General features: G+C 37.4%; 2 protein-coding genes and 1 non-coding gene across 3 annotated transcripts; 2 read left to right on the top strand and 1 right to left on the bottom strand.

Annotated features, from left to right (window-relative positions):
* Positions 1-1,044: 1,044 nt before the first annotated feature.
* LOC111877745 (uncharacterized) lies at positions 1,045-1,925 on the bottom strand. The gene is made up of 2 exons (XM_023874254.1): positions 1,598-1,925; positions 1,045-1,529 (listed from the first exon to the last, which is right to left on the bottom strand). The coding sequence occupies exons 1-2, from the start codon at positions 1,923-1,925 to the stop codon at positions 1,045-1,047; spliced, it is 813 nt and encodes a 270-aa protein (XP_023730022.1).
* Positions 1,926-14,754: 12,829 nt separating this feature from the next.
* On the top strand, positions 14,755-14,862 carry LOC111877771 (small nucleolar RNA R71). Its single transcript, XR_002845532.1, has one exon. It is a non-coding gene; the product is annotated as a small nucleolar RNA R71 (small nucleolar RNA).
* A 24,486-nt stretch (positions 14,863-39,348) lies between these two features.
* On the top strand, positions 39,349-47,039 carry LOC111877761 (bifunctional aspartokinase/homoserine dehydrogenase, chloroplastic). Its single transcript, XM_023874273.2, has 19 exons — positions 39,349-39,506; positions 39,600-39,761; positions 40,233-40,303; positions 40,395-40,769; positions 40,853-40,941; positions 42,026-42,329; positions 42,407-42,459; positions 42,875-43,089; positions 43,165-43,252; positions 43,324-43,437; positions 43,524-43,622; positions 43,730-43,924; positions 44,884-44,966; positions 45,046-45,271; positions 45,355-45,500; positions 45,587-45,722; positions 45,812-45,895; positions 46,409-46,501; positions 46,624-47,039. Exons 2-19 carry the CDS (start codon positions 39,619-39,621, stop codon positions 46,870-46,872), a joined length of 2,763 nt encoding a protein of 920 aa, XP_023730041.1. The 5' UTR covers positions 39,349-39,506; positions 39,600-39,618; the 3' UTR covers positions 46,873-47,039.
* Positions 47,040-72,089: the final 25,050 nt, after the last annotated feature.

Raw genomic sequence — 72,089 nt, 5'->3', positions numbered from 1 at the left:
GCTCTAAGCTCAAACAATTTTTTTTTGAAACGGGAAACTAACTAATCTAGTCCTAAATAACCACCTATGTCTCCACCGAGACTTGAACCCCTGACCTTTCAAATGAGATGGTCACTCCATACCTTTCTTCAAGATTGGTTTAGAGTACTTATAATTAATGAAATGGCTTTAGTTTATTGATGGGAGAAAGCTTAAAAACATGATGAAATGAGCTTTGTAATAATCCTCTTGAGTAGTATGTGATTAAATTATGGTTAATATGTTGAAATTGGAAAAGATGGTCATAAATTATAAATTCTGGAAAGAGGTGATATAATGTAGTGATTAAGGTGTTGTTTGTTTTGGAAGTGGTCAAATGTCTTTTGTCTTTTTCCGTGTTTGCGGAAGAAGACGTGGACTAAAAGTCTTTTTTATGTATTCATACAAAAAGTCTTAATGCAAAAAGATTGTTTTTAAATTAGAATGAACTAAAACTTAAGAGATCTTGTAATAAAGGAGATCAATTAACAACATTTTTTTCTCATATTAAAATATGAATAATTCATGTTGGTTTTTAATAAATTGAAAAACCTAACCATTTAATAATATTTCAGTTTAATGGATTTATAGTATTTTGTAAGAAAATATTAGATAATATGAAAAAACAACATAAAAAAAACACATTAGATTTTTTCTTAATAAGAATTATATACTTACACGTTGCCACCCGATTTACATTAATTTCCATTGTTCAACAACAAAACCGATCTTTGAAATTAATGTTGAAACAACCAAATCTCAAATGCTAAAAACTCAGGATCTCATACATTACTAATCTATTAAAATTTATATTTGACTCAAACTTTGCTAATAACAATTTCATACGGTTTCAAACATATAATACTTTTTAAAACATTAGATAAAGTATACTATTTCGATTCAAACCGGAAGGCCTTTTACTTATTGAAGTTGATATTTTAAAAAGGATAAACGATTGTTTTGATGATTGTCTTACAATAGTAAAACTAAATTCACAAAATTAACATATTTTTTTTATGAAATTATTCATTTTACATTTCGCATTAACTGGTCAGCAATTTGATCTCGTAGATGAACCATATATTCCCAATCTCTTGCATTTCCATGTGGTTGTACCTCATCCACGTCCTCCTCCTCATCATCATCATCATCATCATCTTGTACATTGTTGCTTTGAAGTGATATATCGACTTGATTAAATTGAGAAAAACACTCATCACTTAATTCCTCTTTTCTTATATAATTATGAAGCGCAAAACATGCAATGCCGATGTTTCTTTGTGTAACCAATTGAAATGGAGTCATTCTCTTCAATATAGGGAAACGTGCTTTCAAGACACCAAAAGCACGCTCAATGAAATTTCGAAGTTTTGCATGTGAGTGATTAAATTTTTCTTTGTTGGTTAATGCACGTCTTCGATGAAAATCTCCAAGCCAATACCACACATTACGATAACGAGCCATAAATCCTCGGGTGTGTGTAGACGCAACATCACAAAGATAATACTTATCTGTAAATATAAGGAAATAATTAATTTAAAAAAAAAGTAGAAATATTAAAATGAAAATGTAAGCAAACCTGGCGGTGGAAATGGGAATGGTGCATCTCGATCTGTTAAAGCTTCAGATAATGTTCTTGAATCATGTGCTATCCCTTGCCAACCGGCCACGACAAACGTAAAAATCAGGTTGAAGTCGCTTATTGCCAATACATTTTGATAACAATCGCCGAGTCCCCTTCCTCTATACAAATGTTGTTTGTCAAGAGGGACAATAGCATGTACCAAAGTTCCATCAAGTGCACCAACCGCTCCTTTGAAAATCCTTCGTAACCTCCTATTATGTCCCGAAACGTTTGGAGTTTGATTAAAGGAAGTTGGTACTATTATATCCTTAGTGAACACCATCATTTTATCTAATACTTCATAAAAATACTTATGAATCGTTTGTTTTGAGTGTTGAAATCTATGTTTGATGATTACATAACGTTGATTATGACCAATTATCATCAAGAACATCACCATCTTCTCTTCAACTGATATATGTTTAGTATCCTTTAACCAACTTTTTACTCTAAAATGTGGCAAAGCCGAACATAAAAATCATGTGACATACGTAAGAGCTCAATGTATTGGTTATTAGTTCCTTGTAATAACTCTAATGTGAATTGATCCCCAGACGTTTTTGAGGTATTATCTCGCATTCTTTTCAAACCTCTTCTCCAAAAAAAAGCAAAGATAAAAATTAATAAATAATTAGGAGGCGTAACTTTTTATCGTAATCCATTATGAACCTGTTAAACCATTAACACTTGTTAAATCGCAATATGCTAAAGCAAAAAACATAAGCATTTGTATCATATTCAAAGCGCACATTTTGTTTCAAATAAGCATATAATCTCAAAACTAGCAATATTTGTGTCAAATAAGTACACAATCATTCAAATGATAGCTGAAAACATAATCTCAAACATAAGTTCAAGAAACACATAATTATTCAAAATGAAAGAATAAACATAAGCATAAAGACTACTTAAACATCCCTAATGTGGTGTCGGTCATCTTTATCCATCCTTTTAAGACCTTAGGTATTAGGGGCAATGTCATCCATGCTTCTCTCATATTCATGGACATTCCAAAAAGGTGAAAGGCTACCAAAAATATAGGATCCATTGGGTCTAATCCAAATAGCTTCAACCTCTCATAACATTCTTCTACTGTTGGCCCTTCCTTACTATTCACCAAATGTTGCAGAGCTTTTTGCATATCAAGATTCAACTCATCAAGACTAACAGAGGTTTTAGAGGCTTTATCCCTATGGGTCATATTAGTAGAAGCGTAACTGGTTTTTAGTCCTTTTATCAGGCCTATCAGGAGAAGCATCACTGGTTTTATCCCTTTTATCAGGCCTATCAGTAGAAGCATCACTAGTTTTAGCCCTTTTATCGGGCCTATAAGTAGAACCACCATGAGCTTTATCACTAGGAGCTCGAGCATTATTGTCATTGGAAGCATCATCATCATCATCATCATCTTCTAGGACATTAAAAGGGTTGTCATCAATCAGAAGTCTTCGGACATAATGAGAAGCAGATGATGTATCTGCGGGTGTAGTTTGAGTAGAGGTCCATTTAATGCTACCGCTGGCACTACTTCCATCAAACAAAGATGCACAAAGGTTGGGATAAGGCAATGGGTGTGTCCTCAATGATCCTTCCTTTCAATGACCCTAAACCAAGATTAATAGTAATTATAAGTATTTTGACATCATTATTAAAATTGGACATAAACTAAAAAAATTAAATTATATAGACACACCTTCTTAAATTCTTCCCATCCTGTGTTCACCAAGGCAAATGAATTCGTTTGAGCATTGTATAAATTCCATGACTTGTTTCTCAAATATTTCCACCCTACGTATTTAGCTTTTAGATTATCAAAAGCATTTTCCAATTGCTTTTGTGAAGTATCCAAGTCAAACTTTTCTTTTAGAGATTTCCCTATCATAACCGAAGATTCCTTGTGCATGCAACCTCCTTTTCTACCAATTCTGTTGACCTCTTTGATGTGTGTGAAACGAACTAAGTTTTATCCTACTTTTTAATTATGAATTAGACACAGAAAGGCAGTGGACCTATCAATTGTGGTATAGTTAGATAAGTAGGGTATCGAACTCAGGGAACGGAAATTAAACTAATCACTAGTATCATCTAAGAACAAGTAATAGAAATTAGGGTTTTCTCTAGTTTTACAAGACTAGAAACTTAAATATTTAACTAAGAATTAAACTAAATAACTAAAAGCTAACGCAACAAAAATCAGTAAACTCAATAAATAAGGAGACTTCTGTTTAGGTTTGAATCTTTTGTTCCTATGGTTGATTTTATGGTAAATGCTTTAGATTAAGTTTAATTGGCTACCGATTAAGATGATTAGGTTCACGTTCGCTATTGCTAATCCTTAGAAAACAGATTAATTCAATTAGTGGTGAGTTGTCTAAATTAATGAATTTCATAGTTTATTAATTCGGTTTAAGTAAGACTTGTAGTGGTTAATCAAATTGGTCGTTCAAATAACCTCTTGATGATGGTTCGTCATACAAGCTCACACATTTAGTTACCTATTTTTTAGTTAACCCTAGTTTCACGTTCGCTATTCCTAGGCATATAACTATGTTTTCACATAAATTATATGATATTAGCAACTAAGAGATGTTCATGCAACTTAATTACAGATTTATTAACAAAAAAATAGTTGTTGTTAAAACAGAAGGTTCTTTAACAAGCTTAACAAAACAATATTACAAAATTAAATTAATCCTAACCATAAAATCATTCCATATTCACAAAATCATCTGCCTTAAACAGAAGATAAGGGTTTTAGTTCATAATTATAGTAAAATCAAACTCAAAAACGAATTCAATTAGTTCAAACATGATTCAATCAAAAGATTAAATAAGAATAAACTACAATTTTCCTTAATCCTCCTCAAAATCGAATGTAGGGTTGATTCTTCACTTTCCAGAGCTTCCACCATGTTCTCAATCGTAGCTTAGACTCGTAGGGTTCTACAGAAGTCTTTGGTCTCGGTCTCAAAGTACCTATTTATAGTTTTCTGGAAACAAAGTTGACTCGTCGAGTCCAGGTTCCGACTCGCCGAGTCCCTCATTAAAAGTCCATGTATGGCAAGGACTTCTATGGCTTCGCGAACCTTCGATCCTACTCATCGAGTCAGGCATTGAATCGCCGAGTTCTTCTTGTTTTTGACACTTTTCATCTTTATTTCAGTTCCTGAACTTCCGATTGTATCTCCTGCTTCCTTTTGCTTCCGAGCACATCTTTTGGACTGAAAATACAATTTAAACATAATTAAGTACCTTTTGTCCATTAATTGCAATAAAGTAGCCAATAAATAATAAAATTCCATACGAAATAAATAGCTAAATATGCACATATCAAAATACCCCACACTTGACTTTTGCTTGCCCCCAAGCAAAACTAAATTTTAGCATACTAGCATCACATAAAATAATCCCAATTGAACCCAGCCATTATGCCAAGACCGCAACACATGCATTTGTATCTAAATTTTTCCTAAGGACACCCCTAATTCTAAATACTCACAGTCTTCATAAACATTTGCCCACTTCTTTTGAACAAAACTCATTTTATGCATCTCTTAAAATCCATCCGTAAAAAACTTCCTAACCTCAAGGTATTTTTGGTCAAGCAACCCAGGCATACATAATCTAGAAAATTACAATTTTTTGATACCACTATGGAGCTATTTGGAATTCTTCACTTCTTTGACAATTTGATCTTGGTTTCGTTGAATTCACCAACTTTTTGATTTTTTGTGTCTTCAACTTTTTGAATCTTCGGAATTTTGATATTTTGATCTTCACTTTGATTGCTCCAAAATTCTTACAACTTTTCTTGTAATTCTCTCTCTTTTTTTCATATAACTCACTTATTGTTTTCACTCAATTCCTACATGCTTAAGCAATGGTGCTCAACTTCAACCTTTATTGGTTAAAGTATTAGTCTTCCTGGATACATTTCTGGTACACGATGCTAAACATATTGCATCCCTCAAACTAAGCGAGATTGTGTTTTTGTCCCATGACTTCACTAGAATAAAGGGGCCCACAAATGCACTAGAACGTATATAAGCTCAACTAAACATTTAGATCCTCAAAGAATCATCAAACATAATACTAGCATGAATCCTAATTTCTTTACCAAAATTTTCTAATTTAACCTAGCAATTTTTATGCAAAATTTTTAAATTTTAACTAAATTTCCTACTAATGCAACCAACCCCCTACCCACACTTAATTTATGCAGTATCCCCATTGCATGTTAAAACAATTAAAGAACATAAAAAGTAAAGAGATAATTGGAACAAACTCCCCTAGGATAGTAGTGGCGAGGTTGATCGTATTCATTCTAAGCTCCAACTTCAATTGACTTTAGACATGGGAACAGCTCATCCATGCCTTGGGTGTCAAAATCTTGTGTGGTGCAGCTCCAAATTTTCAGGATAAACTCTCATAAAACTTCAGTAATTAATCTTTAAAAATGCAGTCAAGTGTCGTGTAAAATATCATCAAATTAGCAGCTTTAGAGGTGGAATGAAAAGCAAATCGTCGAATTAGTAAGGCGACTCGACGACTTGTATCACGAAAATGGCAGAAATCATAAAATTGCACTATGACTCGTCGAGTTTAGGATGTGCATTCGGTGAGTTCTGCTGTGTGATAAAAATATGTATTCTGCTTCAAATCCGATTTGTTATGCTGAAGTAGCATCAAAATGACACTCATGCTCTTCTCTTCTTCAGTATTTACGCACTCTTTAACCCTCTCTAGAACCAAACTCAATACTTGGACTCAAAATTTCGTTCTCTCTCGCCTAGACTCGACTTTTCTCCCACTATTCTTTCACTCTCTAGACTCTTTGCATGCATACCCTTATTCAACTCCTGAAAAGAAGCAACAACAGACATGAAATAAAACAAACCAACAAAATCCTACTTAAAAGTTCAAACAAACCAAATAAAAACAACCAAACAATTAAAAATTGTTTTAACAAAACCAAACAAATAAAATGGATTAATCTCAATCTTCATCTTCTTCCTTTTCATCATATTCTCTTACTCCACTCCCCCCGGCTTCACTTCTTCGCGTGTTTATCCGCTCCTCCCAAGTAGGCACATAAGGAAATTCGCCCCATCTACATGTTGGATGTTAAAATGATTAAACATTTGAATAAATGACCGGTTGGTGAAATTTAAGCTCCTCCCCAAATCATCTTGGTATCTCTTTCCCTCCATATTAAACCATTTCTCGGGTATCTCATCTTCAACCGGAATCACCGGTGAGTCTTCATGCGCTCGTTCATGTCTCGGCCTTACTCTCCTACCCGACTCCTCGGGTCCTATAACCGCATCATCATGAGGAATGGAATAGTGGACCCCTCCACAATCTTCAATAATTCTTTCTCTTTTAAAAAGAATGACATTAAAAGGAGGGGTCGGGACCATTGTCAACAAATTCCATGCTCCTTGCTCCATTAACCCATATGATTTTTCCAGGCGGGTCACAAACATCCCACCATTGATTTTTGAAGTTTTTCGATCGTTGACCGCCCCTCAGCTAAATAAGATGCTAACCAGTACGGAAGATTGCAGAAAGTGTTTGGAGTAATAATACTCCACAAATAAAAAAACATCAAGGTTAGGAACGTTGTCGTCATCTTTCCGCATATTAATTGTATTAGCAATGAGGCGGTGAATCAATCGGTGGGTAGGTGATATAATACTCCATTCTTGAGCAATATAGACCTTGTTTGCAATAGTGTTCCACCATGTGGAACCCATAACACCCTCTGGAAGTTCCTTGTGAAAATGCTCCATGAAGGTGCCAAAACCTTCAATGTTGACCAATTGTGATGGATTTTGAGCATTCTAACACCCCTAAGTGTACATGCAACCCTAGAAAACCTTGGATCTATGTTTGTATAAAATACATGCAGAATATGATTTCCAAGGTTCATAATCCTATCTAGCATACATGGGGAACTTTTAATCTAAAAGATGGCTAGAATTACATACCTTGTAGTTGATTTGATTCTTTGAAAACCTTGAGAGCCTAGCACCCCAAGTGTGATGCCTCAAATGCTTCACACAACACCAAATGCTTTGGAATGACTTTGAGAGAATGTATAACACTTGTAAATTTGGCCTAGCCCTCTCTTGTTCTTAGTGCACCCAATTTTGGTGAGTACCATGTTCTTTATATAGTGTGTCACATCTAGGGTTACACTATGTAAACCCTAATGTGACATAACTCTTCATTTCCATGACCCATGGGTTTGTAACTCCCATGGAGCATCCATGGAGCATCCTATGGGTTTAACCCAACTTGATAATCCATGGAGCCTTTTAGCCCACTATACAAGTTATGGATGATTTACATAATCAACCCATATATTTAATTAGTCATCTTTTGATCGCTTAATTAATTCCAAATTAATTCTTGATCAATACTAATTAAATAATACTATTAATATATTAGAACTTATAATATATTAATAAACCATAAGTGTTATTTCTCTCATTTAGTCTATCCAAATGCATGATGCCATGCAACCCAAATGGACCATGTCGGGTCGGGTCAAGTACATAACAAATATAGTTATGGACTTAGACACCTTATCCAACAAATTATTGGTCATATATACCCAATCTACAAGCAAGCTCCACCATACTACATTGGCAGAATTTACCACCAAGGCAAAAAGCAATGGTTCTCAGGTTGTAATGATCATTTCCTCCGCAGAAGTTGATGGTTGAGAAAAACTCCCAACACACCTCCTAGATTACCGGTTCTTGGATACGGAACAGTCGGCTCCATCCATCACAACTAATGGATACCCCATCATGCATAAATGTTTTGACCAGAAACGGGGCCAACTCCTCCTCATATAATACTCGCCCCAGCCACTCCCAATTTATTGTGTTTGGTACATAAATTTCTTTCTTTTTAATTTCAACCAACTTCTTCTTCCACTATTTCATAGTGGATTCCGAGTCAATTCTTGGAAAGGTTAACCAAGGATGGTCCCATCGGTTACCTCTCGAGCTTTGGCCTCCTCTATAAGAGATGCTCTACAAAATAAAAAACCAACACAAACCAGAAAACACAGAAACAATAAAAACCAAAAATCTGGACTGCATTTAGGGACTGACTCGTCGAGTCCATGAATAGACTCGGCGAGTCATATGAACAGCTCGAGCCCTCTATCTGATTTTAACCAAATCATCCAACAAAACTCACAAATTGTTTCCATGGGTTCGTCTAAGGATGCATATCAAGTATTAATTCACAATAAATTTGATCTATAACGTTCTATTCAGGCCAAAAATTAAAACCCTAGAATCCTAATCAAGTCAAAACCGGGTTTTCAACAAAATAGGACCATTATTCTGCAAAAAATTAGAGCTTTAATAAGATTAAAAACAAAAGATGCTACCTTGTTAGGAGAAAGTAGAAGAAATCAAAGAAATATGAAGATGGTTGCTTGAGAGGATCTTGGCACGTCGAGTGGGTGTCAGCTGTGTGGAATGGATATGTTTTCTAATTAGGGTAAAAATCCTAATTTTACAGAACGTAAAGTTAATTTTTTAGTAAATTAAATCGACTTGTCGAGTTAATATACGGATTCGCCGAGTCAGGTCGCGATTTAAACTTCTTTGATTCGTGCAGACTCGTCGAGTCATGGATGAACTCGTTGAGTTATGAAAAAAAATCATCATTTCGCATGCTTTCTAAAAAAATCAATGCACCACACCTGTCACACAATGTAAAATAGTAAACAAGCAGCAACAACATCATCCATTGTATTCATGGTATAGTTTAATACATATGTGTTCTTTCATAGTAATATGACATAAACAGGATAATCAAAATAAAGACGAGTCTTGACATAAGCTTCGTCTTCTCGAAACCTGACATCGGTATCTGTCTACAGACGACCTGAGAATACAAGTTATTTTGAAAGCGTAGGTCAGCATTTAAGATGTTGAGTTCATAAGTATTTAATGTCATTGTTTGTATAAGTATGAAGAAAATGTTTGAAATTGTTCAATGTAATTTGTTTGTATAAAATCGAATAGAATGGTTTGGATATGTTTGAAAGTTCCTAGAAAATCCCATATTTTCTACTAGTATAAAAGTAGCCTTCTACCAAGACCCGACTGTTTTGAATGTTTACTTCTAGAAATCCGATGTTTTTCCGTAAGTGGGTGGCAGTTTAAAAGTTCCAAAACTGTAACACAATGATGTTTTTCATACCTAATTAGTATATTTATGTATGTATAAAATTACTAAAGCATTTGAGGACCCCGTAAATCAACGTGTGTTTTTAATACTCCATGTGAGTTTTATAACCATACTATTGACCCAGACTTCTTGTTACAACGTTCTTCAGGCGTTGGAATGTTATGACGTTTGTCACCCCAGACCTGACGGTCTAGCTGTAGCTAACAACTTAGGTGCGAGATTGTAAATCCCGTATAGATCTATACACAAGTATCACGTTCTCCCTACAAGAGATTATGGTATATAATACAGGACTTTAACTGCATACTTGAAAGTACGTGAAGTTGAATGTCTCACAAAACTTAGTATCAAATAGATTTACGCATGAAAAGTCCATTTGTTCTGGTATATGAAAGTATTTCCTTGATGTAGTACTTATAGTATGTAAAATCTCATGATTACCTTGTAAACTATACCTATTATAGTTTTTCCAAAAGGGTGTTTCGTTTGAATAGTAAACCCTAGTGTAGTGTCGGCTTTGTATGTATAGTATAACATTTGCAGTAACATTATCGAACATTTATTCTCAAAATATAAATAAAGTGTTTGATATTTATATAAAACATGTTTTATTCCCAAAATGCAAGACGTTATCGTGACATGTTTTGCATTCTGTTATAGTAATCTCTGTTATAGTATTCTCTGTTATAATATTTGTATATGATAGTATTTCTCCTAAACTATAACTATAATAGCTTACTAGTAATTTATGTAATTTGAATGAAAGTATACCTTTGCTACCCAAAGGTATTGAACTGATTGAATAGCACTTTTATATCTACATATGTACACATAATACATAAGTTTAAAAGGAAGTTTTGTAAAACATTTAAAGAGTTTAATAATAAATATTGATGACTTGATGTCAATGTATAAAATGATTTAAAAAGGTGTTTGTTTGATAAGACAGTGTAAAGTAAAAGAGACCTTTGCTCTAAACGCAGCTATAAAGTATATGAAATCATTTGCTTGAAACACAGTTATAAATCACATATGATTGATTATATAACAAAAAGTATAACAAAACATTTATGTCTTTCACACGAGGATAACCGTGTGTTTACTTGTATCCCCCCCCCCCCCATTAAAAGTGTATAAAAAGCATTTATAAAACATTTGAAAGTGTAGTTATAGGGGTATGAACTCAGTTGATAGATTGAAGAAGGTGAGACGAAAGTCGAGCAGAACATCGACTGGGAAGAAGTCGATTTCTCGGAAATCTCGGGACTTCGGGACTTGCGTCGTGTATTGGAGGTATTACCGGGGCTTCAGGGTAGTCTCGGGATGCTTGACACAGAGTAAAAGTAGCGAGGAAGGTAGAATTCAACAGCCTAAGCCTAAGACCTTCGGTTTCTATTTATAGGGTTGAATTTGCCCCTCGCCACGTCACGACACCTTTTCCTACGCTGTGGTGGCTGGTCGTCACTATATGTGTCATCACAAGTGGTTCTGACAGGCTCCAGAGCACCTGTCACGTCGTGGCACTGTTACCACGCCGTGGTGTCTGACGCAACTTTGGGGCTCGCGCCCCAAACTTTAGAAATTCATAACTTTCGTCCGAACTCCATTTTCGACATTCTTTATATCGACGCGTAGGTGAGATTATGCTCTACAACTCTTTTTTAGACTCCGTTGGATAATTCTGAATTTATTTTTAATATATTATTAATATATTATTACTAGTAGGCCGGGACACGAAAACTCCGTCATAAATCCATAACTTCTTCATCCGACGTCCGTTTTCGTCCGTTTTCGTCAGACTTTTTACCGTTGCGCTACTATTGTTGAGACCTTCGATTCTTATTTAGGTTGTTTCGGCCAAAGGTCTCTCGATCTCTATTTCGAGTTTTTAGCTGTCTACTGCTATATCCGGATCTTGCAAAAATCTTAACTTCCTCATACGAAGTCAGATTTGGACGTTCTTTTTATGCACGTTTACGGTTTAATGATGTCTACAACTTTCATTTAGATACCTAAGGCTAAAAATTATTGTATTGAAACTTCGCGTTTTACGTCTATCAGTGTTGCCTGTTTTTGCCGCGAATCTTAGATTGGTCATAACTTCTTCGTTATAACTCGGATTTTAGTGTTCTTTATATGTACGAAAACCATGATACGATTCCTACCACTTTATTTAACCCAAATAAGATTTTAGGAAAGTTAAATTTTGACCTAAATTTAACTGGTGTTACATTATATTGTCTCGAAATGTCGGGTTGTCACAACACCCCACACTCAGACTTTGCATGTCCTCAAGCAATCATTTATAGATGAATATGAAGATTTAAGTAGAAAAATCCTAAGAAAACCACACAAAATAAAAAAAACGAAAAAGAAAAGAAAAGCACTCTATTAACGGGTTGCCTCCCGTTAAGCGCTTCTTTTTTAGGAGTCTTTAGCTGGACTCCATCCCGCTCTACCTTTCTACTGCTTCCTCCATTAGGATCTCCTTCTTCAGTTTTTGCACTTTATATTTTGTCTTGAAAAGATGTATTCTTCTCTTATATGCCCTCTTCAATTCATCCTTTCTCTTTCTTGCAACATTTTCTTCAGCTTTATGCTTTATCCTTTTACCATGCTTCTTCTTTTTCACTCCTTCCTTTTTACGTCCCATTGTTTCCCTTCCTCCTTTATCTTCCTGGATTGCATTTTCAGTCATTATTTCATCATCACTTGAAGGCACAAATTCTTCATCACTTTCATCACATATTAAAGAATCTGGTGGTTTAAAAGTAAAAACTTCAAACGTAGTAGAGACAAGGGCACGAGGCTTGGTTGACATCGCTTCTTGATCTAGCATATTTAATTCAATGGAAGAGTTATGCTTATCATTATTCCAAGTTTTAGTGTCCTGTTTATCTTCTACACTTTCCTTATTCCCATCTTGGACTGCTTCATCATATTGCACGATTGTTTCAAGACAAGCCATGTGTGCTTTTTCAAAGTTGATGAAATCTTTAAAAGCTTGCTTTCCTCAAGTAGATTCTCTAAGTGATCAGGCAAAATGTGCACATCTGGTCCAGAAAGGGTACTCATGGTTTGCAGGCCAAAATCTCCATCTAATCGGTACATTTTGTATGTACTCGTTGAGTCAGAAGGTGCTACTCGACGAGTCAGTGAGCTTCCAACACTTTTGAGGCTTTCTTGATAATCAGCTTCCTCGATTAGCCTCTCTATCTCCTCCAGATCTCCTTCAACATCAAAATTCACTTCCAAAGACAATAAGAATTGAGGAAATTGTATCCTCTCTTGACTCTATGTGCTTATCCTTTTCCTCAACTTGAAAAATCACCGAATCATCCCCCACCCTTAATGTTAGTGTAGATTCACACATATCTACCAAGGCACAAGCGGTATTCAAGAACGGTCGCCCAAGAATGATTGGCACTTTAAGGTCCTCTTCCATGTCTAATACTATGAAGTCAACACGGAATACTAGTTTATCTACCTTCATAAGAAGATCTTCACACACTCCCATTAGATGTATTATTTTTTTATCAGCCATATGAATTTTCATTTGAATAGGCTTTGGGACCGGAAGGTTTAACCTTTGGAAGAAAGAATATGGCATAATATTAATACTTGCCCCTGAATCAGTCAACGCTCGTGTGTTCATTAGGTTCCCAAATTGACAAGGTATGGTGATGCTTCCCGGATCGCCCCTCTTTTTTGGCAGTTCATTCAACATTATTTCAGAAACTTCTTCCATATTTCTTCTAGTTGTAAAGAGGCTTTTAAGCAAAATTGCATATTTTGGTGTTTGAACTATCGTTTCAACAAACAGAATATTCACTTGGAGTGCCTTTATATGCTCCATAAACCTCCTATATTCTTGAATCTGCTCATCAGGTATGGCTCGGCTCGAAAATGGCAAAGGGGGTTGGTAAGGTTTCAAAAGAAAGTTGTTTTTGTCATCAGGTCTTGGACTCGTCGAGTCCTTGTTTGCGGCTCGGCGAGTCGAGTCGGGTTGACTCGATTCCCAGTTATTTGCTTCTTCTGTTTGCACCTTGTTGGGATTCTTCTAGATAGGGGTCAGAGGAGTGAAAATTTCTCAGAATCTGTTGTTATTTCTTTCACATGTGCCATTTTTGGATTTTTTTCGGTATTGCTAGGAAGTTCACCGGGTGCTCTTTGGTTGATTTGTTGTGCAAGATTGGCATAGTTGTTTTTCAGTGTTATGAATGGATGCTTGGTAATTCCTAAGCATATTTTGTTGATCTATCATCATAGCTTGGTGCTCTCTAAGCATATTTCGTTGCTCCTTCATTTCAGCGTCGGTATCATTGTGCCTTTTCTCAGACGCTGCTACAAATCTTGTAAACACATCTTCCAAGTCAGGTTTCTTCTCTAGCACCGGTTCCTCCTTTTGATAAAAGCCTCTCTCTTTTTGCTTAAATTTTTCCTCCTTTTCCTTTTTGTACTCATCATATGGTATCCATTCTTTCTTGGGTTTTCGCCGATTGTCATTATACCTATCACCACTTGAATAGCACACTTGCACTTTCTGGTTCCCGTTCTCGTCAAGATCACAATCTTTAGTGAGGTGAGGCCCTCTACAGTTTTCACAACCCACCCTAATGGCATTGATGGATTGGTCCATCGTACTCATTCTTCGATCCAAATTCTCCAACTTAGCCATCATTGCTGCCATGCTATCATTAACTGAGTTCACCACCCCTCGACTTAGTTCATTCCTTGGGTTATGATATTCTCTAAAGTGGTTAGAGAATTCTTCATTTAGTTCTTTTATCACCGGGGGTGCTTTCTTTGTAAGAGGTCCTTGTGAATCAAGGAGTTGTCTAGTTGTTACATTTACTTCATCGTAGAAGATGGAGACCTCTTGTTGACTATTTAAATCATGAAGTGGGAAGTTCCTTAGTAAGCCTTTTGTATCTCTCCCATGCCTCATAAAGTGAATCTCCAACTTGTTGTTCAAAATTGGCTATGGCTTTCTTCAACTTGGCTATCTTTGAGGGAGGGCAAAATTGGTCTATAAATTCAGTTTTCATTTTAGCCCATGTAGTGATGGATCCGGGAGGGAGTGATTTCAGCCAATCTTTTGCAGCTCCCATGAACATGACTGGTAGCATACAAAGTAAAACAATGTCGCGAGCCACATTGGGGACATTAAAGTAGTCGACTATATCGTTGACATCGTCTAGGTGCTTGTATGTGTCTTCATGATCCTTCCCGTAGAATGGGATCTCCTTAAGTTGAGCAAGTATGTTGCCTTTAAGTTCAAAGGTGGTAGTCGCAGCAACTGCGGGTTGCACGAGTCCTGGGACGGTATCGTCACATATCCTTTTCTTCCATTCTCCCATGGGAACTTCATCGATGTTAGCCATGGTGTTGTCGAGTTCTCCTTCTAGATCGCTTCCTTCTTCGTATTCGGATTCGTAATTATACTCAAATTCGGTTTCTTTGTGGAATGTATCGTCTCCAAAATTCCCAAGGTTGCTTCCTTCGCTCTTTTGACTGCTAGAATCACCTGTTTTTTTTTGCTTTTCTTCCTCCCAAAGACTGATTTAAGGTCCTTGAAAGGTGATTTCTTTGGCGGGTTATGTCTTCAAGTACTTTAACCTTGTTTTTCCTAAGAGCGGATTCCGGGTCTTCAAATGGAGGAACCAAAGGTGTGTTGGATCCTCGGGTTATGTAATACCTGCAATCAACCTTAAACACACGTAAAAAGAACAAAAATAAAATAAAAAATGAAACTGGAAATCAGCTATGGACTCGCCGAGTAGCTTCGACTGCACTCCGCGAGTTCAAGGCTAAAATAGAAAAAAAAATTTAACTAAAATTCTAAAAATAGAAAAATATTAAAACTTAACCTAATAACTGAATTACTTAAGAAATAACTTTTTGCAAGATGGATCTCACACAAAGGATCGATAAAACTAGAAATTAGAATTAATTTTTGAACTATTCCCAGGCAACGGCGCAAAAAACTTGATGTGTGTGAAACGAACTAAGTTTTATCATACTTTTTAGTTATGAATTAGACACAAAAAGACAGTAGACCTATCAATTGTGGTATAGTTAGATACGTGGGGTATTGAATTCAGGGAACAGAAATTAAACTAATCACTAGTATCGTCTAAGAACAAGTAATAGAAATTAGGGTTTTCTCTAGTTTTACAAGACTAGAAACTTAAATATTTAACTAAGACTTAAACTAAATAACTAAAAGCTAAAGCAACAAAAATCACTAAACTCAATAATTAAGGATACTTCTATTTAGGTCTAAATCTTTTCTTCCTATGGTTGATTTATGGTAAATGCTTTGGATTAAGTGTAATTGGCTACCGATTAAGATGATTAGGTTCACGTTCGCTATTGCTAATCCTTAGAAACAGATTAATTCAAGCAGTGACCAGTTGTATATATTAATGAATTTCCTAGTTTATTAATTCGGGTTAAGTAAGACTTGTAGTCGTTAATCAAATTGGTCGTTCAATTAACCTCTTGATGATGGTTCGTCATACAAGCTCACACATTTAGTTACCTATTTTCTAGTTAACCCTAGTTTCACGTTCGCTATTCCTAGGCATATAACTATGTTTTCACATAAATCATATGAGCTTAGCAACTAAGAGATGTTCATGCAACTTAATTACTGATTTATTAACAGAAAATAGTTGTTGTTAACACATAAAGTTCTTTAACAAGCTTAACAAAAAAAAATATTACCAAATTAAATTAATCCTAACCATAAAATCAATCCATATTCACAAAATCATCTACCCTAAACAGAAGATAATGGTTTTAGTTCATAATTACAGTAAAATCAAACTCAAAAACAAATTTAATTAGTTCAAACATGATTCAACCAAAAGATTAAATAAGAATAAACTTGAATTTGCCTTAATCCTACTCAAAATCGAATGTAGGGTTGATTCTTCACTTTCCAGAGCTTCCACCGTGTTCTCAATCGCAGATTAGCCTCCTAGGGTTCTACAAAAGTCTTTGGTCTCGGTCTCAAAGTCCCTATTTTTAATTTACTGGAAACAGAGTTGACTCGTCGAGTCCAGGTTCCAACTCGCCGAGTCCCTCATTAAAAATCAGTGTACGACAAGGACTTCTATGGCTTCGCGAACCTTCGATCCGACTCGTCGAGTCAGGCATTGACTGGCCGAGTTCTTCTTGTTTTTGTTACTTTTCTTCTTTATTTCAATTCCCGAACTTCCGATTGTATCTCCTGCTTCCTTTTGCTTCCAAGCACATCTTTTGGACTAAAAATACAATTTAAACATAATTAAGTACCTTTTGTCCATTAATTGCAATAAATTAGCCAATAAATAATAAAATTCCATACGAAGTAAATAGCTAAATATGCACATATCACGTATCTAATAAACATTTTACTTGCTCGTTCGAGCATTGTAGTTTGTCTCCCATTTAGACAAACTATATATAATAACTTTTATAAATTAAGTCTATGAAAGAATCCACTTAAAAAACTAAAAATAAAAAACTTCATGATTCATATTTATGGATTACAACATGTTAGACAAACAACATAAAATAGAAACAGTTGATGCAAATGAATCTAAAGCTGATGACAAATAACATGATGTTGATCGAGAAACAAAATTGAATAAAAGCACTACACTAGAAGCATGTTACAAAATCAACAACACTGACAATACATGCTTTGATGACATCAAACATATTCATTTTCAAGCATAGAGTACAACATTCTAATGCATTCAAGTCTCATTGTTATGGGAATTGATGTTATTATGATCAGAACATCACATACTTCATATGTTAAAAGGTACTCTACTTATGTCAAATATGTATACTAATTTTCATTCTTAAAAAAATATAGTCTACCTACGAAATTCAACACCAAGTTCATATCCCTCCCATTATCGCCATCAGAAATCAAATGGGTTTTTAGAGTTTCTCAAAATTCTTAACAATTAATCCCATGTTGATTTTAAGATTGATTTTAAAACATAAAGGTAGGAAAGCTATAAGTTATTTGAGAAATCAACAACATTGAAGTTTTTAATTGACAAAATGGTAGATGGGATTTCACTATTAATGGAGTCTAAAGTGATAATACAAGTTGAGAAGACATAAAAAAAGAAAAACGAGACAGAAGACATAAGACAGAAGAATCACATAACATAAGAGCCAAGAACAGAAGGATGAAAAGAGATGGAACGATACCTGATGAACCGACGACGGCGACGACGGTGACGTGGAGTGGCGGAGGCAGAGCGAGACTGACGTCCGTTGGAGGTATTGGCTGCTGTAGAGAGATCACTGGTGTGAGAAGATGCTTCGAGTCGAAATCTCATTCTTCATAACTTGAATAAAGCCACCTGAAGAAAAGAAAACATATTTTCTATTATTATCCTATTGACATTTTTTTGGATGCAATTGTGCACTATGGCATCAATCATCATAGAAGACTCTAATAGCATCATACAATTTATTTATCACGGGATAATCCAAAAAATAACATCTATTGTTTATGAACAAACTTGGAATGAAAGATGCAAACTTAAATTTCATATCCATGTATTTTTTTTATAGAAAAGATGGGTTATCTTTTTTGAAGGAAAAACCGGTTCTTATTGCTTGCGATTTTTGTAAGATTGCACCCAAAAAAGACAACGAGGTTACATATTGTAAAAATGAACTGCAACCAATAAAAACCGAACCGCATTAAAAAACTAAAAAACCACACCGTCTATAAACCAAACCGAACGATATACTTGCAACAGCCGCATTTGCGGTTTGCGGTTTGGTTTTGACTAAAAACCACACCAAACCACACCCGTAGAAAACATAACTATAAAAATGAGGTAAACTCAAAGCAAAACGTGTAATTTTTTCTACAATTAAGTAAACTAAAAGTTAATGACATTCACACGTAATCTTTTTTTTTTCCTTTTTGGTAAAAAAATATCATCGTTCTATAGACAGAAGTAGCCTGCAAATGAGTTATCACCTACTTTCAGGTTTATGTTTCATTAGGAAGATCTGTTTAGCCTCTCAGAGTCAATCGTGGGTGAAATCCGTATTTTTGCTTCTTATTTAATATGCACAACTCACTCAGCTAGTCCAATTCATGAGCGCGTATCTTTTTGATATGAAACCCTCTTAAGACACTCTTACAAGCATCAACTGCCCTATGTACCTGAAATTACAAAATAAAACCATTTTGTTGTCTTCTATATTATAAAATGTAAAAAAAAAACTTGTAAACTAAGTTGGCAACAAAAATTTCAACTCTACTATAAGAGTGTCTTAAGAAGCATTGATTACTCAAATATTTATTAGCATAGTTATTAGCATACAAGGACTCTCAGAATATTAACATAAATTTTAAATAAATGCCGACAACGAACAAATTAAATTTATTTAAAACAATAAGAAACGTATCGGTATCGGTATCGGTACGATATCGGGTATCAGTATTAAAAAAACTCCAACAATAATAAAGAATTTAGTTATATAATGAAAATCAACAAAAGACTTACATCATCTTTCATATTTTGTGAATCATGTCTGTTTGTTTTAACATAACCTGGATCTTTACTACAAAAAGCAATAAACCACCCGTAAGTTGAAATATTAAAATTAAATATCCAAAAAATAAAAAGATAAATAGTTAAAACTAAGTATACGACATACCAACTACACCGATAAAATAATACCAATCTTGCACTTGCCAATAGTCATAATGATGGAACTAATATAGGTCAAAATTAGCACAATTATTACATATAGAAGTGTTGGTGCTAATCCTAGTTTTGAAAGTATCTGTACGATACTATTTCCATCCCACTATTTATGTTTTCATCCCAAAGTTTATCCAACATCCTCTTAGCATTAACTTAACAAAATCAGAAAAAAAGTTATTAAAAGAGAAAGTAGTAAAAAAATGTGTATTTACAAAAATACCCTTACAAGGAAAAGCAACTTGTCTATGGTTTTTATTAGACGCAAGCAGTGCTGGTGTGAGACCAGTGTTATCAGTCACCATTAAATCCTCTTTCTTTCCTTCTTGCACAAGTATTGTACATGCCTCTAAGTTTCCTTATATGCATCCAGAAATAGAATAAGTCTGATACAGTCTCCAAAGCCTTTATATGCAACCCTGCAAAATTATGTAAATACCCTCGTATCAAATTTTAGAAGAAATGTTAAATGTAAAGCATCCAATTTAGTGTACTAATGCAAAGAGCTTCTTCTGTCATTATCAAGGAAGATACATGTTTGCATTCCACTTCGTGACAATGTCATAAATGAAGGATGTTTGACCATATTGAGCAGCAACATGAGTTGTTTGTAAGAAAAACCCAAATTTTAGTAAATGATTACGTGTAAGATTTATTTTTTGAATTGAATTTTGTTTTTGAATAATGTGATAAGAAGATACAAACCTGATATCCATACATATCAACAACATTAATCTGACCAACTTCTATAATCAAAAGCTCTGCAACTTGTATAGCTCCTCAAACAACACTCCAATGTAATGTTGTTTGTCTAGTAAGATCTGTAGCATTTATATCTCGACCATGTTGCAGATTTTATAAAAAATAGAAAACAAAATAACTATCACAAGTTTTCCATGACTTGCATTCTACACTCCTGTCAACTCCTCCATTACTCATCTCTGCAATCACTTCCCATACTGGTTTCTTGTACTATTTAGGGTTCACAAACTCTGTAACCTCAAATTTCTTTGTTGTTGAAATCACACTAATATATGAGATTCACCATTTATCTAACTGTTTTTATTCATATTTTTAGGCAGCAAAATCTTACTAAGCTCAAATCTGTAGGCATTGAGATCAACACCAACCATCCTTGAAGCACCTGCAATTCTCGTACCTTTAGCAGCCTGATCATAAACAAAATATTAGCTTTTTTGGCCATGAATGAGTCTTTTTTGAGAAATTTACAAGTTCCATAAAAGTGACACCAAGCCCCACAACTCCAAATCCAAAAATGGCAACAAATGAGCCTTTTTTAGGTTTTGCAACGTTAAGAGTAGCACCAAGACCTGAAAACATGAAGATTATTTAAGTCAAGAAAAAACCAAATGGAGCATTTATCTGTTCAGATGGTAATATTAGCTAGACCTATGTTAAGAGTGATGACCAAGAATCATATAAATTTGAAGAAAAAATTTACTTTACCTCAGAAAACCCTATAAACCATCTTTGGCTTCCAGATTATAAAAGCTTCTTGTATTCTTTCTGTAGCACCAACGTCCCTACAAAATAAGAAAATGTTACCTGATCAAAACCCAGATGGGTATCATATCTAGAAGCTGAGCAAGATTGGTACTCGAAGATACCGACATCATCTGTCAATATCCCATGTGTTGGTCAATTAGGGCGTGGTACTCCAAGTAGATTCAAATATTGAAACCGAAGCATAGTTGGCTTCACGAATTTATGAAACTTGATTCAATCTGTGAAATATAATCAACTGATTTACCAAACATTTATTCAAACATATATAAACACATATGAATAGATGAAGGCAGATATACAAAAGTAAAGAGAGAAAGATACAGGAAAAGGTAGTGTACGCTGCGATTAAACAAAATAGCAAGAAACATGGAGTTTTCTTTATTTAAAAGGAAAGAACCGATCAGCTCGCATAAAAATCAACCAATGACAGCGTTGTTGCCATGGACCTTCTGCCAGCTTCGTCTTCGAGTCCCAGGAGAAAAAAGATAGTGATTCCTTTAGCCATATTAGCTAGCAGTCAAATTTAGGGTTTCCTATTGGTTCAAATCCGAACATCAAGCTGATGAACAATTAGGGTTTTTGTTGGGCACCACCGGCCAGCGAACATTGGCGTATTTGGAGGGAGAAGGTGACATTCATCTGGTGGTTGCCGACATTCACGACGATTGGAGAGAGAATGTGGAGGAGGAAGCAAGCAGTGGAGGCATCGATTAGGGGGTGGAAGGATTAGGAAGTAAAAGGGTTAACTATACAAGCTAACCCGGTGAAGGTTGTGGAAGGATCTGGAAAATAAACATGAAATACAGTGTCGGACAATACAATTATTTCCTTAAAAGACTCGTATATTAAAACCAATCCCAAACAGCAAAATGAGCTATAACCAAGGGACCATTTCTGCCAACACCTTAGGAACTTTACTGTTCCTAATGTTCACTTATTTAATATATATATATATATATATATATATATATATATATATATATATATATATATATATATATATATATATAAATTCTTCAAAAGTAGGAAACTAATTATATTTCCATATTTAGTTTTTTGCTCTATTACCATTTTACCATTATTCTAATATAAACAGTGTTTTTAATTTCTTTTTATTTTATAAGCTACCTAATTTAATGAGAGAAATTGAAGCCATCCACTATTTTGATATAATGGTTGATAAGTGTTCTTGCGTTCTCATAATAATCATTGTTCTCACATGAACCATCTCCTCTCTCTCTCTCTCTCTCTATATATATATATATATATATATATATATATATATATATATATACACACACACACACACATAATACTACTGCAATCTCAAAGTCTACATCAGTAATACAACAACCATTTATCCTAACTTAGGCATCATAGAGTGTTATTGAGATCTTTCCTGGTAGTAGTCGTGACCCTATTTGTCTACCTTTTCTGGTTGTATAATCAGTTTCAACTTGAAGAGGCCAAACATTTCCACCCTCAAAGATTTTCATAACAACATATACCAACCCATGTTCTAAAAAAAACTAAAAGTTTTGACCTGACCATTTGACTTGTAGTCAAATCAGATTAACCAATTTATAAAAGGTGTTTCTAACTAAACATCTGTAACACCGTAAATTTTCAAACAAATTTTTCATTTCAAAATAAGTTATTTTCATTCAAAACAAGACATAAACAATTCAAGTGTCATGTCAAAATACAAATCATCTGAATCCCAAGATCACAAAACATCTATCAGTGTGTACAGATCACGCCGGCGCCTTCCCACGGTCCTCGCTAGTACCTGAAACACATACATAACAACTGTAAGCATAAATGCTTAGTGAGTTCCCCAAAATACAACTTACGCACATACGCCTTTCCAGGCCCTGACCTTCCGGTCCATGTGTATCAGGGGACTTCCGTCCCTGCTGGGTAAACCTTCCGGTCCTACCCACGCCGCCTTCCGGCCCATAACATAATGCCTTCCGGCCCATAACATAATGCCTTCCAGCCCACATAACATACAAAGCACGTATAACAATTAACTTATCACATATAGCACATATATCACATATCATATCTGACCTTCCGGTCACACAGTCAAACCCTTCCGGGTACAGTATAGTGAGAAGACTCACCTCGTGAATATCGAAAGCTAGCAAATCCCGAAATCACTCGTGCTCGATCCACCGAGCTACAATCTCCCTATAACATCATATATCTCTTATTAACACTTTTATCTTCTAAGTTTGACTATCCCTAAGAAGTCAAACATAGGTCAACTCTGGTCAACGGTCAACGGTCAACTTGACCTGACTCGGCGAGTGCTAGTGCGACTCGGCGAGTCTAGACGTCCTCACCAATTCTCTAAGATTCCCTTTCTACTCGTCGAGTATCCTCCTTGACTCGACGAGTTTCTCCTGGAAGAATCGCGGGGCCACCCCGACTTAACTCGCCGAGTCTGAAGAACAACTCGACGAGTCCCAGTTAATCTTCAAGCTACTCGTCGAGTCTGTTCATAGGACTCGGCGAGTCCATGCCATGCAACCGCTCAAACTGCTTTCGAAGGTCAGAACTGCTCCGACCATTCATAGGTCTGGCCTTCCTAGACTGATTCATCACGTAAGGTCCTCATTTTGGTGCTCATAATACACCCCATGACTCATAATTTACATTTTGACCTAAGGCATAAGGATTCCAATCCAAAACCTCCATTGATTCCCGAAATGCTCAGGCATGGGACATTCTGGACTTCCAAAGATCCCAATACAGGGTTCCAATCGTTTGGGGGACTAAGGTAACACTCAATCTAGCCACAAAAGGGTTCAATAAACCCTAAATCCATATACACATCAACATAGAAGAATGCAACTCGAAATATTACTTGAATAATGTGCTCTCTGTGTCCCCAAATCCTCAGAACGTGGCTTCTCTTGTTGTTCCCTTAACCAAGCCTCCTCTTCCTTGCAAAACAACACTTCCCAAAATCAACAATGGTCTTCTACCTTGCTCCAGATGTTCACAATCGAATTAGGGTTTCTCTCAGAGGACTAGGGTGAACAATGACGGCCATAAGGTCCCTCATATACGTCCCAAACCTGAACGGTTAGGGTTTTCGCTAAACAGCGCAGACTCGTCGAGTCCATATCCGGACTCGTCGAGTCCAGTCGCGAACCCGCGACCAGATCCACGATCCTACTCGGCGAGTCTAGGCTCTAACTCGCCGAGTCCCCTCTTAAAACACCCAAAATCATAAATATAGCAATACCTGAAATTCTGGGCTGTTACAACTCTCCCCCACTAGGACTAGACTTCGCCCTCGAAGTCTCACTCTGAAAATAGCTCCGGATGCTGCTCCCGCATCTCACGCTCCGGCTCCCAAGTCATTTCCGATCCCTTCCGGTGTTGCCACTGAACCAACACCAGAGGTACCTCCTTGTTCCTCAGAACTTTGATCTTCCGATCCCTGATGGCCACTGGTCTCTCGGCATAATTCAGGCTCGCATCCACCTGAATATCCTCTAATGGAACCACTGCCGACTCATCGGCTATACACTTCCTCAATTGCGACACATGAAAAGTGTCGTGGATCTGCCCCAACTCTGCTGGCAACTCCAAACGATAGGCTACCCGGCCTATCCTTGCAATCACCCGAAATGGCCCAATATACCGGGGTCCCAACTTGCCCCTCTTCCTGAATCGAATCACTCCTTTCCATGGAGAGACCTTCAGGAGAACGAAGTCGCCGACTTGAAACTCAAGCTCGGATCGACGTCTGTCTGCATAACTCTTCTGTCGGCTCTGGGCGGTCAATAACCTCTTTCTAACCTACTGAATCTGCTCTGTCGTCTGAAGCACGATCTCTGTACTGCCCATCACTCTCTGTCCCACCTCTCCCCAGCAAATGGGGGTCCGACACCTCCTACCATACAACAGCTCAAAGGGTGGCATACCAATGCTCGAATGATGGCTGTTGTTGTAGGAAAACTCTGCCAAGGGTAAATACGCATCCCAGCTACCCCCGAAATCTAACACACACGCTCGAAGCATGTCCTCCAGCGTCTGAATCGTTCGCTCGCTCTGACCGTCTGTCCGGGGGTGGTATGCGGTACTAAAATGCAATTTAGTACCCAGCTCCTCATGGAATTTCTTCCAGAATCTGGAAGTGAAGCGCACATCACGGTCTGAAACAATCGAGATCGGCACCCCATGCTGAGATACCACTTCTCTCACATATATCTCCGCCAACTTCTCCGCTGAAGAACTCTCACTGATGGCAAGGAAGTGAGCGCTCTTCGTCAACCTATCCACAATCACCCAAATTGCATCGAATCCACTGACAGTCCTCGGCAATTTGGTGATGAAGTCCATAGTGATCTGTTCCCACTTCCACTCGGGAACCTCCAATGGCTGCAACTTGCCATGCGGTCTCTGGTGCTCGGCCTTAACCCTACGGCAGGTCAAGCACCACTCCACGAACCATGCGACGTCCCTCTTCATACAGGGCCACCAATACTCTTTCCTCAAATCCAAATACATCTTCGTAGCCCCGGGATGGATCGAGAATTTCGATCGATGAGCCTCTTCCATCAAAGTAGCACGCGTACCGCCCACAAACGGTACCCAAATCCGGCCCTGAAAGGTCATCAACCCTCGATCATCCGTAATGAACTCTGAAACCAAACCAACGACCCGCTCTCTCTTCTGCATCTCCGGTCGCACAGCCTCGGCCTGTGCCCCACGAATAGCATCCAATACTGGAGCTATCACAGTCAATCTCAAACATACATCTCGCAGTGGAGTGCTCTCCTCCCTGCGGCTCAATGCATCGGCTACCACATTAGCCTTGCCTGGGTGGTACAGGATCTCACAATCATAATCCTTGACCACATCCAACCACCTCCTCTGACGCATATTTAGGTTGGGCTGATCCACCAAATACTTCAAGCTCTTATGGTCCGTGTATATCGTACATCGAACCCCATACAAGTAGTGACGCCAAATCTTGAGAGCGAACACTACTGCTCCCAACTCTAAATCATGCGTGGGATATCTCGCCTCATGAGGCTTCAGCTGCCTCGACGCATAAGCTATCACATGACCCCTCTGCATCAACACTGCACCCAGCCCCGAAATCGATGCATCGCAATATACTACAAAATCCTCCATCCCTTCCGGGAGAGCTAATACTGGGGCTTCACACAACCTTTGGCGAAGTGTCTCAAAGGAGGTCTGCTGCTCGGGTCCCCATGAGAATGCAACACCCTTCCGGGTCAATCTGGTGAGCGGCACTGCGATCTTGGAGAAATCCTTAATAAATCTCTGATAATACCCTGCCAACCCAAGGAAGCTCCTGATTTCAGAGGGTGACTTCGGCACCTCCCAACTCATCACCGCCTCAACCTTGGCCGGATCGACCAGTATCCCTTCCTGATTAACAACATGTCCTAGGAATTGGACCTCCCGCAACCAGAAGTCACATTTGGGGAACTTTGCATAAAGCTTCTCCGATCTCAATACCTCAAGGACCTCCCTCAAATGCTCTTCATGCTGCTCTCTAGATCTCGAATACACTAGAATATCGTCGATAAATACAATCACTGACCGATCCAACATCGGCCTGCATACCCTGTTCATGAGATCCATGAACACAGCCGGGGCAGTGGTGAGCCCGAAAGGCATCACCACAAACTCATAATGCCCATATCGCGTCCTAAACGCTGTCTTCTGGACGTCCTCATCCCGCACTCTCACCTGATGGTACCCTGACCTCAAATCGATCTTGGAAAACCAAGATGCTCCCTGCAACTGATCGAATAAATCATCGATCCTCGGTAACGGGTAACGGTTCTTGACCGTCAACTTGTTCAACTCCCGGTAATCAATGCACATCCGGTGTGAACCATCCTTCTTCTTGACGAACAGAATAGGCGCTCCCCACGGCGAGCTGCTCGGCCGGATGAATCCCTTCCCCAGCAACTCCTGAAGCTGCGAGGACAACTCTTGCATCTCTGGAGGTGCAAGACGATAAGGCACCTTAGCAATAGGCGCGGCCCCCGGAACCAGATCGATACCAAACTCTACTTGCCTCACAGGAGGTACTCCCGGCAGCTCCTCGGGGAAAACATCTGGAAACTCACGCACCACTGGGACCTCCTCAACTGATCTCGGTCTCTCGGAAACCTCCCGCGTATCCATCACATACGCCACAAAACCCTTACAGCCCTGCTGTAGACACTGCCTCGCCCTAGCGGCCGAACAAAAAGCTGATCCCGAACGGGTACCCTCGCCGTACACCGAAAGAACTCCCCCACTAGGGTCTCGTATAGTCACCAACTGACGCTCACAGTCGATGACGGCGCCGAATCGGCTCAACCAGTCCATGCCCACAATGACACAGACATCACCCATCGCAATAGGAATCAGGTCAATCGGAAACTCAACCCCGAAAATCTCTAGCACGCATCCCCGGAGAACCTCCGTGGCACAAATCACTCTCTCGTCAGCTATAGAAACTCTCAGAGGCCGACTCAACGACTCACGACTAACGCTGATATGCTGACTAAAAGCTAAAGATACAAAGGACCTACTCGCACCCGAGTCAAATAACACTAAAGCAGGCACAGAGTTCACAAGGAAATTACCTACGCATATCATAACATAAGCATAACATCTCGACATCAAAATAAATACATGAAATACAGCATACCTGCCACAACATCGGGCGCAGCGCGGACCTCCTCCGCAGTCAGCTGAAAGGCTCTCCCACGAGCCCTCGGGGACTCGGCCTTCACCGGTCGAGTCGCAGTAGCCCTGGCAGTAGGTGCAGATCCCTGAAGAAGCTGAGGGCACTCGGCCTTCCGATGGCCTGTCTGGTTGCAATGAAAGCAAACCGTAAACCCCTTGGGGCAATCCCTAGCAATGTGCCCCTCCTTGCCACACTTGTAGCAAGCACCAGATCGACATGCCCCATCATGACCCTTGCCGCACTTTCCGCAAGTGCGGCCCTTCGGACCTCCCGTCCTCGAATCGGCGGACTTAGTCCGCTTGGCTGCCGGCTGAGACTGAGCCGGCCGCCGGTCCACCCGCTGAGACTCGGCCTCCTCCCTGGCCTGGGTCTCCAACTCAATCTCGCGCTTCCTGGCATTCGCTTGAAGCTCAGCAAAGGTATGATAGGTGGAGTTTGACACAAACTCCCAGATATCCCTCGTCAAAACACCCAAGTACCGGCTCATCCGAGCCTGCTCTGTGGACACCAGCTCGGGGCAGAACATCGCCCTCTCATGAAACTTCCGCGTGATCACCGCGACCGAATCAGTACCCTGCTTGAGGGTCAAGAACTCCTGAACCAATCGTTCCCTCTCCACCGGGGGAACGTACTCGTCTCTGAACATAGAGGTAAACCCCTCCCATGTCACTGCTGAAATCTCTGCCAAAGTGAAGTTCGCCGTCACGAACTTCCACCAATCCTTCGCTCCCAGACGGAGCTGGTTCAAAGCGAACCGTACCCTCAGATGCTCCGGACATGAACAAGTGTAGAAGCACCCCTCAATATTAGCGATCCACCTCATCGCAGCAATCGGATCCTGCGTCCCATCAAACTCAGGTGGCTTCGTGTTGCTGAACTCCCGAAACAGCAACGAGTCACCCCCCTGTGGCCTGGCAGCAGCCACAACTGCGGTAGCTGCAGCGGCTGCAGCCTCAGTCAATGCGGCGTACCGCTCCTCAAAAGTCTCCATCAAGGTGGTCCTAATAGACCCAAACATCTCCGGAATCTCAGCCCGGATCGCTGCAGCCACCTCCTCATGAATCATCTGACGAATCTCCTCGTCACTCACACCGCTCGTACTCGCTCTGTGGCGTGGTCTAACCATGATGTCTCTGAAATACAACATAAAACTATCAGAGACTCCATCGAGTATAATATTGCACTCGATAACGCAACCCTACTCAGTCTCCGATATCCAGGGATTCTTACTTGGGTCTCCCGCTGACCCGGTGTCTTCAGTAGTACGGGCCCAATACTACCGACCACACCGCATCAGCATTCATCCCAAGTCTTCCTCCCCAAACCCCGGATAGTGAGCACTTGTAACGCCTGTGTTTCCGGGCTTGCCATATTTAGCAATATAATAGTCTAGGTTAACCTTTGTAACCCGTTTTGAAATAATAAGAATGTATTATTTGAGTATTATGTGTTTTGTGCTTAATTGCTTAATTACGTGGTCTGATTAATTAAGAACAAAAATAAGCGTCAAAATTTAAGTGTGAAATAAACTTAATATCTTTGGTTAATGTTGTAGTAGTCGAAACAAGGTTTCCGAATATATATAGAACGCCCAAATCTGACTTCGTATGAGGAAGTTATGATTTATCGAAGTTCCGGCTTAGCGGTATACAGCCTGAAATACTCGAATTGAGATCGAGCGGTTGTTAGCCGAAGCAATCTAAATGAGAATCGAAGATCTCGTTGTTGGTATCGAAGCGATAAAAAGTTAGGCGAGAACGGACGTCAAACGAAGAAGTTATGAATTTATAACGAAAGTTTCTGTCGCGGCCTATTAAAAATAATTAATAAAAATAAAGTCAAAATTAGCCGACGGAGTCTAAACGAAAGTCGTAGAGCATGGTCTCACCTTTCCGTGGATATAAAGAACGTCGAAAACGGAGTTCGTATGAAGAAGTTATGAATTTCCGAAGTTTATTAATCATTTTGTATTTAAATTTAAATCAAAATTCGGAAGCATTATCCGAAGGAGTCACCGATCTGATCCGAGGTACGCCCTGCATACTCGAGTACGCCCCGCGTACTCCGAGGGATGTCGACACTCGCACTCGAGCACTTCGGATACGTAAGCAATGACGTTTTGGGCAGTACGCCCCGCGTAACGCAGTACGCCCCGCGTACTCCGAGGTTCCAGCCTCTATATAAAGGATCCGAAGACAGCCTCATTTCTTGTTCATTTTCTTCTCTTCTCTCTAGTCTTTTGCATCGTTTTTCGTGCCGAAGCTACCCCGAAGTCCCGGTATCATACTCTAGCCCCGAGGCAAGTCCCGAGATCCCGAAGATCCCGAGAAGCGCGGTTCCCGAGTCGAAGCTCTGCCCGCGAGAAGTTCGATTTTCGAGGAGATCTTCCAGATCTACTGTGGATTACTACTTCTATAAGCCGTAGTGCTGTCGGATCGTCTTCTGATCAAGTGAGTGTGTAGTTATTTCTTCTAATACAATAATACGAAGTATTTTATATAAAAATACGTGCTATGTGTATATATTTGGTTGTGTTATGTGTGAATGAGTATTCACTCTCTTCTATCTTATAGATCTGCTTATTTCTTTATGAGATATGTGTTATGTGTGTGTGCCTCATCTGTTATGTGACATATGTGTTGATTAAAGCATGCTATACAGGTTTTCTTTAAACTACGTATGAAAATATATATTTTTATCTACTAATATGTTGGGTAGAACATGGGTAGATAGTTGGTGTGTAATAAACAGATGAGAGGCCTCGATGTTGTTGTTGTTGTTGATCTAGTTATTCAGCGGAGTATGGATAACGACCACGGACTCTTTCTAGACAGTCCAGTGGAACACTAGCAGGTTCATAACCTGTAGGTGTTGTGAACGATGTGTTCACCGGTGTACTCTATCCCCCTCATGGTTGCCTTTAGGATATCTATTGTTGAGGAAACCCCTTCGCAGTGATGTCCGTCCCGATGAAAATCCTAGATTAGGTCCCTTGAGATAGTTGTTTTAGGGACGTAAAGTGAGGATAACGGGAATGGGTAATCGGGATAGTGATTGGTTGGTGAAATTAAATATAACTTATTTATTGTGGGTTGAAAACCCTATATGCTCACCAGGCTCCCAAGCCTGACCCACTCAGTTTTATTTGTATTACAGGAAGTGGCACAAGGGCGTAAGATGGATGGATCATCTTGTTGTTTTGTTTACAAGTCTGTATATGTATATATTTGTTGAATGACTTGTAATGTTTATCGTTTATGCTTTATGGTCTGTATCGGAACATGACATCCCGAGTTTTGATTTTATAATGAAATGCATCTCTTGATGAAATGCTTTGATAAATACTATTTTATCATGTTTTGTTTTGGGAACAAATTCCGCAACTCTTTCAAATAAAAAGGATTTACTCTGAAAATATTTAAAAGCATAAATGAAAAATCGGTCTTTTCTGGCCGAGATTTTGGGGATGTCATAGCACTCTACTTTTGTTATGCACTATCTACCCGCACACTATCAAAGCATCTCATATCGGCAACCTCCCTAGACTAAGGCATCACAAATCAGGCCACTCTAGTCCTATCATGAATACCTAGTCTTCTAGCATGCATAATAATTCATATCATAACTTATCTCATAACATAACATAACATTGTAAGGTATTTTGGGGATCTTTACCGTTCGGGCGCTGACTGATCGTACACACTGTTTCTTTCTTGTTTACCATAAAATCATTTACAAAAGTTTATGCCTTTATTTTAAAAGTTTTCCTCAAATCCTCGGTTTGAGTTCAGTTACGCCCGAAGGTGCACCCGAATCCCTCAAACCAAGGCTCTGATACCAATTTGTAACACCGTAAATTTTCAAACAAATTTTTCATTTCAAAATAAGTTATTTTCATTCAAAACAAGACATAAACAATTCAAGTGTCATGTCAAAATACAAATCATCTGAATCCCAAGATCACAAAACATCTATCAGTGTGTACAGATCACGCCGGCGCCTTCCCACGGTCCTCGCTAGTACCTGAAACACATACATAACAACTGTAAGCATAAATGCTTAGTGAGTTCCCCAAAATACAACTTACGCACATACGCCTTTCCAGGCCCTGACCTTCCGGTCCATGTGTATCAGGGGACTTCCGTCCCTGCTGGGTAAACCTTCCGGTCCTACCCACGCCGCCTTCCGGCCCATAACATAATGCCTTCCAGCCCACATAACATACAAAGCACGTATAACAATTAACTTATCACATATAGCACATATATCACATATCATATCTGACCTTCCGGTCACACAGTCAAACCCTTCCGGGTACAGTATAGTGAGAAGACTCACCTCGTGAATATCGAAAGCTAGCAAATCCCGAAATCACTCGTGCTCGATCCACCGAGCTACAATCTCCCTATAACATCATATATCTCTTATTAACACTTTTATCTTCTAAGTTTGACTATCCCTAAGAAGTCAAACATAGGTCAACTCTGGTCAACGGTCAACGGTCAACTTGACCTGACTCGGCGAGTGCTAGTGCGACTCGGCGAGTCTAGACGTCCTCACCAATTCTCTAAGATTCCCTTTCTACTCGTCGAGTATCCTCCTTGACTCGACGAGTTTCTCCTGGAAGAATCGCGGGGCCACCCCGACTTAACTCGCCGAGTCTGAAGAACAACTCGACGAGTCCCAGTTAATCTTCAAGCTACTCGCCGAGTCTGTTCATAGGACTCGGCGAGTCCATGCCATGCAACCGCTCAAACTGCTTTCTAAGGTCAGAACTGCTCCGACCATTCATAGGTCTGGCCTTCCTAGACTGATTCATCACGTAAGGTCCTCATTTCGGTGCTCATAATACACCCCATGACTCATAATTTACATTTTGACCTAAGGCATAAGGATTCCAATCCAAAACCTCCATTGATTCCCGAAATGCTCAGGCATGGGACATTCTGGACTTCCAAAGATCCCAATACAGGGTTCCAATCGTTTGGGGGACTAAGGTAACACTCAATCTAGCCACAAAAGGGTTCAATAAACCCTAAATCCATATACACATCAACATAGAAGAATGCAACTCGAAATATTACCTGAATAACGTGCTCTCTGTGTCCCCAAATCCTCAGAACGTGGCTTCTCTTGTTGTTCCCTTAACCAAGCCTCCTCTTCCTTGCAAAACAACACTTCCCAAAATCAACAATGGTCTTCTACCTTGCTCCAGATGTTCACAATCGAATTAGGGTTTCTCTTAGAGGACCAGGGTGAATAATGACGGCCATAAGGTCCCTCATATACGTCCCAAACCTGAACGGTTAGGGTTTTCGCTAAACAGCGCAGACTCGTCGAGTCCATATCCGGACTCGTCGAGTCCAGTCGCGAACCCGCGACCAGATCCGCGATCCTACTCGGCGAGTCTAGGCTCCAACTCGCCGAGTCCCCTCTTAAAACACCCAAAATCATAAATATAGCAATACCTGAAATTCCGGGCTGTTACAACATCCCTTATCAAAATCCAAACTGGGGTGTTGTTATAGACCATGATATTATTAGAGGTAAGAAAGAGTTGTCGTTGTGGCCTCTATACTAGATTTTTGTATGGTGCTGACCGAGGTGAGATAGACATGGGAGAGATATAGTTGTGGAGATGTGAAAAGAGAGATGTCAGAGGTGAAAGTAAGAGAGATAGACTTATAGAGATGATTTAATTGTGGTTAGGTTGAGCCAGTCCTGTTTTGTGTTGTAGACCAAGATACTCGGGCAGTCCAGGTGCACTGTAGGCCTAATGAGGCGGTCCAGTTAAACTGAAGTCCCAAGGAGAATGGTCCAGTGTATTGTAGGTCGTGCGAGGTGGTCCAGTCAGACTGAATGATCATGTGTGCATGAATTGTATGTGTAATGTTGTGTGGGGTATTTTGGAGAACTTACTAACCTTTAGGTTACAATTGTAGATTTAAATGTTTTTTGCTATTTTTGGGGATCGGGACAAAGTGAATGCGTGACTGTACACATCATCCAATGGTTATTATATTTTGAGAGATACTATGATTTTGAAGCTCTAATTTTAAGTTATGTTATTAAACAATGTTTTAGTTACTTATGATTTTATAAAAATGGCTTTAACTCCCTTTAAAAATAATAATAATAATAATAATAATAATAATAATAATAATAATAAATAGTATGGTTTTTGCGGCGTTGCATGAGGTCCATTTTTCTTATTTGTTGTATTTATAATCAAACATAAAACAAATATATATTTTAGTAGAATTAATTAATTGTCGTAGTTTTTTTATATATTTATATTTAAAAAATAAAAACAAAAATTACCGGGTAACCCAATTTAGATTCGGTTATATTGGTTCGAAGATCTTAAACTAAAAACCGGTTTTGAAACAAACACATTTTGAAAAAAAAACGGTTTAAAATAATAAACAAGAAAAATGAATCGTTTGAATATCTGTCCTTATAAAAAAAATATACCACTTCGTAAGTTTGTATATTGTTTTTACTTTTATTTTAGTCGTTTTTATGAATGAAATGCCTAAAACTAATTTAATTCACATGGATTAATATTTTATGTAAATCTTGTATACCGGTTAAGCTTATCATAATAATGTAAAACATATTATAATAACATAAATAATGTAAAAACATATTATAATAACATAAAATGCTAAAATGAAGTTCAAACCATAGTGGTAAATTGTAAGAACAAAGTTTAAATCCACGAACTTCTCCATACATCTATCGATCTTTTATGAATTTGGATTTTACCATAGATGGGCTTGCTTACCAACAAGGCTATGACCCTCTGAAGGATTCGGAAGTATAAACTTTCTTTAATTTAACATACCAATTTCTTTTTTTAGTAAAAGTGGAAAAACCAATAGATTAATTGAAAAGTGAAAGTAAGACATTATTTACAACATAAGTTAAAACCTAACCAACAAGACATTAAGAATTAAAAAAGAGTAATTTTCTGACATCAATTTGATCAACTTTATCAATGTCACATGCGTCTTCTTTTGTCACTTCAAGAATTCAACCATATTAGCCTTTTGAAATTGTGAAGACCATATAAACATTCTATACGCAACTACACATCCTAACTTGGAAAATAAAAAGTCTACATAATAGCATAAAATGCATAAACTTTTAGACACTAGGTATAGGTGGTGATATAACACAAAAGCACATGTCACATCATCTTTAACACTATACTAATTACGTAGGAAACGATGTTCACATATATATATATATATATATATATATATATATATATATATATATATATATATATATATATATATAGAGAGAGAGAGAGAGAGAGAGAAAGAAAGAGAGAGAGAGAGAGAGAGAGAGAGAACGGCTCTGGTTGATTAATGTCCATGTTACTCTCCGTCGTTATTATAACATTTCTTATCATAACACCAGGGGTGGGGCGGTGTCCATTAAAGGAGTTTGAATTATTCCTAGTATACAGATAATATCATTTGTGTTTATCATTTATAAGTGGTGTTTATCTTTTATCCTTTAGTTTAGTTTGTTATGGGTTGTATGTTAAGACTATATATTTCCGATTCTTCTTCTTTGTAATCAGATTGTGACGAACGAATGAAACAGTGCACTTTATCAGATTCTTTAATGACATTACCATGCCGTTTTGGGCTGTCACATTATCTATAACGGGGTTTTTTGGCACCCATACACCGTAGTCTTAGAAATAACGTATGTTTAAGATGTTATAACACAATTGGACATATTTTACAAATTTTTTTACTTATTCTTTCACAATGACGACCACTATTTTGATTCTACTTTTTACATTAAGTAGTATCATACATGTTCTCATGATATCTATTTCAATGTACTGAAAATGTTAACTAAATCAGTTTTTACTTTCAATTTCATATAATTTTTTATTTTGTTAATTCAAGCACGTAACATGAGTTTGGAAATGACATGTTGGTCGGGTATTTCAATACATTAAAGTGTCATTTCAATCAAACATTCCAACATAAAATAAAATACAAATAAACATATAAGTTTAGAAAACTAAAAATAGAAGAATTAGAAGAAGGTTTATAACATATAAAACAACTAAAAATCAAATTTAACTTCTAATAATTATATACGACGTACTTTAATCATTGCTTTCGTCATACAATTACACAAAATGGAGAAAACAACACATATCATTAAAAAGTTAAATTAAATGATTTAGAATGAGATAAGTAGTTTTGATATTTAAAACCATATATCCTAACGTATTTCTTAATATACTTCATCGTTACCTCAGACTTAGACTTGTTTGAATTGACATCTTAATCATTACCGATAACAGCCTAAATGTATTTACACAACAACATAAATGAGAAACAAAATATGAAGATTTTACTAACTTTAACACAACATCTAACAATAAATATCAATGAGAAGTAGATATGAGAAGCGAGATATGGGGAAGAGTAACTCATGTTTCTATTAAGGAGGGTAAAGGGAGTGAACTGACACTTACTTGGGTTACTGGTGGACAAAGCCTTGTTATCTACGGTTAATATGTGTTTTACTGGGATTTGCGTGGGAAATGGGGGAATCACATCAAATCATAAAGTCAAACTCACTTATCACTTTATGATTTAATATAATACTTTTATAAATATTGGATATTATTTTATGTAAATATGTTTTAAATACTTAAATTGGGCATAAAATAGAGGTTTAAGGGGTCTAAGTTATGAAAAATGCGAGTTTGGTGGGATTTCCGACGTCAAAATACCTTAAAATGAAGAAAAGGTCCGAAATGGTCTAAAAATCCGGAGTCAAATGGTGAGTTTCGGAGTCAGTCCTCAAGTTTCGGAGTCAATCCTCAAATTCCGGAGTCAAGTGCGAAGTCAACAGGTTCGGACCGAAGGTGCGAAGCTAGGCCATGAGTTCCGAAGTGGGTCAACAACTGTTCCGAGAATGCGAGGCTTCCGGAGCTACGAGGACTTCCGAAGCGAGATTGTCTGTAGCAATTCAAAAGTTCCAGATGCGAATTTTGTCCGGATGAGAGAGTATTCCGGAGTTAGGAGGCTCCTAGGTGCAAAAATGTCCGGTTACTTTAGAAGGTCCGGAGTCATTTAAGAGGTTCCGAAACAGGAGGTTCCGAACTAGGAAAAAAGGCTCTGAGGATGAATAGTGTATTCCGGAATGGGCTTGTTCTTTTGAGTTTTCTCATTTCATTTTGAGTTGTTTTCGACTAAGGGAGATACATAGAGAGATTTGAGAGAGATTTGAGATACATAGAGAGATTTGGGAGAGATCTGAGATACATAGAGAGATTTGAGATATATAGAGAGATTTAGGAGAGATAGAGAGATATAAAGGCTTTGTATTATAACAATACATGGTTCATTAGGAACCTTAATGTAAACTTTAATGTGTTAGCACAAGTCTTACAATAGTTGATGTTTACATGAGGACATAATTTCCTAGCTGAAAATGCTAGCTGTGACAAAAACCATACATTATATATCAAAAATAAAAGTCAACAAATGAGGAATGTCGATGCTATGGGCAAGTTGCAGGGGGGAGAGAGAGTAGTGGGTTTCATGGTGTTGCAAAAGGTGAGAAAGAGCAGCTGTTACCACCTCTATACTATATTTATTTTTATTGTTGCAAAAGGTGAGAGAAAGATAGACATGTGATATACATATAGGGTGTGTGGGATTGCTTTTTGAAATATCTTATTGACTTATGGTCTTTTCCAAAAACTCAATAAGTTAAAAAAATGTTCGGATAGGAGAAAAATGCTTTTCAATTTGGCTTCTTCGAAAGCTTAAAAAAAGAGAAATGGAAAAGTAAAGGAAATGTGACTTTTTGAATAGCCTTTGGCTTTTTAAAAATAAAATGATATTTTATACCCTCAAAACTCCCTAATAAATAAATTATTGACTTATTTGATTTATTTGTCATTTTACATTATAAGTTAAGCTAAACACTTTTTACAAAAACAATATATTGATTTGTTGACTTTTGCAGTTACAAAAGCTAATCCAAATGTTTTTTTAAAAATTCATTTTTCCTACTGTCATAAGTTAATAAATATTTTTACCCAATTACATTTTTAAAGTTAAATAAGCAAAATCCCAAACAAGCCTCTTTTTGTGTTGCTATTTCTAATAATTATAAAAATCGTCCCTATTTATGAATAAATGTCAAAATAAATCAGGCAATCTCGTCATTTTACTCATACTTAACGAAAGGGCGCTGATATTTCCACTACTTGTTTTCATCCATCCACAGACTTTATTAATAATTGACAATTATACCCTTTACTTAATTGTTTAGTGTATTTTAATTTAATTATTCCTAGGCTTTTTAGGAGCTGGGTTGTTTCAGTTTCCAAACCAAGACGCAACCCACAACACATTCATGAGGCTCAAATCTTCCTCATTTCGTTGCAATCTAATGAATTCACTTGGAATGTAGTGACCGACAGCTATGCTTCACATTTTCCCTTCCGAAACTATGTTGGTTCCACTGGTGATCAATCGATTCAATATTTCAGGCAAACACTAGGAGAACCGGCAGCAACGAACCAGTTCGTAGATCCCCTATTTCTCTTATTTGGATTTCCGATGGTTGTTCCCTTTTCGCCGATTTCTCAGATCCATTACCATTACGCCGGTGTACAAGTAACCTGAATGTGCGTGACATTTCCGGGTTGGACCAAAAGTTGTCTGTGAAGTAGTTTGTTAAGTTTGTAGGACTTTATTTCGGAGCCCCGATGATGCAATTGTTTAGCAGATTGATGTTTAGTAGTTTCTGTATATCGTCCACTAAAATGGCGTCTGTGTCAAGGTAGATAACACGCCTAACACACTCGAGTCAAGTATATTACCCAAATAATTTAGGGCGTGGTTCAACGGGTTCTCGAGGGCCACACAAAATCTTCACGAAAAATGTTTCTAGTCAGTCATGTTAAGACTAAATCTCTCCGATCACTGCATTCTGCATTCTGGTCCTTCAGACATACATAGGGCCGAAGATGGTTGAAGATCACAACATCAAATTAAGGAAGAAAGTGGAAGAACGAGGTTTGTGAGGAAGAAGAAGTGTCGGGTTTAAAAATAATTAAATTTCTAAATACAATTTATATTTAATAAAGGGTATAATTGTCAAATAAGTATCAAGTTATGTGGATGAATAAAAAATCAGTGGAAGAATCACCTCCCTTAACGAAAAATCTTGGAGGAGTTAGTCTAATGGACCACCGGTTAAACTTTTGGAAACCAAAGTGATGAGCGATGTCAAAAAAAAAAAAACTTGGACTACAAATGTAAAGTGGACCAAACCGAAGGGGACAAAACGGTAACTTACTCATACAGAAATTCAAATCTTGTACGTGTCACAGCACATGTTCAATGTTTTTATTCATTTCAGGAAATAAAAATTGTGGTGTTTGATGAACTCTGGTAAGACATAATCTGGTCCCTTGATTATTACATTTGTGACCCTCTTATTTATGTGAGACAAAGACATAAGATAACTGGAGGCTGGATAAGCAGTATTTTTATAGAAGTTTTAGGGTTTATATGTAAGATCAGCAATCGGCTTTTTGCTGCTCACTCGCCGTCTTCCTCTGGTCGGGCTTCTGTTAGTAGCTGTAAGTGCATTCTGAAAATCTACAACATCAATCTAACAATCGCCAAACAATACCTTACTGATTCACCTCCACCTTCTTATCTTCTTGTTACAGTTTTGGTTGTTGAGAAAGAATGGCATTCTCGACTCCAATTTCATCATCATATTTACCTAGAGTCTACTCGCAGTTATCAGCACATGAAACAACCTCAGAGACAAATTCTAGGGTTTGCTTATCGAATGCATCCTCTCTCCTTCAACGCACTTTGACTTACAAGTAAGTATTTCACTTATGACTTTGTTATTTGATAGGTGTTTCTCGGTTAAAATTATCTTACTGCATAATTGCAACCAAAGAACCAGTTACATAGGTGTTTCTCGGTTAAAATTATGCATGTAACCTTTTGAAAAAACGACCTATTCATATCCCTTAGGTGTATACCATTCTCTTAAGGCTACTTTTGGAAGTTGCATCACAAACCAATGCATATTTTCAAGTGTTCATTGTTCTTGAAATGAGTATAATCTCAATTCTCAAAGTAATTAAGGTTGTTTCTACATATGTGAGTTTTTTGCCTCTTTGAGACATGCTTTCGCAACAGATTTTGTTGCACTTATTAATATACTATTCTTCAACCTCTTTCTGAGTGTTTATATAATCTATACACACTTTCTTTTTCACTTCCCTTTGAACTCCTCTTTAGCTGCTGTTAAAGTTCTAAAGTTATGCATGTAACTTGCAATTCAGAGCAGGTTTTCCTTCACATTTGGAAAGAAGAGAGTCCTTCAACTTCAAAGTTTCTGCTTCGGTGACAACAGGTCCACCTTTCATTCACCTTTTTCTCACATGTTTTCTGCTATTCTTTTTCGCCTATTTCATTTGTTCTTTTTCCTCTTATCATTTTATCAGATGTTTCAACAACCGAACTCCCTGTCACACCTTCAGTTGTCAAGGGTGACACTTGGTCAATCCATAAATTTGGTGGCACATGTGTGGGAACTTCTGAAAGAATCTATAATGTTGCCAAGATTGTTACAGAAGATAATTCTGAAAGAAAGCTGGTTGTTGTGTCTGCAATGTCTAAAGTTACAGATATGATGTATGATCTTATTGAAAAAGCACAATCACGTGATGATTCATATGAATTGGCACTTGATGCTGTTTTTGAAAAACACAAGGCAACTGCACTTGATCTGCTTGATGGGGAGGAGCTTGCTAGTTTCTTGTCTATTTTGAGCATTGACATCAGTAATCTCAAAGCAATGCTACGTGCTATTTATATAGGTTTTTACTTTTTTTTTTTAACCTGTTTTGCTAATTTCCTTTCTTTTATGTGTTTAAGTAATTATTTTCTTTTTTTCATTCAGCTGGACATGTGACAGAATCTTTTTCCGATTTTGTTGTTGGTCATGGAGAGTTATGGTCTGCTCAGATATTGTCATCTGTCCTCAGAAAGGTGTGGTTTTTTTTCTGTTGAATATACTTGAAATATAAGTGGAATGAATGTAATAAGAACTGAATAATTTCTAAATTTTCACTTATAGCTTATGTTTTTATTATATATAGGGATAATTACAAAAATGACCAAAATGGGTTGGCCAATATAAAACATGACCTCTTATTTCAAAGAGTCATTTGTGGAATTTTAAAAATTTGCGAAATTACTTTTACTTACAAAAGCTACAAGATCCTTTTTTTAGAAAAAATGTTTTCGATTTTTATTTTGTGAAATGGCATTACCAATTTGTAAAATATGATACATTTCATAAAATATCATTCTTTAAATTTTCTTTTAAAATCTTCGTGTTATTTATTTTTTTTGTGGTGGGGACCATTTATAAAAGGGTTAATCTCGTAAAATACTTTATATTTTGTTTTTTTTTTTCCGGTTTAAACCTCACATTTATTTTTTGCCTGAAAAGGACCTTGTATTTTTTCATTTTTTTTTTCCAAAAAAACCCTCAAGTTTGTCTATTTTTTTCCAAAAAAAACCCTCAAGATTCTAATTGCTTCCAAATAAATCCTCAATTTTTCTCAAAAAAACCAGCTCATTTTACATTTTTTTGGAAAAAAATAACTAAAAGGCTAGATCAGGAAAAATGCAAGGTCTTTTTCAGGCAATTTTTTTTATGAGGTTTAATCCGGAAAAAAACACAAAATATAAGGTTTTTTATGAGATTAACCCTTTATAAAATGATTTCTCAATTCACAAAATCTATAATCGAAATGAGTTGCTGTAAGGGTCAAAAAGGTGGTAAATTTGTTAAAGAAACCCTACGATTTTGGTCATTTCTGTGATTATCGCCTATAAAAAGGGCATTTTGGTCTTTCAATAAAAGTAGAAAAAATAATTGAATTCCTTCCGTCCACCCCTTGGAATGTTCAAATCCATCAGCCATGGAATTTGAAGGAAATCAACAGAACTGATTTCCATCCATTCGGCCATGGAATGGAATCTTGAATTCCATTTCCATAATTCCATCAAAATCTCTATTTTTTTTTTTTTAAAAAAAAAAAATATTTGTTTCTTCCTCTATCAGGGTGGGGTGGATTGTAACTGGATGGACACACGGGATGTCCTGATTGTGACACCTGCTGGATCTAATCAAGTTGACCCTGATTACACTGAGTCAGAAAAAAGACTTGAGAAGTGGCTTTCACAAAATCCTTCAAAGGCAGTTGTTGCTACTGGTTTTATAGCTAGCACCCCTCAAAATATCCCCACAACTTTAAAAAGAGATGGAAGTGATTTCTCTGCTGCTATCATGGGTGCTTTATTTAGGGCTCGCCAGGTCACCATTTGGACAGATGTTGATGGTGTCTACAGTGCAGACCCTAGAAAAGGTGCAGAATCTTTTTACCTTTTTATTCAGATTAACTTGAAATCTTTCTCAACAACAAACAAACAAAATCTTTTGCAGTTAGTGAGGCTGTGATCTTGAATAACTTGTCTTATCAAGAGGCATGGGAAATGGTAAAAACTTATTCTTCTCTTTTTGGGTCTTCTTAGAAGCTGTTTCTTTTTAACTTAATGAGTTAAGCACAAAATCTGGCTTAATGTATTAAGACACCAATTATGTGCTTCCAATATCATCATGTTAAAGTTGATCTAAAAGTAAAATGGTCATTTGATATTTTAGAGGTGTTTCATTTAAAAATAACTTATTGACTTTTTGAAAAGTCAATAAGTTAAAAAAGTGTTTGGCAAAATGAAAAGAACTTTAAAAATAACTTGTTCAAAAAGGAGATTTCAATAACTTTTCAAAACTCCTTATATAACAGTTTTTACCATAAAAACTAATCATTCAGTCACTTTATACATACATGACTTAATGTGAAAAAAAAGACAAAACTGCCCCTTGATTTTGTTTATAACTTGGATGATGCAGTCATATTTTGGGGCAAATGTTTTACATCCAAGAACTATAATTCCAGTGATGAGATATGACATTCCCATTGTTATAAGAAACATCTTCAACCTCTCTGCACCTGGAACAAAGATTTCAAGATCACCTGTTAATGAAATTGAAGACAAAAAGAATTTGGTAACATATGTAAAAGGCTTTGCAACCATTGACAATTTGGCCCTTGTCAATGTTGAGGGGTGAGTTTTTCTTGCATTTTCTTTCTGTCAACTTTATCATTATTTATTTATTTATTTATTTATTTATTGCATCAGAACTGGAATGGCTGGTGTTCCGGGTACAGCAAGTGCCATTTTTGGTGCTGTAAAAGATGTTGGAGCTAATGTCATCATGATTTCTCAGGTATTTTATATATCACTTTACTAAAAACATAACAAGGGTAATTTGGTCCTTTTTTTATTGTTTAATTTCAGGCTAGCAGTGAACATTCTGTCTGCTTTGCTGTTCCTGAGAAGGAAGTGAAAGCAGTTGCAGAGGCATTAGAGGCCAGATTTCGTCAAGCTTTAAGTGCAGGGCGTCTTTCTCAGGTGTTGACTTTTTTGTTGACCTTTTTATAAAAAAAAAACTTTCAACTACTTTTTTACATAAGATGTTAATTACATTTTTGGGACAGGTGGCAGTGATTCCAAACTGTAGCATTCTTGCAGCAGTTGGCCAGAAAATGGCAAGTACTCCAGGTGTCAGTGCAACTCTATTCAATGCACTTGCAAAGGTAAAACACCTTTTTTTAATTTAAGACACACACACACATATCATATGACATGTTATTTATTTGTTAAATGTTAATTATAATAATTTGTAACTTTTGTTGAAATTCAGGCTAATATTAATGTGAGAGCTATAGCACAAGGGTGCTCTGAGTACAACATCACTGTAGTTGTGAAAAAGGAAGATTGTGTAAGAGCCTTAAGAGCAGTTCATTCAAGATTCTATCTTTCAAAAACATCAATAGCTGTGGGTATTATTGGGCCTGGGCTTATTGGTGCTACTTTACTTAATCAGCTTAGAGAACAGGTATATTTTAGCATTTTATATTTATTATCTTAATTTTAAGTGCTTAGCATTGCTTTTTTCATTCTGAAAACAATCAAAGAGCTTCTTACTTATCATGAGAGCTTTTTCAACAAAAGTTTTTTTTTTTTTTTTTTTTTTTTTTTTTTTTTTTTAAATTAGATTGTAAATTTGAAAGCTGGGCCAAGTTTTACCCTTTTAGTTTAGTGTTAATCTAAAAAAAGACCTTATATTGTGTTTGTGTGTGTGTTTTCGGATTAAAGCTTAATTTTTTTTTTGGCCTGAAAAAAACCTTGTATTTTTCATTTTTTCGGAAAAGCCCTCAACTCTGTATTTTTTTTTTTCCAAAAAAACCTTTGACCTTCTAAATGCTTCCAAATAAACCCTCTACTTTTTTAGTTTTTCTTGAAAAAACCCTCACGTTTTACAATTTTTTGGCAAAAAACGACTAAAAGAGCCAAATCAGGAAAAATGAAAAAAATACAAAGTTTTTTTCAGTAATTTTTTTTTTGAGGTTTAATCCGGAAAAAACACAAAATATAAGGTCTTTTTTGAAATTAATCCTTTAGTTTATTAATTAAAATAGAATAGAAGTTGTTATTTTGTTTAACATAGTGTCAAATAGATATATTAGATATTCTGAAATGTAAAAAATGTATTTTTAACGTTTAGATAAATGTAAAGAAGAGAAAATTTGAAATTTGACGACACTTTGAAATATATTAATATTAAAAATTAAAATTCTTGTAGCACTCATTTATAATTCTAAATTAATGAATTTAAAAACATTTGTCATTCTAATATTTTGGTCCTATAAATAAACTACCACTGCATAATTAAAAAAAATTATACACTATTTAGTTATTTAAATTATATTGATTTGTACTGAAAAAGCGTTACTATAGTAGAAATCTGCTGAGTTGGCGCTGATGTGGCACATTTATAACATACATCTTTTGCAGGCAGCAGTGCTGAAGGAAAAATCCAACACAGATTTACGTGTGATGGGTATCCTTGGATCTAAGAAAATGCTGCTGAGTGACACGTAAGTTTCATTTGATTAAAAAATTCATTAATCATTATATATTAATAATTTTTAAAATTTAAATTTGATAATAATGTAGGGGTATTGACCTTTCTACATGGAAAGAAGCTCACAAGGAGAAAGGAGAAAAAGCTGATTTAGAAAAATTTGCTCAACATGTTCATGGAAATCACTTTATTCCTAACACAGTAATTGTAGATTGTACAGCAAGTACTGATGTAGCAGATCACTACCATGACTGGTTGCGAGAAGGAATCCACGTCATCACCCCAAATAAGAAGGCTAATTCCGGACCACTTGATAAGGTATCAATATAACTATGGAATGTAATCACTCATTCCATTCCATTGTTAATGAAGGTTTGGTTTGTATTATTATTAAATGGCAGTATTTGAAGCTGAGAGCTCTTCAAAGGCAATCATTTACTCATTACTTTTATGAAGCCACTGTTGGAGCTGGTCTTCCAATCATGCATACTTTACGAGATTTACTTCAAACAGGGGATAAGATTATACGCATTGAAGGAATTTTCAGGTCAATTCTCTTTCTTATTTATATGTTAAAAGACCATTATACCCTCCGTTATATTTTTAATAATACATTTATTTATGTGATTGCAGTGGGACATTGAGTTATATATTCAACAATTTTGTTGATGCAAGAGCCTTTAGTGAAGTAGTGATGGAGGCAAAAGCAGCAGGTTACACTGAGCCTGACCCCAGGGATGATCTTGCTGGGACAGATGTTGCCAGAAAGGTATTTATTTATTTATTTATTTATTTTTTATACAAATATATAAATGAAAATTTGGTATTTTAAATTATAATGGTGAACCAATATTGCAGGTGATCATTCTTGCTAGAGAATGTGGTTTAAATCTTGAACTTTCAGATATCCCTGTTCAGAGCCTTGTGCCAGATCCATTAAAGGTGAGAATTTAATTTAATTACCTTTTTTTTTTTTTTTTTTTTTTTTTTACAAAAAAACCATTAATGTTTAAAAACACACACATCAAGCCTGTGATTGTTTGAAAAAAAGGATAATATACTCTGCATAAAAGCAAACAATTGAAAATAATGGTAAGAGAAAAAAATTTGTAAGTAAATCACCCAAGGGGCAAAGTAGTCATTTTATCTGAAACGGATTAAAAACATCATAAATAAGGACAGTTATTGCTAAAGAACAAACACCTTAACAGAAGGACCAAAAATATAAATAAATAATAGTGTAAATTATTACACTTTTGCCTCCTGTCTTTGTTTCATGTTACAAAAATGGTCCATCTAACCTTTTTTTTTTTTCATCCCTAATAAGTATATATATGATCTGCAAACCTGTCTAAAAAAAGCATGATTTGTGAAATGACGAATTTACCCTCATTTTACATTTTGGAAGCTTTAAGCAAAAGCATAAATGTAAAAAACTTTTTTGTTGAGTGTCAGGCAACTGCATCAGTGGATGAGTTTTTGCAGCAGCTACCATCTTTCGACACAGACATAGCTGAAAAACAACAAGCTGCAGAGGAAGCAGGAGAAGTCAGTAGCTTTTCCTTTATATGTTGTATAACTAACTGTATTTATACACTGATACTGATACTGATACTGATACTGATACTGATACTGATACTGATACTGATACTGATACTGGGTTTTGTCAGGTGCTGAGATACGTTGGGGTTGTGGATGTAACGAACCAAAAAGGAGTAGTGGAGTTAAGAAGATACAAGAAAAAACATCCGTTTGCACAGCTTTCGGGTTCTGACAACATCATTGCTTTTACAACAGAAAGGTACAACAAACAGCCTTTGATTGTGCGGGGCCCGGGTGCTGGAGCTGAAGTTACAGCAGGTGGAGTTTTTAGTGACCTGTTACGCCTCGCATCAAATCTTGGTGCCCCTTCATGTTAAGCTTTTTTTTTTTTGAATTTTGGTTATATATTATAATAAGGGGAATCCACTATCCAGCCTAGTTTCATCTACAATAAGGTGTTTAATGATTTTAGTTTAGGTGGAAAACTCACTGTTGTAATGGTGTTTTTTTGTTTTACTGAAAACAAATTGTCACATTAGGTGAACGTGGGGCCTATACATATACCGCTGATTAGGTTTCATTTAGATAAATAAGGCGTATGGGAGATTGGGTGAATTTATGCTCACATGATAGACAATGTTTATAGGGCTTATGGGAGATGATGATAATATGTTTTAATATAATGAATCATAACTAAAATAAAGAGGAGGTGGATGATATTTTTGTCTTTATAATAAAAATACGAAATGAAGCATAAAACCTTGATCTTTTAATCAATGAATAACCAATTTGTCTTGACTTTTAATCAATAAATTAATACAAAATCGCCGCCTTACATCACGCCTTGAAAAACGTCATGGCTCGCCATAACTCGTTAAGCTTGAGGCTTGGCATTGCCACCACGCCACGTCTCACGCCTTTTAGAACCTTGGATACATGTGAATACACAAAAAATGAAAAACACATAATGGTCTCACTTCGTGAATAATTACTGAAAATTTAAGATATATATATATATATATATATATATATATATATATATATATATATATATATATATATATATATATATATATATATATATATATATATATATATATAGTAATAATCACATGTGTGTGTTAAATAATAAATAATTAAGTATATTATACATATTAATCACCGAGTTGACCGAATTTCACAACACTACTCAGTTCGTAAGGGGCCGATCAGAGAGTACTCGGGATTACTCGCCTCGGCAAGGGGGGGAGTAGCGAGTACTCGGAGGAGTAATCGGCCAACTCGGTGAGTTTTACAACACTGCCTAATGCCAGTAAAGTCCTTAAATTTTCAAAAATTTTAGGATTTACCCTTACATTGATTGTTATTTTGATTTTGATTATTATTATTATTATTATTATTATTATTATTATTTAAGGGCATAAATGGTATTTTACTTTATTTAAAAATTCAAGATTTCATGAAATCTGATATGTTTACTTTACTTTTCTTGTAAAAGTAAACATAAAAGTTTACTATCACGATCATTGAATTGTTATAAAAAAAAATCCGAATTGCACATTACACGCATCAACAAAGCGACATATATGTAAAAATATAGAAACGTGGTGAGGTAACTAATAGTTATACCTTAACAATGGTGAAATAATTAGGCTTCTTTCCACTTAACACAACCAAATACCTGAAGGCTCCCATATCCACATATTACCTTACCTCAAGCCCTACGCATAGATGATGCCGAAAGTTATTAACAATTCAACATGTAAAAGCATAAAAAAATCAAAATCAACATACTGTAAACATGCCTAGTGTTTTTACCTAGGTTCTAAAGCTTTTAAGCCAAATTCCAATCAGAAAAGGGCCTTACTGTTTTTACCCACCCTCTATCTATCTTTTTCTCATATTTTTTTCCCTGATTTTTTCTCTTGTTCCCAGCTTTCCGTTCTTAACATGGGAAACACGGATTGTGAGCTTCATGCAATATAGCTTCCTATATATTTCATAATAAAACAAATAAAAGAGTTTATTTGTCATATGTATTATAAAACTATGTATGCATATATTTGCGTATTTAACACTTACAAGATTGTGAGCTTCATATGATAGCTAGATAAAACCACAACCAGGACACTCACATTGCACCTCATTAACTTAGCAAAACTCCTACCAGCTTCAAATACAAAAATCACCAGGACTATAAATGAACTATTTTCGAGCCATAAGTGTAACGCCCGGTTCCTGGTATGTATTTGATTCACAATTTGTTCATTTTTGTATAGAAACTCGACGAGTTGGAAGCCCCAAACTCGTCAAGTAGGGATGGATTGGGACGCGGGGTAAGAAGTCTACTTGACGACTTGAGAAGCCTCAACTCGACGAGTAGGCCTGGAAGAATGAAATCCTAATTTTCAGAGTTTTGCATCCTATTTAAACACCTTAACCCCCATAAGCTGGCCTCATCTACATCCTCCTTTATCCCAAACCCTAGCCACGAAACCCTAATTCACTTTTGAGAAGTTTTGAGCCATTTTTGTGCATTATTTGTGATTTTGAAGAAGAAGATACTTGAAGAAGGAGCAAGGACATGTAAGAGAAGAGTAGATCCAGAAGTTGAGCTTCATTTCTAGTTCATTTGAGGTATCAAGCTTCTACCTTGCCTATTGTATGTTTAGATCTAGTTTTTAGGAGGTTTTCTCCATGTTTTGGTCCAAGAATGTTGGTCTTTGGGATTTGGACATCCCATGTGGGCAAACTCTTTAGATCTAGGGTCTTTAAGGGACTTCATGGCATAAAAGTGCCAACTTTATGGCCATGGAAGTCCCATGCAACTTGTGGACCATCTTTTTGGCCCTTTTGAGCCAAGTAGTCTATGTATGCAAGTAAAGATAAGAACTTTACGTGACCAAACTGTCCCTAGAGTCCAAATCTATGATCCCTCGGCTTAACTTGAAGTTTTGATGACTTTTGGAGTTGAATCTAAGCCATTTTGAGTTAGGGCTATAGTTCATTTATTATAGGATGGGTCTTAATGGGTAGAGTCGAAAACTTTACCCTCCTATATGTGTATTCAACTCAGATATGAAATATGGGACTTAGATTCGAAGAATAATGGATTAATATATTAAGAAAGCCTAAAAGACTGAAGAGCTCGACGAGTTCATAGAGGAACTCGACGAGTTGGGTCGAAATGTCCCGATTTTGTTAATAGGAGGAACTCGACGAGTTCGTGAAGGAACTCGACGAGTTGGATCGCGATTCCAAGGTTTTATGGTTTAAGGAACTCGACGAGTTGATGGGCCAACTCGGCGAGTTGAGTCAACCCAGAATGTTGACTTTGAATTTGACCTTGATCAAAGTTGACCCTTAAGGGGTCATGAGTATGGAAGGATAATTAAAGGAAATGTTTTATGTGTAGGAGTTTGAGTACGGTTAATTTCAGAGCCAAAGTTTTTGCATCCACTTCCAGTTATCGAGGTGAGTTACCTTCCAGAAAAGTGGGTCGAAGGTCACAATGTCAGCCCACTAGTAGGAGTTGATTGTTAGATGATTGTCTTTGTGATAATTATCTGGTATGCCACTATCTGCTATGTTTTATGTGCTAGTATGGTATGATGTTATGTGATAGTGGTAGTAGGGGGAATAGTCCTCGTATCCGGTCAAAAGGACCGGAGGGGTAGGCCAGCACCCAAATATTCTAGGCAGTATGTGATTTATGCTTTTATATGCTAGTATGTTATGTGGTAGTGGTAGGGGTGAAATAGTCCTTGTAACCGGTTGAAAGGACAGAAGGGGTAGGCCAGTACCCGGATATGCTAGGCAGTTATCGGTTGAAAGGACCGAAGGGGCAGGCCAACACCCATATATGCTAAGCAGTATCCGGTTGAAAGAGACCGAAAGGGTAAGCCAACACCCAGATGTGCTAGACAATATGTTTGTTGTATGGTATGTGGTGTGATGGGGGAACTCACTAAGCTTCATGCTTACGGTTTACAGTTTTGGTTTCAGGTACTTCCTCTTCGAAGGGAAAAGAGCCGGTTTGACTGCAGCGCATCTGTGACAACAGTCAAATTTAGGTCAAAAATAAATTGATCAATAATCGTGATTGGGATGAACCAAGTGGTAGAGATTGTAACAAGGTTTCCAAAAATATAAATAACACTGAAATCCGAGTTATAACGAAAAAGTTATGACCAATCGAAGATCCGCGACAAAACCAACAAAACACTTTTCAATGTAAAATGTGAATTTTCGATAAAAGGCTTTTTAGCCTTAACAATCTAAATGAAAGTTGTAGAATATGTTAAACCGAGAACTTTCAAAAAAAGAATGTAAAAATCCGACTTCGTATGAGGAGGTTATGATTTTTATAAGTTTCGGTTTAACAGTAGACAACTAAAAATTCAAAATATAAATAGATCGAGATTTAGCCGACACAACTTAAACGAGACTTGAAGGTCTCATCAAAAGTAGTACAACGGTAAAAAGACAGACGAAAACGGATGTCGGATGAAGAAATTATGAATTTTTAACGGATTTCCTGTCCCGGTCTGTTAAAAATAATAATATTAAAAATAAAATCGAAATTAGCCGACAAAGTCTAAATGAAAGTCGTAGAGTATAATTTTACCTACGCGTGCATATAAAGAACGTCAAAAACGGAGTTCGTATGTGAAAGTTATGAATTTCACAAATTTTTGGCACAAAAATCAAAAAATGTTGAAAACCGGAAAAAATCGCATGGTCACCCTTCTGCCACGACACCTCACATGCGTGTCAGACATGTGTTCGCTTCTGATTGGACCGAAGTTACTAATGGCAGCTTCTGATTGGACCGAAGTTTGGCCCAGTAGCGATCCGACACGCGCCTCGCACCGTGGTTGCTGACTCCTCCTCCCCCTCGCATGCGAAGCTGCCACCTGCCTTCTCCCTCGCCATCTGTCCGAACACGCATCGCACCCTCCTTGCTTCGGATCTGAGGCTGCGGACTATATATAGGGTGCGAGACTCTCCGGTTCTTAACTCATTTTTACCCCAAATTTCACCATTTTTCACATTTTCACCCCTTTAAACTTCCTTATAACCCCCGAAGCCCCGATATCATATTTAGCACTCGAAGCAAGCCCTGAAGCCCCGAAATTCTCGAGAAGCTAACCTCTTTCCAGTCGAAGTTCTGCACGCATAAAGCCCGATTTTTACTCAAAAACTTGCGGCTTCTTCGAGAAAGATCATCTATAAAAACGAAACGCTGCCCAAATCACCACTTATCAAGTGAGTTCATACACCTATAATTTACCTTTTTAATGGTTTTTAAATGCTTTTTTTTGGAAGGGGGGGTGGGGGGGGGGAATACAATTTTAACATAATATAAATTGTGTTAATAATTGTATGTGATAATAATCACACAAAGGGTTTCCTTATGTTTTTATGGATTACCAAATACTTCCAAAATGACTTAAAGCCATGTTAAATCTTTAGAGCCATGTAAACCCCGTTAAATTCTTTGAAAAAGGTTTTATAAACTATTTAAAATTATAATTTCCAAAATCATGTTTATATATGTATAAATATATAAATAAGATTTGAAGGGCTTAGGATTAATGAATTATCTTATTTCCTTTTTCTTGTTTGCATGTGGAATTAAGGTGGTGTTATTTGTCCGAAAGTCGTTTCCTTCTTAATTATATATTTATATATTATACATATATGAATATAAAAGGTTACTTCATTCAGTATCATTGCCTTTGTATCATGCTGAGCAAAGGTGTTCATCCATGAGAAATCATGTTAATCAGATAGAACATATAAATTATAATATGTATAATTTATGATTCAAAACTAAATATACAAGTATGATTCACGATTATATACATTCCAAGGAAATTACCAAAATTCATTTATCTATACCAGAATATGTATAATACCTTTAATATATGGATAACATATTAAAGAAGTAATAATACATCATACCGGGTTTGCATTAACAAAGTTACAATACAACGTACCAGGGTTAGCAATCATGGGGTAATAATACATCATACCGGGTTTGCATTAACATGGGTACAAATACAACGTACCAGGGTTAGCAATCACGGGGTAATAATACATCGTAAATCTGGTTGAAACAATAAATTTGTGAGACTCTTCATGGTGTAGTTATCTAAGTCCGACCTTAAGTCCTGACTTATTAACTAGAATCTCCTGTAGGGAGGGCGTGAATTTGTGGGTAGATCTATATGGGACTGACAATCCCGCACCTTCATTGTTCGCTACAGTTTGGCCGGCAGGCCTAGGGTGTCAAATATCATATCATTTCCGACGCCCGAAGAGTGTCGCATCAGGCACATCAGTTATAGTAGTATGGTTAATAGAACTCACATGGATAAAACAACGAGTAAATTACTTAGTAATATACTTCTCTTAAAACAGTAAGAAAAGATAATTACATCCTGACCAAATATACTTTATGTTAGTTTTTACTTATAGTAAAAACTACGTATCATGAAATCAAGTATGGCAAAGATACTTGTACTTCTGGTTTTGGAACATTTAAAACCACAAAACAGTATTATGGATAATATAATATTTTCATGGATTGATACTAATGTCTTACTGTAGAACGGATATAACTAAGAATACTTTTACAAATGAAATGGTTTATGGGATTAAACTACTTTTACAAATGAAACGGTTTATGGGATTAAACTACTTTTACTAATGAAACGGTTTATGGGATTAAACTACTTTTACAAATGAAACGGTTAATGGAATTAAACTACTTTAACAATTGGAACTTAGTCATTTACTCTCTGTAGACTAGTATAACATAAAGGACCTTTAGTGGTTAATTCTATAATTCCTTAGTTTTTACATCAGGTTTATACATAAGTAATATCCGATTAACAGTGAAATGTGTGACTTCCGCCTTACTTCCTGTTTGTTGTTTGGTTGTGGGCTTATGGCAGATAGACCCATTTAACTGTCCATTTGATATTAGGTTATATATAATCAATATAAACTAAGTAATTGCATAGGGAACTATTGAGGTTATCAGTTTATCACCTCAGGAAATATATGATTTTCTGGAGGAACCAACGAACTTTTCTAAGAACTTAGAGTATACTTTATAGAACTAAAATAGTTATGAACTCACCAGCTTAAATGTTGATCTACTCTTTCAAAATAACTTGTATTATCAGGAATCCAGTAGACAGGTACACTCCCGAAGCTTTTGAGAAGACTACCTAGTATCGTACTGCGACTCTTGTCTTCTACTGTACCTACTTTGGTGTTTGAATATGTAAAACTTATACTTATTAATGCAATGGTTGTTTGTACTTTGATTACTATGTTTAATGTGTTGTGATACTTACATGAAGTCCTCCGCCCCCGAACGTTTCCGCCGTTCTGGTTTGGGGGTGTGACAGCATCATACATGATTTTCCGTACCATGAGATTCTTGGGATTTTGTACTCTGACATTATTATTCCATGACATGTTTTGAGTTATATGACTGATGGATTTTTATGATATGATATGACACTGATGATGTCTTCAGCAATCTGATTTATAAATTGTTAAATTAAAAATGAAAATTTTGGTCTTTGAATTTGGAACGTTACAAAGTGGTATCAGAGCCTTGGTTTGAGGGATTCGGACACACCTTCGGGGGTGTCTGAACTGAAATTGAGGGTTTGAATGGTTTTTACAAGAAAAATTAATTTCCAAAAATTTAAAATTAAGGATTTTGAGAAAGAACAAGGTGTGTGATGCGTGCACTCGGACGCGCTCAAGTAAGTTTTCCCCAAGATACCTATATGTCTTAGCTATGATATATGATATTATTATGAGAACCGCATGCTAGATTAGGGTTAAGGATCTAGGAAGGATGCCTTGTATGCTTGCTATATGTTTATGAGAACTGCATGCTAGATTAGGGCTAAGGATCTAGGAAGGATGCCTTATATGCCTGTCGTATATGTTATTTGAGCTGTATGCTAGTACTGATTAGTCAGTGATATGATGGCTTGATTAGGATATGCTTGGTTTTGGTTACTCAATGCTCGAATGTTGCTTGCTTTGTGCTATTAGGAGTCCAAGAACTTAGAGTATACTTTATAGTACTAAAATACTTATGAACTCACTAGCTTAAATGCTGATCTACTCTTTCAAAATAACTTGTATTCTTAGGAATCCAGTAGACAGGTACACTCCCGTAGCTTTTGAGAAGACTACCTAGTATCGTACTGCGACTCTTGTCTTCTACTGTACCTACTTTGGTGTTTGAATATGTAAAACTTATACTTATTAATGAAATGGTTGTTTGTACTTTGATTACTATATTGCATGTGTTGTGATACTTACATGAAGTCCTCCGCCCCCGAACGTTTCTGGCGTTCTGGTTTGGGGGTGTGACAGATTGGTATCAGAGCATTGTTTATAGTGAACTCAGTATATCAGTCATAAAAGATATACAACTATAAACCCATTGGGATAAAAACACTCTGAACAAGAGTTATACTTTAAAAATATAACAATATTTTATAAAAGTATAAGTACATGCAGAATATATATACTAGAATGAGTATCACAAGAGGAACAAAACAAAAGTATTTGGATGTTGGACATTACAGTTAAACCTGGACAGTTATGTAATCATATCTGGGATCAATATATCCTGATCAACTATATTTATTTGAGATATGACCAACATGTGTTTAGGAGTGATTGAAGTGTTGCAAAAAGTCTAAAACTTACCTAGGTACCAGAAGAGTTCTAGAACCAAACATAAAGGTTAAAATACTATAGGAGTATTTTAGGATGCTATAACAAGAAAACTAAAAACTTATCGACTTCTTATATCTAGAAGTCCAAGAATCAAACTTATAATTAAAATACCATGGAAGTATTTTAAATAAACATTTTGGAAATGTTAAAAAGATTTTCTCTGGTACGTCTATACTAAGTGGATACGTTAAGGTTATATATAGTTGAGATTTTATAGACTTACAATATGTGATTTTCACTCTACTTCCTTTTCCTTGTTTGTATGTCGTTCTAGAGTAGGATTGCTTATTCGAAAGTTTATTTGATATGGATTATATATAATCAGTACACACCATGTGATTATAGAAGGACCAGAAAGGATCACCTTCGTAAAAATTTAAATTTTCTCATAGATTCTTTAAACATTCTCATTCTCGTATAAACCCCTTAGATAGATGTAGTCACTCCGAAAATCAATAGAAGAGTCAAGGAGGATCCAACAGAATTTCATTAGGAGAATTCGGAGAGAGAAACAGACGAGAAGTAAAGAAACTATAGAAATCATTTAGTTCCCTTACCCTATTAAGGACACCAATGAGAGATTCACATGAACTTCCGAGATTCAAAATCTTCATTACGAAATAATGGGGATTAGTATCAGAATCGGAAGTAAGACAGCTCAGGAATTCAATATACCTACAGAGGAGAAGGACACCTTAGAAGTACCAGGAGAGAACAACTTATTACCGCCCATAATTGAACTAAGAACGGAGGAAAACCACGCATGATTCATGTGAAGTGTTTAAGCGCCTTTTCATCTAAGTAATAACTAATAAATAATACAACCTAGTGAGTTAGTGTTTACATTACTCACATTAGCTTTTGAGCTTATCCTCTTTTCCTGTCATGGCTAGTAACAATAAATCGGATCACAAAATCTCATTTGATAGTGATTACTTCTCAAATTCATAAGTCTATTTTATGTAGACACTGTTATGAATTGTTTTCAAATATTTTCGAAAGTTGGAAAAACGATATCCACCAATCGAAGGTAACTTAGTTCGGATGCCACTCGGTTCATTCTAGAAACTTATTTCTGCTCCTTACCAGGGCTGCATCATAGGGATGCAGGTTGAATCATTGAGAACAATATAACAAAAAGAAAGATTTATATGTAGATACAAATGATTAGAATACATCTAGAGCCAATGATAGTCGCTCACAAGATTATTTTCTTATCATGTAACAGAATCATGCCTCCGAAGAAACGTAACCAACCCACCAGCAAAACACCAATCCTTCAAATAGATGCGGCTACATTTCAAGCTATAGTCATAGCAACTGTAGCAGCTGTCATGGCACACCTTAATGCTAACAACGCAAATGTTAGCGGTAATACTATCGGCAACCCTGATCGTGATAATGAACAAGTACAACAAAGAGTACCTATTTGTAAGGACACTTCGAACCTTAAGCCTAATATCCTGAAACAAAAGTTCGAAAACAAGAAAGGGAGTTGTTTAACTCAAGAACCTAACAGAGGGCAACGAACTGGGGCAGTCAACACCCCCATCAACCTTATTATTCCAGCACCAATCACGCCGTACTTAGGAAACCTCCCACACTGCAGCAAGCAACTACCATCATCACGGATGTTGCTGAGAGCTGCATTGCAATAGATGCAATATGAAGGGTCACACTAGTTGCATCTGTAGAACCCCGATTGAGTTTATCACTTCAACTACCAATGTTGAAACCATTCCAATATGTCACCTTTGTGTTGAAAAAGGACATTACAAGAGGGACTGTCCAACAGAGAAGAACGACGGGAGAGCAGGAGGAGTTTGACCCCAATGCATGGGAAGGTATCAAAGAACCCTGCTATATTTTTGGTATGCTCCCAAACCCCAATAATTATCTATAATTATGATTACTCTCCCGTTCAAATTAAATCACAACATTCATATAAAATTTGAAACCCTAACAGCTAAGCTATGATGACTTAGTGTATACATAAGGGTCATTTATAATTAAGATTTGTAGACTTAGAGTGAGTAATCCCGCCTCATTTCCTGTTCCTTGTTTGGTTGTGGATTTAAAGCAGGGTTGCTCAATCAAAGGTCTTACCAATATTAATTATACATGACTTGTATACACCAAGTGATTATAGAGAGACCTAGTAAGGATCATTCATGAAAGTTCATGATTTCAAATTATCAGAATCCTCATATTGGTAGTACCCGCCAATTTCGAATAAAAAAGGGGATTCGTAGCAGTAATAACAAAATAAAATCGGAAGCGTTGAAAACTTAGGTGGATATGATGGTTCATCATCCTAGTAATCATTCCTCCCAGAACGACTTAATATCTATTTCGTCGAGAAAATTCCGACATCCTCATTCGACATGGTTTGGCCTGGCCCTTACCATGTGAAAATTCTTATGCTGTGTAAGAGAACTTTTTCCTTAATCAGCCATAAGATGAAAATTTTCCAATCCATAATGCGAACCCATACGTTTCTCTCATTTCAAAACTTCATAAGTACCCATGCGAAGGGTACCACACCCTTCTAACCTACTCAGTAGACATGTAACTTCCAACGAAAAGCACTGAAGTAGTCTTAGAAGTCACTAACCACCAAAGTACCCCCCAATAGATCTCATAGGAAAATCATTGTACCGCAGGTCAAGTTCAAGATTAGAGACTAAGAACTCATTAGGTTAATCTATCGCTGCTAAGTGTATACACGAGAGTGGTATATAATTTAGACTTAACAAGATTAAGGATGTGTAATTCCACCCTATCTCCTGTTCCTTGTTTAGTTGTGGACCTGGGGCAGAGTCACCCATCCGAACATTTTGTGAAATTTAAATTATTTACGACTTGTATACACGAGGTGATGGTGGATGAGCCAAGTATGAGTCTTATCATGAACTTTGAAGCAAAAGCCGCAAGATTACTACAACAACCAGAGATACCTGAGTGGAAGTGGTAGCATATTACAATGGGCTTTATAATCAAGTTACCAAGGCAACAGGTGGACTTGATGCCATTTTGGGTGATCATCGGCAGATTAGCAAAGTCCGCGCACTTCCTATAATTTTGAGGAAACAGGCAAATAGAGAAGATAAATAGAACGTGTGTTAGAGAGATTAGTCAAAGTGTACGGTGTTGCAATATCTGTTATCTCCGTTAAGATAGTAGAATCATCTCCCAGTTCAGGAAGCCACTTAAAAAAAAAATCTCTGGGAACTAGAATCGTCATGAGCCTATGTGATCGACTTTGGTAAAGCATGGGATACCTATTTACTAATTAGTTGGGTCCTTTACCATGCTAGTATTTAAGTTGCTATATTCGAAACCTTCTGTGGTCTCAAGTGCAGATCCTATTTGTATTGGACTAAATTAGGTGACACACAACTAGCTAGAGATTCAATTTCCACACAACACCTTCGTTGGTCTGGAATTCATCCGAGAAATTGTCGAAAAGAAAATACGAATCAGGAAGTGACATAACGCTTCCAGAGTTAATAAGAGAAGCTACGACTTCAATAAAAGAAAACCCTTGGAATTCAAGGTTGGTGACCTTGTCATATGAAAGTCTCACCTGGAAGGGAAAGATACGTTTGAGAAAGCGTGGAATACTAAATCCAAGGTACATAGGACCATTCGATATTCTTACTAGAATCGGACTTGTAGCTTATAAACTTAAACTACCACAAAAACTTAATAACATTCATCCCACCTTTCACATATCTAATCTAAAGAGGTGTCTATCCGACGAAACACTTGTTATTTCACTCAATGAAATCCAGTTAAATAAAATTCTACACATTGTAGAAGAACCAATGAAAATCATGGATAGGGAAATCAAAAGAACCAAGCAAAGTCTTATCCCGTTAGTGAAGGTTCGCTGGATTGCAAACCGAGGACCTGAATTCACTTAGGAAAGGGAAGATTAGATAAAACAAAAATATCCACATCTTTTCCCTAGTCCATAAGTATCACTTTTAGACTTAATTTAGGGATGAAATTCCCTTTAATCGGGGGGGGGGGGGGATAATATGACACCAGTCAAATTTAGGTCAAATATAAATTGATCATTAATTATGATTGGGATGAACCAAGTGGTAGAGATTGTAACAAGGTTTCCAAAAATATAAAGAACACTGAAATCCGAGTTATAACGAAGAAGTTATGACCAATCGATCGATATTTAGCCGACACAACTTAAACGAGAATTGAAGGTCATGTCAAAAGTAGTACAACGGTAAAAAGACAGACGAAAACGGACGTCGGATGAAGAAGTTATGAATTTTAAAGGATTTCCTATCCCGGTCTAAAAATAATAATATTAAAAATAAAGTCAAAATTAGCCGACAAAGTCTAAATGAAAGTCGTAGAGTATAATTTTACCTACGCGTGCATATAAAGAACGTCAAAAACGGAGTTCGTATGCGAAAGTTATGAATTTCGCAAGTTTTTGGCACAAAAATCGAAAAATGTTGAAAACCGGGAAAAATCGCATGGTCACCCTTCTGCCACATCACCTCGCATGTGACGCCTCCCCGTGTCAGACACGTGTTCGCTTCTGATTGGACCGAAGTTCGGCCCAGTAGTGATCCGACACGCGCCTCGCACCGTGGCTGCTGACTCCTCCTCCCCCTCGCATGCGAAGCTGCCACCTGCCTTCTCCCTCGCCATCTGTCCGAACACGCGTCGCACCCTCCTTGCTTCGGATCCGAGGCTGCAGACTATATATAGGATGCGAGACTCTCCGGTTCTTAACTCATTTTACCCCAAATTTCACCCTTTTTCACATTTTCACCCCTTTAAACTTCCTTACAACCCCCCCCCCCCCCCCCCCCCCCCCCCCGAAGCCCCGATATCATATTTAACACTCAAAGCAAGCCCTGAAGCCCCGGAATTCTCGAGAAGCTAACCTCTTTCCAATCAAAGTACTGCCCGCATAAAGCCCGATTTTTACTCAAAAACTCGCGGTTTCTTCGAGAAAGATCATCTATAGAAACCAAACGCTGCCCAAATCATCACTTATCAAGTGAGTTCATACCCCTATAATTTCCCTTTTTAATGGGTTTTAAATGCTTTTTTGGGGGGAATACCAGTTTAACACAATATAAATCGTGTTAATAATAGTATGTGATAATAATCACACAAAAGGTTTCCTTATGTTTTTCGGGATTACCAAATACTTCCAAAATAACTTAAAGCCATGTAAACCCCGTTAAATTATTTGAAAAAGGTTTTATAAACTATTTAAAATTATAATTGCCAAAATCATGTTTATATATGTATAAATATATAAATAAGATTTGAAGGGCTTAGGATTAATGAATTATCTTATTTCCTTTTTCTTGTTTGCATGTGGAATTAAGGTGGTGTTAGTTGTCCGAAGGTCGTTTCCTTCTTAATTATATATTTATATATTATACATATATGAATATAAAAGGTTACTTCATTCGGTATCATTGCCTTTGTATCATGCTGAGCAAAGGTGTTCATCCATGAGAAATCATGTTAATCAGATAGAACATATAAATTATAATATGTATAATTTATGATTCAAAACTAAATATACAAGTATGATTCACGATTATATACATTCCAAGGAAATTACCAAAATTCGTTTATCTATACCAGAATATGTATAATACCTTTAATATATGGATAACATATTGAAGAAGTAATAATACATTGTAACAACCATAAATTTTACACCAAATTTAAACTTTTCCAATCACAATTTAAACCCAAATAGTGTTTATTTACAAATAGTTTTCAAATCATTATTCATAAGAGTTTCCCAAAAACAGATCGTGAGGATGAGGAATGGTACGGCACACCTTCGCCTTGTCACGATCTCTTGAAGTACCTGAAACAACAACTAAAAGCTGTATGCCCAAGGGCTTAGTGAGCTACCCTCGAAATACCGACACCACACTGATAATATCATATTAGTAATAATCAATCAATCAATATGAATACTGGGCCATCGGACCGACTGGACCGCCCTACAGTGCCTACAGTCTAACTGAATCTATACCGAGCCTTCGACATGACTAGACCGCTACGTGGGCCCACAGTCTCCCCAGACCGCTCAGAGGGTATGTTGGCCTTCAACACAAAGTAGGACTGCCTCAAACCAACCAACAAACAAATAATCATGTGCACATAATTAACATATACTGGCATGTACATACATCAAACATATTTATCCTACGGATCATCAATCATGGCAATCTCTCATAACTAGAGCACAGACACAGCAGGCCACTAACATACCAATCCCTAAGGATCATAAAACATAATATACTGTCTATCCTGATTCCAATCTATCAGATCATAATCGCATACATCATATCATAACCATAACAACTAAGGGCCGACCTTGGTGCCTTAGACGCTTTTAATACAGTGAGGATAAATCACCTCGCAGATATCGACTCGGTAGATAAATCCCAACTCTCAGATCACTCGCCAAGACTCCTTCACCTATTACCATAGTACGAGCATACTCATAAATCCTCAACCTTACAAGTACTTCATAAACCAACCACTCAACCCCAGGTCAAAGTCAAAGTCCTCAGTCAAGGTCAACAGTCCCTGTTTACCTTAACTCGCCGAGTACCCTCGGCTACTCGCCGAGTTCTTTGAAGTTCTTTCCCACTCGCCGAGTCATCGGGTGACTCGTCGGGTTCTCATTATTTTCGATTGAAACCCTAAGGCCACCCTTCGAGTTTCCTTCTTGCAACATGTCGGCTACACATACATTCATAACTCGGGGAAAACTCATCCGACTCGCCGAGTTATTCATCAACTCGTCGAGTTCAATGGCCATCTTCATAAGACTCGATGAGTCAACCTTGCGACTCGCCAAGTTCCTTCAGTCCTTAAGCCATAAAGACTTATTTAAGCCATGCAATGGCTCCAAATTACAGATCCAAGCTTCTAGGATATGCTTTTCACGTAATGTTGCAAACTTTACGTGTATGCATGACTAAAAGGCTCTTGATGCGAAATCTAAGCTCTTAATGGGGTTTCATGCACAAGGAGGGCCTCAACCACGACCAAAAAAGAAACTTTGTGATTCTAGAACTTGAGAAGGGTCCATAACTGAAGTTACAATTTCAGATCTAGCCCATAGCTCACCAATATGACTCCCAAAAATCCATAAAACTTTAAAACTCAACCACAAAGAGATCTAGAAGAAAAGGGGAGTAAAGATTGCAACTTGATACCTCCAAAAGAGGCTAGATGAGGTAAGTTCTGTTTCCCACACCTTCCTTGCCTCAACTCCTTTTCTCTTCAAGCTCTTCCCTCAAAGCCAATCTTCTTTCCAAGGTCTAAAACACACCACAAGGAGTACCACACGAATTAGGGTTTCACTGAGCTCTCAAATATTGTAAGGAGGCCAATGGAGGTTGAGGCTTCCTTAAATAGGGTGCAAAACCTCGAGATATAGGGTTTCCTCTTCCAGCTCTTACTCGTCGAGTCCCTCCCTGGACTCGGCGAGTAGGTCACTTAACACGCAATCTCACCCCGCTGCTACTCGACGAGTAGGGCAACCAACTCGTCGAGTAGGACTTAAAACCAAAGAACCTTTTATTTAAATCCATACCCGAGAATTGGGACGTTACATACATCATACCGGGTTTGCATTAACAAAGGTACAATACACCGTACTAGGGTTAGCAATCACGGGGTAACAATACATCATACCGGGTTTGCATTGATAGGGGTACAAATACAATGTACCAAGGTTAGCAATCATATGTTGAAACAATAAATTTGTGAGACTCTTCATGGTGTACTTATCTAAGTACGACCTTAAGTCCTGACTTATTAACCAGAATCTCTTGTAGGGAGGGAGTGAATTTGTGTATAGATCTATATGAGACTGACAATCCCGCACCTTCACTGTTCACTACAGTTTGGCTGGCAGGCCTAGGGTGTCAAATATCAAATCATTTCCAACGCCCAAAGAACGTCGCATCAGGCACATCAGTCATATTATTATGGTTAATAGAACTCACATGGATAAAACAACGAGTAAATTACTTAGTAATATACTTCTCTTAAAACAGTAAGAAAAGATAATTACATCCTGACCAAATATACCTTCGGTTAGTTTTTACTTATAGTAAAAACTACGTATCATGAAATCAAGTATGGCAAATATACTTGGACTTTTGGTTTTGAAACATTTAAAACCACAAAATAGTATTATGGATAATATAATATTTTCCAGGATTGATACTAATGTCTTACCGTAGAATGGATATAACTAAGAATACTTTTACAAATGAAACGGTTTATGGGATTAAACTACTTTTACAAATGAAATGGTTTATGGGATTAAACTACTTTTACTAATGAAACGGTTTATGGGATTAAACTACTTTTACAAATGAAACGGTTTATGGAATTAAACTACTTTAACAATTGGAACTTATTCGTTTACTCTCTCTAAACTAGTATAACATAAAGGACCTTTAGTGGTTAATTCTATAATTCCTTAGTTTTTACATCAGAGTTATACATAAGTAATATCCGATTAACAGTGAAATGTGTGACTTCCGCCTTACTTCCTGTTCCTTGTTTGGTTGTGGGCTTATGGCAGATAGAACCATTTAACTGTCCATTTGATATTAGGTTATATATAATCAATATAAACTAAGTAATTGCAGATGGGACTATTGAGGTTATCAGTTTATCACCTCAGGAAATATAGGATTTTCTGGAGGAACCAACGAACTTTTCCAAGAACTTAGAGTATAGTTTATAGAACTAAAACACTTATGAACTCACCAACTTAAATTCTTTTCTAATCTTTCAAAATAACTTGTATTCTCAGGAATCCAGTAGACAGGTACACTTCTGAAGCTTTTGAGAAGACTACCTAGTATCGTACTGCGATTCTTGTCTTCTACTGTACCTACTTTGGTGTTTGAATATGTAAAACTTATACTTAATAATGAAATGCTTGTTTGTACTTTGATTACTATATTGCATGTGTTGTGATACTTACATGAAGTCTTCCACCCCTGAACGTTTCCGCCGTTCTGGTTTGGGGGTGTGACAGCATCATACATGATTTTCCATACCATGGGATTCTTGGGATTTTGTACTCTGACATTATTATTCCATGACATGTTTTGAGTTATACGACTGATGGATTTTTATGATATGATAGGACACTGATGATGTCTTCAGCAATCTGATTTATAAATTGTTAAATTAAAAATGAAATTTTTGGTTTTGAATTTTGGAACGTTACAAAGTGGTATCAGAGCCTTGGTTTGAGGGATTCCGACACAACTTTAGGGGTGTCTGAACTGAAATTGAGGGTTTGAAAGGTTTTTAAAAGAAAAATTAATTTCCAAAAATTTAAAAGTAAGGATTTTGAGAAAGAACAAGGTGTGTGATGCGTGCAATCGGACGAGCTCAAGTAAGTTTTCTCCAAGATACCCATATATCTTAGCTATGATATATGATATGATTATGAGAATCGCATGCTAGATTAGAGCTAAGGATCTAGGAAGGATTCCTTGTATGCCTGCTATATGTGTATGAGAACTGCATGTTAGATTAGGGCTAAGGATCTAGGAAGAATACCGTATATGCCTATCGTATATGCTATTTGAGCTGTATGCTAGTACTGCTTAGTCAGTGATATGATGACTTGATTATGATATGCTTGGTTTTGGTTACTCAATGCTCGAATGTTGCTTGCTTTGTGCTATTCGGAGTCCTAGTTATCTTTAATTAACTACTAAACGAATACATTAAGTTACATATTACGAGGACTAAATAATTTGCGAAGGCTAGGTTTTGATGTTATTGCACAGCTCTCATTTGAGTCTTAACCGTGTAGAGTGAGACCTCGCATTCGAAGAATTATCTAGTCTTAGTAATATGTAATGGTATTCGCGAGCTAGTTAGGGAAAGGCAGCTGGGACTTCTTATGCAGCTGATGGCGGATAGTGGGACGGACTTTACCCTAGGGCATGCCTAGGATGAGATTAATAGTAGAGATTACTTAATTAAGAATCGTATGCATGGATAGGAATCGACTTTGGGAAACCAAGTCAAACCAACAGAACAGTACGGATAGATGTGGAAGGTAGTATGGGCCCATATTACTGAAAGCAGAGGATCCGTACTTAACTCTTGGGGAGCTGTGGGGAACCAAGAGTGGCAGAGTGTGAGACCTCTCGATGTTTCGTATGGACCTGATGATTATGTGTTTTGTTTCAGAATGGTGGTGACACGTCACGGAGCAGGAGGATCAGGGTATGGGTCTGGTTTCAGGCACATGTTTCGAGCCAGTTAATGACGGATTGCGTGAGTTCATTGCATACGAGATTACGAGAGGCATCCTTGAGGAGACCCCAGTGATTTTCAGGTCGATCAAGAATGGGATGATTTAGCTGACGGAGGATCGCCTCAGGGCATTCAGGAGTGACATGGCATCTATCCAGTCAGGGACACACATGCTCTCCTTAAAGGATTGCAGGGGATGCGGAGTGCCAGGCTTCTACATAGTGAAAGACCCTACTGTGGCGAGAATATGGATCGCAGACATTGAGTCTGCGTAGACGACGAGCTTTTGCCCTGAGGGGTCGAAGGTCAGGTTTGCTACGGGATGTTTGAGAGAGAGGGCTAGATAGTGGTGGGTGGTAGTCAATGGCATGTTGGGAGTCGTAACCATTGAGGCTATGACCTGGGAGGACTTTTTGTCCATGTTTCGGGCGAAGTTTGTGTCAACTGTGGAGGTTCGACAATTGGCCACAGAGTTTTTGGACATGAGATAAACTACTAAGGCTGTGGCGGAGATTAACGCCAAGTTCAGGGATAGGGCTTTACTAGTGCCCCAGTACGCGGGTGATGAGGAGATATAGAAGACCCGATACCATGATATGTTGAGAGTTGAAATCTGGAAATATGTCAGCTTCTCAGCATGCCTGACCCTCGATGATATGATAGCCAGGGCACGAGAGAGGGAGATTCACATTGAGCACAATAGGAAGAGGAAGGGAGAGACTGGGCAGGTGACTAGGGTTTCTACGAAGAAACCCAAGGGATTCGACTCGAGGTCGAAGGGACAGCGGGGACGCAGCCGTTGTGGGAAATGCGATAAGACGCATGAGGGAGTTTGCAGGTCAGGGGGATCAGGCTGCTATAAGTGCGGCAAGTGGGGACACTATGGCAAGGATTGTACTGCCCCTTACCCCCATTATTCAGACATCAAACCTGATTTGCTTTCATTCCAATAAGAAGGGCCATAAAATGGCCAACTGCCCGAGATTGGTGTCAGGAGCGCCGACTGCGGCGCCGGCTCCAGTGATCCTGCAGATCACAGATGGCCGACATGGCAAGACAAATGCTCTAGTGGTGAGGAGCCGAGCCTTCCAGATGACTTCCGAGGAGGCACGCGTTGCACCAGATGTGGTGAAGGGTATGTTTCTTCTCCATATCTCTTATTATATGTCAGCTTGATGTTTATGTTTCATGTTTCATGTATTCTATTTTAGGATTGTTCTATGTGAGCGGTATCCTAGTATTGGTGTTATTTGTTTCAGGAGCTACCTGATCTTCCGTTTCCCTTGCAATCAATAAGAGGTTTTTCGAGTCCACGAGCATTTTGGATTGTCCTTTAGAGGTCAAGATTACGGACGATCGGTCAGTTCGGGCATCATAGGTTTATAGGGGCAGTGTTCTGAGGATGTATGACAAACGGTATCTCATGGATTTGGTTCCCTTTCCTTTGAAAGGGAACAAGGTCATTATAGGCATGGATTGGTTGAGCCCTAATGGGGCGGTGATCGATTGTGAGCAACAGTTGGCTCGGATCAGGACCCCAAGTGGGGGAGAGCTAGTGATTCAGGGTGAGAAACTGCAACGTGGACCGGTCATATGCTCTGTAGCGAGAGCCAAATGCTACCTTCATCAGGGATGTACAGGATTTTTCGCCTACGTTATGGATACCATGGTGAAGGGTAAGGTGACTGTGGAGGATGTGCCAGTTGTAAGAGAGTATGCAGACATATTCTTGAAGGATTTTACTGGGATACCTTCGGAGCGTCAGGTGGAGTTCAGGATTGACCTAGTTTCGAGTACGGCTCCGATAGCCAAGGCACCGTATCGGTTGGCTCCTCCCGAGATGCAGGAGTTGTCTACACAGCTATAGGAGCTGTTAGAAAAGGGATTCATTAGACCGAACAGTTCACCCTAGGGAGCCCCAATTCTATTTGTAAAGAAGAAGGACGGATCCCACCGGATGTGCATAGACTACCGGGAGTTGAGTAAGGTAACAGTGAAGAACCGTTACCCCTACCGAGGATTGATGATCTGTTTGACCAGCTATAGGGTGCATCTTGGTTTTCCAAGATTGATTTGCGTTCAAGCTACCAGCAGATGAGAGCCTGAGAGGATGATATACATATGACTGCTTTTCGTACTCGCTATGGTCATAACGCATTCGTGGTGATGCCGTTTAGGCTCACCAATGCTCTTGCCGTGTTCATGGACCTCATGAACCGCGTATGCATACCGATTCTAGATCGGTCTGGGATAGTCTTTATTGATGTCATCTTGGTTTACTCCAAGACACAGGAGCAGAAGGAGGAGCTTTTGCGAGAGGTGTTGGATACTCTGAGGAAGGAGAGCTTGTACACCAAGTTCTCCAAGTGTGAGTTCTGGTTACGCGAGATGCAGGTATTAGGGCACCTTATCAACCAGAACAATATTTTGGTCGACCCGGCCAAATTGGAGGCCGTGATGAGATGGGAGGTTCCGAAGTCTCCATCTAAGATTCAGATTTTCCTCGGTTTAGTAGGCTATTATCAGAGATTCATTCAATATTTCTCCAAGATAGTGGTACCCCTGACCCGACTGACGAAGAAGGGTATTGTCTTTCGCTGGGGGCCTGAGCAACAAGAAATATTTGAGACTTTGAGGCAGAGGTTATGTGAGGCGCCGATCTTAGCCCTGCCAGAGGGCGTTGAGGAATTTGTAGTATATTGTGATGCGTCCATCTCGGGTTTGGGTGTAGTGTTGATGCCAAGGGGGCACGTCATCGCCTACGCCTCGAGGCAGCTGAAGCCTCACGAGGAGAATTACCCAACGCACAATCTGGAGTTGGGGGCAGTTGTTTTCGCCCTCAAGATTTGGCAACACTACCTTCATGGGGTTCGTTGTACCATATACACGGACCACAAGAGCCTAAGGTATCTAATCGACCAGCCGAATCTGAACATGAGACAACAACAATGGTTGGACGTGGTGAAGGATTACGACTGTAAGATCCTCTATCACCTGGGGAAGGCCAACGTTGTGGCCGATGCACTTAGACGCTAGGCATTCGCAGCCCTGATTAGAGACATCTGTCTGAGGATGACAGTAGTGACTCCGCTTTTGGAGTGGATCTGGGAGCCCCTGTTAGGACATGATTTATGGTTTATACTTTAATTTTGATGACTTTTAGAGTTCTCGGTCTAGGACGAAAAACACCATGTTCTCGTTGGTGTTTGTACCGAAATCACCATGTGATTTCGGTGGGCTTGTTAATGATTTTGGTTGGGTTTTTGGGCGGGGCCTTTTTATTTAGGTCTAGGTATATATATATATATATATATATATATATATATATATATATATATATATATATATATATATATATATAGTGTTATTTCAGCCATGAAAGGGGAGGGACATTCTAAGGAGCTGAGATCGAGTTTAGAGAGAATCGAGAGTAATTCACAAGCTTATGTACTAGACTGTTATCAATATAATGTGCATTGAAGATTGATAACTGTGTTCTTAATTCATAATAACTATTTTTTGGTTAATCATTAGATTGGGATTCTGCACCAATTCTAGTGATCTTGATTGATACCAAGTTAGGCTTTTACAATTGGTATCAGAGCAAGGTTTTGCATCAATCGAATTTGGAAGTTTTTTTTAATAAAAAAACGATTACTGGAATTTCTCTTGGTATTTTAAGTTCTTTTTAATGAAAAACTGTTGATTCTATTCTTTGTGCTCTTCATTCATTAGATACTTTCATCGAAATTGGTTTTGATAAATTACTAATTTCATGTTTCCGGTACTTTTGGTAGTTTTTTCGAACCGGTCTAGACGTTTTCGGCGGCTGGTATAAGTTCTCGGCTATGTTTAAGGTGATTTCGGCGGCTACCTATGTCTCGGTCAGCAACTAGGTCAATCATCTATTTCTTGGTTAAACTTTGTGTTCGGTCAACGATCTCGGTGAAAATAGGGTCTTCGGTCACTTTCTCGGTCAACATTTTCGGTTGAAGGGTTTTTGGTCAACAATTTTTGATTTTTGATTTTTCGGTCAAATTTAGTAGTTTTCGGTTAAATCTCGTACTTTTTGGTTTACAATGGACTCCTACAACACTTCTCTTTCTACAATGCAAAGTGATTTTGTCACACCCCAAAACCAAGAACGGCGGAAACGTTCTGGGGCGGAGGACGTCGTGTACAGTATCACAACACAGTAAATGTAAATAAGCAAACAACATCATCCATTGCATTAAATATATAATTTTAATACAAGCGTGTTCTGCACAGTTCTAGACACCAAAAATATAATGTAAATCAAAATAATATGATGAGTCTTGAATGCGCTCCATCTTCTCAAAAGCTGGCATCGGTACCTGTCTACTGATGACCTGAGAATACAAGTTATTTTGAAAGAGTTTATCAGCATTAAGTTGGTGAGTTCATAAGTATTTTAGTGTCGATGTTTGTTATCAAAGTGTTTGAACGTGTCTCAAGTATAAGTTTGTAAAATGTATGTAAGTGTTTGTAAAACTTTGATCTCTCAGAAAATCCTATATTTTCTATTAAAGTAGCCTTCTACCAAGGCTTTACTGTTTTGTATGCTCGTTTGTTGTAAAAGTGTGTAATTTCCCAAGTGTAACTATCATTTAACAAATATAGTTTGTACATTAATGTTTAAGTGAGGTTATCACTAAAAATATGTAATGGGTAAATCATTGTAGTACTGTAGTTTTGGTTTTGTATTATAGGAACTACTGCTGTACTAACTACCTTAAACCAGATTTATATTAAGGTATAATGTGATAATTGCACCATACTATTGACTGGTAACAATGACATACGAATGGTCGTAATAACGGAATGACGTTTGGCACCCGCAGACCTGCAGGTCCGGCTGTAGCTAGCAACAAGGTGTAGGATAGTCAATCCAGTATAGATCTATACGCAAACACACGCTCTCCCTCCAAGAGAATTCTGGCTACAAATCGGGCCATGACATTTAAGGCATGCTCCGATCCAGTGGATCACAATTGTTATCGTATTCTTGTATATGTAATGTTTCTCGTTCTAGTATAGTTGTATATGTTCTCCTCCTAGTATAGTTGTATATGTTCTCTTTCTAGTATAGTTGTATATGTTCTCATCCTAGTATAGTTGTATATGTTCTCTTTCTAGTATAGTTGTATATGTTCTCATAGTAATGTAATGTATAGACTCATGAATGAACTGACTCATTGATCTAACAGTTGTAGTAGTATGATCCTGTGTTACCCCGATGGTAACTTACTAGTGATGTGTATAGTACGCATGAATATGGAAGTACTTTTATGTCTATATATGTATAATTGATATATAACTAATATTGAAACGACCTTCGGATGGTCACCCGAAATCCCACCAGACCACATCCAAATCGAGAAAAAGGAAATAGGGCGGATGGCCTTCCTAAGCCCTTTAAACATTGCTTATATATCTATACATATATGGGCATGCAATTTACAAGAAGTATAACAAAGTTTAAATAAAAGTATTTGGTAAGTAAAAGAGTTTGTAAAACATTTTGAAGTAAAGCAGTTTGATAAACAGTTTGAACAGTGATAAAATCATTGGTTTTCTAGTTATTAATCACATGTGATTAATGCAATCACATGTGATTGATTTCAATAACTATAAGCATTGAACTTGTATCCCCCCATAAAGTATTTAAAACATTTAAAGTATTTCAAATGTTAATTAAAGGGGTATGAACTCACTTGTGGTGAGTGGTTTGGATTGTAGTGTTGGATACCGTGCTAGGTGGCAAACGGAGACTTGTTCACACGCACGAGCCTAGTTATCATATAATAAGCATATATATAACTAATTAGCCAAATAATAACTTAATGAAATAAGTTGGGACACTTAGGAACATGTAAACACTTTGTATAAGTGTTATAGGTCCTTATGGTTGCATCTAAGTTGTTATGGGACAAGCTAAAGGGGTTTAAAGCTTCCAAGAACCTAGAATAAGAGTTTACCACCCAACAAACCCAACCCTTGGAGTTTACGGTCGTAAACCCTTGAGTTTACGGCCGTGAACTCCACTCTTGGTGGTTTTGGGTGTTTTAAGGTGCTACATGAATTCTAGAATAAGCCTAGCATTGGTGGTTTAATCCTTTAGGTAGTTTAGGGCCTTAGAATGCTCCTTTGAGGAGTTTACGGCCTAAAGACCATATCCCCTAGAGTTTATGGCCATAAACTCCTATGGGGTGGGTGTTTTAATTCATTTAAGCCTCTTGCACACAAAGGATAAATTCTAGACTTTTGTTTAAGGCTAAAGGGGACTTTAGGCACACTTTGGTGCCTTTACTTGGAGTTTACGGCCCAAGAATATTTCTTGGCCGTAAACTCCCCTTTTGGAATGATTTTGATGTGTTTCACTCCCCATTCAAGCTACAAGTAATAAAGGGTTATTGCCTTAAGCCTTAAGGGGTGTTTAGGGCACTTTAAGCCCTTGAAAAAGGTG

Source organism: Lactuca sativa, chromosome 4 (genome assembly GCF_002870075.4).
Source record: "Lactuca sativa cultivar Salinas chromosome 4, Lsat_Salinas_v11, whole genome shotgun sequence".
Classification (NCBI taxonomy): Eukaryota; Viridiplantae; Streptophyta; class Magnoliopsida; order Asterales; family Asteraceae; genus Lactuca; species Lactuca sativa.
The sequence above is the reverse complement of the archived record's forward strand: the minus strand, read 5'-3'. Positions and strand labels throughout refer to the sequence as shown.

Coding starts and splice junctions, on each gene's coding strand:
- LOC111877745 (XM_023874254.1), bottom strand. CDS start 1,925: ATGGTGTTCACTAAGGATATAATAGTACCAACTTCCTTTAATCAAACT. Junction 1,530..1,597: donor ATTCCCATTTCCACCGCCAG/GTTTGCTTACAT, acceptor TTATATTTACAG/ATAAGTATTATCTTTGTGAT.
- LOC111877761 (XM_023874273.2), top strand. CDS start 39,619: ATGGCATTCTCGACTCCAATTTCATCATCATATTTACCTAGAGTCTAC. Junction 45,896..46,408: donor TTGTGCCAGATCCATTAAAG/GTGAGAATTTAA, acceptor GTTGAGTGTCAG/GCAACTGCATCAGTGGATGA. Junction 46,502..46,623: donor CTGCAGAGGAAGCAGGAGAA/GTCAGTAGCTTT, acceptor GGGTTTTGTCAG/GTGCTGAGATACGTTGGGGT.